The sequence below is a fragment of the Sciurus carolinensis genome, chromosome 9 (assembly GCF_902686445.1).
Source record: "Sciurus carolinensis chromosome 9, mSciCar1.2, whole genome shotgun sequence".
NCBI lineage: Eukaryota > Metazoa > Chordata > Mammalia > Rodentia > Sciuridae > Sciurus > Sciurus carolinensis.
Genome location: NC_062221.1, coordinates 60,677,306 through 60,749,394, shown reverse-complemented (window position 1 = coordinate 60,749,394; position 72,089 = coordinate 60,677,306). Strand labels below are relative to the sequence as shown.

General features: G+C 33.9%; 1 protein-coding gene across 1 annotated transcript; it reads left to right on the top strand.

Annotated features, from left to right (window-relative positions):
- The first annotated feature begins 18,815 nt into the window (after positions 1 to 18,815).
- Positions 18,816 to 53,018, top strand: Gmnc (geminin coiled-coil domain containing). The gene is given in 10 exon segments (XM_053743449.1): positions 18,816 to 18,908; positions 47,478 to 47,652; positions 49,439 to 49,483; positions 49,486 to 49,526; positions 50,478 to 50,594; positions 52,056 to 52,203; positions 52,206 to 52,303; positions 52,305 to 52,368; positions 52,371 to 52,448; positions 52,451 to 53,018. Coding segments are annotated over 10 exon segments (1,017 nt in total). The 5' UTR covers positions 18,816 to 18,881; the 3' UTR covers positions 52,675 to 53,018.
- The last annotated feature ends 19,071 nt before the right edge of the window (positions 53,019 to 72,089 follow it).

The following is a 72,089-nucleotide window of genomic DNA, read 5'->3' as shown; positions in this document are numbered from 1 at the left end:
CAATAGTGCTTCCCTAGGGATCAAGTCTTTACTACATGGGCTTTTGGGGGCCATTAAAGAGCCAAACTATAATAAGCAGGAAATAATAAAGAAAAGAATTTCAGTCACATGAAACAGATTCAGAAATGGCACACATGATAGAATTAGTAAACAAAGGCATAAGATTTATTACAAGTATATTCCATAGACATAGTAGTCTAGAGGAAAAAAGAAATATGTTTAGCAGAAATCTGGAAGAGATATTAAAAAGACAAACATCTGACTTCTAAGGATGAAAATTATAATATCAGAAATCACATTGGATTTGTTAAACAACAGCAAATGCAGAAGAATATGTTAGTGATTTTAAAGATGGAGCAATTGAAACTTTGTTTCTAAAATGAAACAAAGAAAGATAGTTTTAAAAAAATAGCAAATTGCTAATTTGTGGCAGGTGATCTGACAAACATGACACTTGGAATCTCTAAAAAGTGGGGCAGAAAAATGCATTTGAAATATAATATCAAATATTTTGCCAAATTGGAGAGACCCTAAAAACTCACCGATCCAAATTAATCAATAAGCTCTAATTACAAGAAACATGAAGAAAATTCTAACAACATACTTCATAACAAACTTACTTAAAACCAATGATAAAAATATTTTAGAAGCTCAATGTGACAGAAAAGCATAGTCCATGTGGAAAATTAAGATGAGAAGGTAAGTAAATGCAGGGTTGAAAACAAACCAAATACGAAGGCCCAGGAGCAACAGCTTCAAGGAACTAAAGAAAAATACTATACATCTAGAATTCTCTACAGACCAAAACTATTTTAAAAAAACTAAGGTGAAAGAAAGACATTTTTTTCTAGACCTAAAAATTATGAAAGAATGTATCACAAGCAGACAAGAAATGCAAGGGGAGTACTTCAAGCAGAAAGGAAAACTGTACCATTTGGGAACTAGGTCTGAATGAATAATGATCAATCAAAATAGTGACTACTTATCTAAATATAATTTCTCTCTCCTCTCTCTTCCCCCACCTCCCATGTATCTGTGTGTGTGTGTTATACTGGGGATTGAATCCAGGGGATCTTTGCCACTGAACCACGTACCCAATTGTTGTTGCTTTTTATTTTGATATGGAGTCTCATTAAGTTGCTGAGCCTGGTCTAAAACTTGTGGTCCTCCTTCCTGAGCCTCCTGAGTCACTGGGATTCAGGAAGGTGCCACTGCACCTGGCTAAATATAATATTTCTAATTAAAATTTATTTCCAAGATAATTAACAAAAATAAATTAAAATAGCACAAAAGCTTCAGTAGGAAATAAGCATAGTGTTGTAAGATTATTACACTACATGTGATGTTGTATATTATCAACTAAAACTAGACTGATAAAGTTATTTACTATAAACTCTAAAGGAACAACTAAATAATATCACAGTATAGATAATAACCAACTAAAAAGAAAATGGGGAATAAATGTACATTCGGTTAATCAAAAAAAAAAACTGAAAATATTGAAAATGGAGAAAGGGAACAAATAAAAAAGCAATAAGAGGGTGTTTGATTTAAACCTGACTATATTAATAAGTGCATTAAATGAAAGCGTGGTAATTGTTCTGAACACCATAATTAAGAAGATATTGTAAAAATGGATCAAAAAAAGTAAAACAAACCACTTGATGTCAGCAAGAATTCCACTTGAATATAAAGACAAAAAATGCTAAGGGCCAATGAAAAAGAACTGTTATGGTAACACTAATCTAAAGAGAACTCAGATGACTATATTCATACCAAAGTAAATTTTAGAACTAAAAGGGTAAAGAGTATCAAGTTCTTGTTTTTTTAAAAAAAATAATTAATCTTTCACGATGGAACAGTGAGGACCTCATCCAATTTTCTGCCCCAAAGCAATGATAAAACATAATAAAATTGCCAACTGCAACCATTTAAGGTTTCTGGAGAGAAAAAGCAAGATGTATAACTAACTGAGAATCACTAATTAATTTAAAAATCGGACCAAGTTCAAGAAAGTACAATGTGTTTGGGGCCTTCTTGCTTTCTTTTTGCATTTTCTTCAGGTCTCAATTAGCAAAACAGCATCAAAAAGAAAATAATTCATTACATACAGAGGAACAATAATACTATGAAAATCTGTCTCTCTTGACTCTCATCAGAAGCAATGAGGAGAAGAAAATATCCAGTGATAAAAGAAAAACAAAATGCTGAGCAAAATCTAATTTCCAGTAAAAGAATTCTTCAAAAATGAAGATGAAATGAAGACTTTGTGTGTAAACAAAGACTGATGGAACTTTTTGCTTGTATAATGTTTCTAAAGAAATCCTTAAGCAAGTCCTTTGAGCTGGAATAAAATGACATCAGAGTAACTTGAATCCAAAAAATGAAAGTGAGACCACCAAAAAAGGAAAATATCTGGAAAAAAGTAAAAAGTATGTAAATTTTTTGACCATTTCCTCTATTACTTCTCCAATACATGTTACATTTTTATAAAGCAAATTGCAAAACTGTGCAACTGGCATATATAATTAATATGTATGACAGTAAGAGAACAAAGGAGGTGGGTAGAAATGACTGTATTTGAGTGAAGTTTCTATATTTTACCAGAATTTTGTGTAAATCTAAAATAGATTTTGATAAGTGAAGATGAATATCATAATGCCCACGGCAAACTGCTAATAAAATAAGCTTAAAGTGTAAAAATATTAACAAAGACATAAAAAAGACACACTAAAAATATCTATCATAAAAGGAGGCAGTAAAGTACAAAAAAAAGCACAAGATGTAAAAAATACATAATGTCAAAACACAGACATAAATCCAACAATGTGAATTATTATACTACATGTGTCAAACATTCCAATCAAAAACCTGAAAATGGATTAAAAAAACAATTTCTAAAAAAATAGGGTGCCCTGAAATTCAAAGATAAGAAGAGTGGGAGTATAAATGGCAGACTAAGTAGACTTGAAGGCAAAAATATTATTGGAGGAAGAAGAGTGCAATTCATGTACATTTGCCTAACAATAGAGTCCTTAAACACTGAAAGCAAAACTTCAGCAAACTAAAAAGAAAAATACTATTATTATACAATAATAGTAGTTAGAACATCAATATATGTGGACTTCCTTATCACACTCTCAGTAATATATTAGAATGACTAGACAGAACTCAACAAAACTATAGAGGACTTGAATGACATTATCAGTCAACGTGCCCTCACAGATCTTATGGAAACAAATCTTATTCTTTTTGAGCATACATGGCACATTTCTCACAGCAATATAGGTGAGGCTGTGACATGAAGGCTGAAAAACAGACAAATGTTTTCCAACCCAAAGGAATTAAATGAGAAATGAACACCAGAGTAAAATTTGAGAAATTCTTGTATGTTTAGAAATGAAAGAATGTCTGAATAACCCATGGGCAAAGAAAAACTCACAAAGAGATACAAAGTTATTTAAAACTGAATGAAAATTTTAACACAGCAAATCCACATGTCTAAACACAGCAAATTTATTAGAGGAAAAAATGACTTTAAATGCTTATATTAAAAAATAAAAAAGGACTTCCAAAATCCGTAAATTACTTTTACACCTCGAGAAGCTAGACACAGAATGGAAAATTAAACTCAAAGCACAAGCGTGGAATAAAGAATGAATAGAAACAAATTAATAGACTAAAAAGGCAAACAATAGAAAAACCAATGAGACCAAAAACTGTTCTCTATGAAGGTCAACCATATTGAAAAATCATAACTGAACAGTAGAAAATGATAATGACTCAAAATTCCAAAATTGAAACTAAAAAGGAGCATCATTACTATTAAGGAGAAAGTAAAACACTATAAGGAAATGCCTTGAAAACTTTTAGCAAATTAAATAACTTTGGCAAAATGGACAAATCCCTAGAAAAACAAAATGTATCAAAACTATCTCAAAAAGAAATATAAAGTCTGGAAAAAACTATAATGAATTTAAGAATTAATTATTAAAAATTATTCCTATGAAGGTTGAGCCTACAGGTGAATTCAAAACATTTTAAAGAAATATGAAATATCAAGCTTCCACAAACTCTGTCAGAAAACAAAGAAAAAACATCTCAACTTGTTAGACAATGAAATCATACGAAAAATGCAGATTAATATTACACATGAACATAGATTCGTAAGTCCTTAACAAACTACCAGAAAAATAAATCCAGAAATATATTTCTATATTTCTGGAAAGGTGGAATTTATCCTTTGAATGTAAGACTACTTTACTGCTCAAAATCAATTAAGATATTATATTAAAGAAAATAAAAAAACAATGGACCATATAATCATTTCAAGAAACAGAAAAATCATATGAAAAAATCTGAAACAGAGTCATAAATAAAAGTCTAAACAAACTAGGAGAGGAAGGGAAATTACTCTACTTGACAACTTAAAGTTGTGATAACTTAAAGCTGTGTATTATATAATTATAATATTATAGCTAATATTATAATTCAAGGTGAAAAACTGAATTATTTTCTTCCTAAGATCTGGAACAAGAGGAGAGTGACACCTGTTGCCATTTATTTTCAACATTGTAATGTAGGTCGTAACCAGGGCAATAAAGCAAAAGCAAAAAAAAAAAATAAAAAAAAAATAAATTAAGTCATCTAGATGGGAAAGGAAAAAATAAAAACCATCCTTGTTAGCAGAGTGATAGATTCTGTATACAGAAATTCTATGGTATTCACTACGTCATGGGATATAAGATCAGCAAATAAAAATTAGTTTTATTTCCAAATATTAGAAATAAAATACTTGAAATATTTCACAATGATAACATTAATTAACAGAAGAAATAAACAAGATCATTGAAAGACATAAAAAAGAAGAGTTTATTAAAGAAAAAATAAGTAACCCAATAACTTTCTGTTGATTAAAGTAATCAATGTTACATTTATTATTATTTTTTTCAATTTCCAATAAAGGAAATTCTAGACCCTGTGGTTTCACTGGTGAATTCTACATAATACTTCAGAAAACAAAGGAGTCAATTTTATATAAACTCTTTAATAGTATTAAAGAGAAGAAAATACTTCCCAACTCATTATATGAAACCAATGATGCTTTTATCTAAAACTGGAAAAAAAGTCAAGAAAAGAAAACTATAACCAAATATCATTGTGAATATAAATGTCAAAATTCTTAGTAAAATTTTAGGAAATGGAAAGCAACAATATATTAAAGGACAATAATGGAAGGCAAATTAGGATTTATTTCAGTGGTGCAAGGTTAATTTAGCATTTGAACAGCAATAAAAGTAATGTACCATTTTAATAGATTAAAAAATTAGAACATGTTACAGACTCAGAAAACTCAATGTGAGACAAATCCAATATTCACTTATACTAAAATTTCTCAGCAATCTAGAACAAGAACATCATCTACTCAGCTAAGGAAATCTATAAAAAACTTATAGCAAATGTTTTACTTAATGGTAAAGATCAGATATTTTTAAATTATAATAAAGAACAGGAAAATGATTCTTGCTCTCACATATTCTATTCAGCATTGTGCTGGAGATTTTAGTCAGTACAATTAAGCAAGAAAAAGAAAAGTTATTCAGTTTGGTACAGAATAGAGGACATGGACACAAACCCAAATAAATACAATTTTCTCATACTAGACAAAGGTTCTAACAATATACAATGGAGAAAAGATAGCCTCTTCAACAAATGGTGCTGGGAAAACTGGAAGTCCATATGCAACAGAATGAAACTAAACCCCTATCTCTCACCCTGCACGAAAATCAACTCACAATGGATCAAAGACCTCGGAATCAGACCAGAGACCCTGCATCTTATAGAAGAAAAAGTAGGTCCAAATCTTCACCTTGTTGGCTTAGGATTAGACTTCCTTAACAGGACTCCCATAGCACAAGAAATAAAAGCAAGAATCAACAACTGGATAGATTCAAACTAAATAGCTTTCTCTCCGCAAAGGAAACTATCAGCAATGCGAAGAGAGAGCCTACAGAGTGGGAGAAAATCTTTGCTACTCATACTTCAGATAGAGCACTAATTTCCAGAATATATAGAACTCAAAAAACTCTACACCAAGAATATAAATAACCCAATCAACAAATGGGCTAAGGATATGAACAGACACATCACAGAAGAAGATCTACAAGCAATCAACAAACATATGAAAAAATGTTCACCATCTTTAGTAATAAGAGAAATACAAATCAAAACTACACTAAGATTCCATCTTACTCCAATTAGAATGGCGATTATCAAGAATACAAGCAACAATAGGTGTTGGAGAGGATGTGGGGAAAAGCTACACTCATATATTGCTGGTGGGGTTGCAAATTAGTGCAGCCACTCTGGAAAGCAGTATGGAGATTCCTTAGAAAACTTGGAATGGACCCACCATTTGACCCAGCTATCCCACTCCTCGGCCTATACCCAAAGGACTTAAAATCAGCATACTACAGAGATACAGCCACATCAATGTTCATAGTTGCTCAATTCACAATAGCCAGACTGTGGAACCAAACTAGATGTCCTTTCAATTGATGAATGGATAAAGAAACTGTGGTATATATATATACAATGGAATATTACTCAACTATAAAGAATAATAAAATTATGGCATTTGCAGGCAAATGGATGAAATTGGAGAATATCATGCTAAGTGAGATAAGCCAATCTGAAAAAGCCAAAAGGTGAATGATCTCACTGATAAGCGGATGATGACACATAAGGGGGGGTGGGAGGGTGGCAAGAATGGAGGAAGGAGGGACTGTAGAGAGGGAAAAGAGAGGTGGGAGGGATGGGGGGGAAGGAAAAATAACTGAATGAATCAAACATCATTACCCTATGTAAAAGCTCAGATTTATGAAAGTGATGGATAATTAAACCTCCCTCTTTTTCATTAAAATATATGACATATTTAACTATTGAAACATTTTTGAGGGGGTGAGGCATGGAATGGGCATGAAAGAAAGAACTTGTGATGTGATAAGAGGGATAAAAAGGCCTGGAAAAGTCACTTAGGTTGAGAAATCAATAAACAAAACAATAGAGATTTTGAGATTCTTCTGGAATTGTGAGACATGATAAGAAAATAAAAGCAAGTTTAAAAAATTTAAAATATAATTTATTGATCAAAAGCACTAGACATGAAGTTAAAATACAAGCAATGAACTGGAAAATATATTAAAATGAGCTAACTTTTTTTAATATTAAAAGTTCTTAAAAATGGGTCAGACCAATGACCCAAAATAGAAGAACAAAATGTTGTAAAAGTGAGCTGATATCACTCGGAAGTCTGGAGCACTATGAAATTGTAGATTACCTTCTATGTGAATAGTGGGGTATATTTAAAAATTAAAAAAAAATAATAAAGAAGTTTTATATTTTGAACTTAAGGCTGTATTTTTGTTAATTAGCTCAAAGCTGTCTGATGACTAAGTATGAAACATAGCATCAACTCGGTTCCTTTTATGGTGTTTGCTTTAGACATAATGAACATATTTAGGTTTCCATGTAAGTGTTCCATGAAAGTGTTGATTAGCATGTAGTGTTATAGTAGATTTCATATGGAAAAGTAAGAGAATATATTCTGGACATAACAAAGAAAAACTCATGAACATTATATAAAAATATGCCTCAAATAATTTCAATTTATGATACTCCCAATAAACACTGGTAATTGCTGCATTTATAAACTTATAAAACTCCCAATTTCCCTCTGAATAGCAGAATACAGAGAAACCATCCGTTCCCAAATGCTGCTCTCTCTTTATCCCAACAGGTGGGCTCCAAGCTTTTCTTTACACCTACTTATTGCTGGACAAATCTTTCCCCCTCCGTCTAAGCCATTCGCCCCTCCCTTGAACCACAGTTCTTTATGATGAGATGACTCATTAAGCTTTGCTCCTGGTAGGGAGCTGACACCCAATTAATGAGCTGACACTGTTCTGTGTCTGCTCTCACAAGTGCAATAAGGCTCTGTTTACAAACACAGGCTGTTGTGCCTGTTAGGGAGGGCAGGTTAAAATCTCCCTGCTGGGCCAGTTTGTTCAATCTGATAAGGCTTCTTTAAACAATGTCTTTGTGCCTTATACATCAGACATACTGCTTTCAGCAGGAAGCAAGTCACCCTCATGACAACATCCTGTTTGGCGGGAAAGGCACTAATATGCCCAGGTTTTGAATTATAAAACAATATAAATGGTGATATTTTATGATAAAGTTGTTCTCCGTACTATCTCATGGTAGATGTTGTTTACCTCTAAGAATTAAATTTCATATTTTCAATCCGTTTTTTCAGCTGAAAATTTGGGTTAAAGCTAGACTCTGTGTTTTACTCCCTCCACCTAGATTCCATTTGCCCTTCTCCCTTTGTCAAACTGTGTAACCTCAGACCCTAGCTAAAATACCATTTCTTCTGTGAAACCTTTTTCAATTTTTTCAGGAAGAGGTAAGCTTCTATAAAGTGTTCCCATATTTTTTTAATGCTTCTACAGTAACATCACATCTGATCCTGTTTGTTTCTTAAGACCTATCATAGTGCATCATGCACAATAATTGCTGACTTAGGCTTCAATTCTGTGGACATGGGCTTCCTACAACTGTGCCCTAAACCTATACTACTCAGTTACTTCATCTCATACTTAAGGAAACAGTGGATACTGAAAGGATATCTCCTTTTATACCCTTTGGATTTTAAGTCTTTCTCACCTGGCTAGTGAGTTATCCAAATCAATCACATCTATGTAGAACTTACCAGAATGCTGGTCATGAGCCTTTTTATTCCAACTGTATATTGTATAAATAAAACAATATATCTTAATATATTCTAGGCAGTGAAGGATAACTATAAATGACTTGTCTGTACCTAGCCTTCTCACTTTGGTCATATCTCAGTCTCTAAGGCCAGTGTGACTGGAACTGAGAAACAGAAAAAGCAGGAACAAGAAGTCAGCAGGGCCCAAGAGCTAGAGAAATTGCAGGCATGCCAAATATTATAAACTGTCTTCAGGATTTTTTTTTTTTTTATCATAAGAAAAGCGAAGGAGGTGTAATACGATGAAATTAACATTCCTAAAAGATTATTTGACAGCATTGTGGAGTATGGTTTAGAGGATGGTCTAAAAGAGTATTGGAAAACCAGTTTGGATTCTATGGCAGAAGAAAATAAGAGATTATGGTAGTTTGAATGAGCTTGGTGTTGATGATGAGTGTGATGGTTGTGTTAAAGGTGGGAAGGTATGATAGATTTGAGATATATCTGGAAGTAGATGGTCAATGCTGTATGAAAAACACAGTAGAGAAATTAGAAAAGTCAAGTTTTCTTATATTCATACATTACTGGATGGTTTATGCTATCAACTAAGTCAAAACATAATGGTTAAGGTCTGTATTTAGGGTGGGGGTAAAATTCAAGGGTTGTGAGGCTGTTCTATATGAATTCTTGAATTTATTTTTGCATATGTTGGATATGAAATATTTTGAAGATATTTCATTGCAGATGCAAAAATGCAGTACATTTTTGGGTCTAGAACTCAAAAGAGATCTTCACAGAGGTATATATTCATAATCACCTGAGTATGGAAGATAAAAAGAGTTGGCAAGGGATAACAGGAGTACCTAATGTAGAGAACAATCCCAGCAGCATACAGTCAAGAAAAAAAGGAAAGAGAGTATTTCAACAAGAAGAGTTATCAACCAATTGTTGCTGAAAAAGAAATTAAGATAAAGATGTTTACATTTTCATCAACTTCAGCAACTTTAGCAACATGAGGTTTCTGCGGATTTCATTTTATTCACATTGTTATGAAATTATCAATACCATCCATCTCCAAAACTCATAATCTTACCAAACTGAAATTCAATATCCATCGATCACTAATTCCTCATTTCTTTCAGCAATTTGTTTAAATGGGAGATAAAAGAGAAGTGGTAGAGAAAGATGTAAAGTTGACAGCTCTCCCTCATTTTGTCAAATGAAAGAGACAGTATTTTCAAAATCATATAAGAAGAACCCATCCAAGATAACTAATTATGTGAGCTCCCATGAAGAAATAATGCAATGAGATCCTACAGTTAAACTAGGGGTCTTAGGGAAAGGAAGTCTTCTAATTTCAAGGAAGTTTCTTAGTGGAAGCCAGGGAAAAGGAAGATAGCACAGCAATAGAGATGAGGACATTATTGTTTGACACACAGAAGATTTGGGATTTCCTTTGTGATTATTTATGCTCTTTTTATGATTTTTAAAAATAAGAGCATTATCAAACAGCGAAAGGACTGGGAGTTGTTGGAAGTTCTCAGGAAGTAGAGATTGTTTGATAAAACAGCTATGGATGTTTTCATCAGAATTACGACAGACAGTGCAGCACAGAGGTCCTCTTACTTGTGATATACATATTCAAACACAGACATAGAGGGATTCTTCCATGCAGCATGCATTAAGTGAGCCGCATGATACAGACAGAGCCTTCGTCATGGGCAAACGCAAGGTGACCATCATGTCAAGAATGTCATGATCTGAACACATAAGGATAATTGTTATTTATCTACTTTGTCTCTCAATATTGAGTCCTGGAGCCATAACATATTTCTCTGGATAAGGAATTAAATAATACGTGGAGAGAAACAATTAGGTCTCATGTTTCCACTGGTATAAAGTTAAAATTCTTAGGGGTTAAAATGATATTACTGCAACCAAAGTAAAGATACTAAAATCTATTTCCTTTTTAAAAATTTTGATATTCACTGAGTACACTCAAAAGTTTTCATGGTTTCAGCAGCCATTCAATGGTGCAGACATAGTGTCCAAAATCCCATTTATGGTGTCTATATTATTCAACAAAACCTGAAGATAAAGAAGAAACAGGAAGAGTGAAAGAACTAGAAACTATAAAATAAGAAACCAGCATTGATTTGCTGTTCACTGGTTAAAAGAAATGGGTACAGAACTAACAAAGTAGAAGGGAGCATGTTCACTGTGCACACATTTTGGAAATGTAAATATGCATATATACATGTATACATACACATTTGTACACACACATATACACATATACACATATACATATATACACCTCTACACTCTTTAAAAAGGGCATTTTCAGTCCATTATCTTCTCTAGAAACTCAGCAAAAACAGTAAAAATAATTTTTAAAAATTAAAATAAAATTTATTTTTCAATGAAATAACCATGAATTCAAACTAAAATCATAATGTATACTGAGTACATACTTTTAACTAGCAACTAGACTAAGTTGCTTGTGTGAATTAATTCTTTTGTGTGTGTGAGTGTGTTCATGGTTTTTGAGAATCAAACCTAGGACCTTGTACGTACTAGGCAAGTACTCCAACGCTGAGCTAATCTCTAAACCCAATCAATTCCTAATTCTCAGAAAAATAAGAAAAATAAAGAAAAAAAGAAACCTAAAAGTAGGTTTCACAAAATGAGGCGACTGATATAAACAAACCTAAGTAATGTGTGTAGGGATTCACAGGAAGCAACTGGTACAGTCAGACTTTAACCAAGTCAGTCTGGAAGTGCAGTATGGGCACTTTATACTGTCTGTTAACCACCATTCTATACTAGGTACATACTGAGAATTCTGAGAGCCTTATATACTATTTCAGACTAAGTATAGATACATAGTCCCCTAAGTAAGTGTGCCAGTCCTGATAGATCCGTTCTATGATCCTTTAATTAAGGTGGCAAGACCCTTCTCCAGACCGTTTCATTCATATCCTTCTATCATAGATTATGACAATGAATGAGAAACACCATCTTTTTTTGTGTGTGTGTGTGTGTGTGTGTGTGTGTGTCTGTCTGGGGATTGAACCCAGGGCCTTGCGTTTGCAAGGCAAGCACTTTACCAACTGAGTTATCTCCCCAGCCCAAAACATCATCTTTATTGTCTCAAAGTCTCTGATGAGAAAAATTATCAGTGTAATATACAGAGCAGGAGGAAGAGGAAGCAGCAAATTTTAGCTCTTTGATGGTTACTCTGTGGACAAGAGAATTAGGAAGTGTGGATTTTGATGTGAATTGGATATATTAATTATGTCTCTTGGATCTCTAATATACCTTTCACCACCAAATTTCTCTAATTTTATTTATGGCAGCAACTTACTGCTAGGCTTGTTTTCTGAGTTGCTTCTGCAAGAATACATTGTGGTTACAGTGTGTCTGTTATTCCGGGGCAACAGAAACACAAATATACAAGCATTTTTTTTTTTTTTGTATAGTCCTTCAAAAAACTTGTTTTTCACGTACAATAGTTCAGACACTGTTAATGACCGAAACACAAAGGCCTATCAGGCATTACTGTCAGGTTATTGCAAAATTCAGAGCACTTACACATGCTTGGAACTCTGTGTATTTTAATAGCATCCTTGAAAGAACTTTATAAGATTATTGATATTCTTATTCTATGCATGAAGGGATTGAGACCTTGAAATCCAAATATCTGGGCCAAGGTCCTGTAACTAATCGGTTACTTCATCAGAGTTTGAATCCATATTTATCTAAGCTTAAGGCTCATGTGCTTAATAATTAAAGACTATTTTCTATCCCCCAACTCCAAGATGGAATTTATTGAAGACATATATGCAATCACTTTCAGATAGTATGAAAAATTACTTCATATATTCTGATAGAGGTCAGAGAGGAAGTAGTGATTGCTCTTAAGCCCAGAGGAGAATAATGGACCTGTGTTTTGAGGAATAAATAGATTTCCCAGCAGGGAAGAAAAAGAATATTAAATATGCAAAGGAGAAGATGTGGAGAGCATGGTTAGACTTTGAGAATATGGAGTAAGGACAGAGAATTACAAAGTCATATGAATCATGGAAATTAAAGCTGAGGCTTGAAAAACATAGTAGCGCTAGATCATAAGGATTCACAAACACCTTACAAAAGAAGCATAACAAGTTTGTTCATAAGCATAACTATCAAGGTTTTTAATGGAAACGTTAGTACATTTCAAAAGCAAACTGTCCGGTCTTTTTGCTTATAATATTTCTACCATCATCATCTCATACCAATGAATTTATTCATTTTTTGCCAGTCATTTGTATCTCAATATATAATTCCTACTTTTTAATTCACCTATAACCAACATAGAGAGTGATATATGTATGACATTATCTAAATGAAACGTGCTAGGACCCTGATGATGATGCAGAAAATATATAATAGATACATTAATCCAGATAAGTGAGCAAATACTTTGAGTTATGTAGGTTATGGAAATATGCATAGTGGTGATGGACATGGCCACTAGAATTACAATGAAGTTCTAACTCTAAAAACCTTCAAATTTGTGTGATCTTGAATAAATTACTTATCTTTTTGTTCCTTGGTTGGTAAAATTGTGATTATAATGCATCTTTAAAAAAATTAATGGAACTGGCAGACTGTTTCACAAGGCTGTTTGTAGGAGGCCTCACATGGGCTCCTTCACAAGATTGCTTGAGTGTTCTCATGACATGACAGCCAGCTCCCTCCCTAGCAAGTGATCCCAGAGAGACAGGAAGACACAAATCAAATTGTTCTTTTATTACTTAATCTTGAAAGTGACTGAGTCCCTCACTTCTAGCATATTTGGTTTACTCTGAACGAATCACTAAATTCAGCCCATGCTCTAAGGAAGAAGCACTGAACTCCATTTCATGAATGAAGCAGCATTGGAGAAGTTGGGGATCTATCTTAGAAACAATGCATTGCCCTTTTGAAGGTTTCAGGTATGCTCTTTTAGCATCCTGCATGCTCCGTACCTCTTTGCTGCGCCTAGATTTTTTCTTTCTTTTGTCTTTTTCTTTTTTTCTTCTTTAGGAATGGTCTCACTATATTGTCTAGGCTGGTCCCAAACTTTTGAGCTTGAATCAACCTCCTGCCTCAGCCTCCTACTCAGGAGTGTAGGTGTGTGCAACTGTTCTCACCCAGATAATTCTTAATTTAGGAAACATTATAAATAAATATAATATGCATCATCTTTTACATAGGTAATTATTTTTTTGAATTCTGACAGTTTTACTGAGAAAGACTTCATTCATTTAAGGACTCTAGGAAGCAATCTTAAAGTCTTAGTTCTAGTAAATAATTTTACTAACATGAGTTCTTGGAATTCAGAGACAATTTAGAATGTGGGATGTGTGATTTAAGAATGGCTCTGGAGCTGGGGTTGTGGCTCAGTGGTAGAGAACTTGCCTAGCACCTGTGAGGCACTAGGTTCGATTCTCAGCACCACATAAAAATAAATTTTAAAAAATTAAAGTATTGTGTCCACCTACAACTAAAATATATAATATATATATATATATATATATATATATATATATATATATATAAATGTGTGTGTGTGTATGAATGGCTCTGTATGCTAGGCCTTAAAACCACAAAATATTCTCTAGACAAGGTTAGGCTCTCTTATTTGTAAAAAATATTGCAGTAGAAATAACTTGATTTTTAATTTTTTTTCACAAGAATATTGAATATTTTATTTAATACTTCTAAAACTATAACTATACAAACAAGAAGTTTTATACAAGAAACATGACAAACTCAGATATTCTTGATTTTGGTGTCAATTGTGTGAACTTGACCAAATCACATTACTCTAATCAACCTGGTCCTTTTTTGTAAGTAAAACAAATAAAATATGTTGTTGAATTATATGGTATAAGTGCTATTTGATGCAAAATTCTTTGGTTCTAGAATTCCAACTTATTTTTTAGATGAATTCTGGTAAAAATCTTAATGCTATAATCTATTTCTATCTCTAAATGTCTAGGATGAGAAATTAAAAGATCGATGTTTTAAATGAGTAAAAATCCATGAGTTAACTTTCAGGAAACAGTATATTTTTATTTTTAAGTTGTTTTTTAGCTGAAGACCATATAATCCAAGGGTTAAACATGAATCAATAGAAAATGTGTTTGTATTCTTAACATCAATAGTAAGCTTTATATTTATACCAGGTTCAAATAGATATTTTCCTCTTTAAAATAAACTACCCTTGTGAATAAAGTGGTTTAAACAAGCAAGGAAGCAAACTACCATGAGGTAGGTGAGTGATGAGTGCTTACTTAAGTAAAAAAAAGAGAACCAAATTATGTCTCCAAGTACTAAAACAATATATTACAATCATCTCATAATTCATAACAAAATAGAGCAAAATTATGTGGATCTGGTGGAAGTTCAATGCCAAAGAATCAGGCCTCTGTTAGGTCTGTAACTCTTAACAGATTGCCCAATATAGTCCTGAAAATGAGAATAAGGGGCCTGGAAAGTGAGAGTTATTTTTCTTTTTGATAGCAGAAGGTAAATTTAATATGCAATACACTATTGTCAAGCAATGAAAATAAATGAATAAAATAAATGAGTTATACCTATCAAAATGTAAAAATCTTGCAAAACTAATATCAAATAATAAAATCAAAGTATAGAAGGATATTACAGTATGATATCACTTAGATAAAGTATTAAAACATGCCTAACAATATTATACATTGTAAGGAACATGTAATTATATGATAATATGTGAATAACAGCTTGGGACTACAAAAACAACAGCAACAAAAACAAAAACAAAAAACAACGAAAGGAAAAGCAAAAACAAAACAACAAAAATAGGTTGATGATTTCCAAGAAGGGAAAGAGAAATATTGGAGTGAGGAGGGTTACTTAGAGTATTCCAACTCTGTCTCTGATGTTCATTTCTGAAAAACCAGCATCCAAAGCAATGTGATTATTTGCTAGGATCTGATAAAGATCAGTAGGTATAAGAGAATTGGTTTCAGAATATAATAGATAATAATATATGCTTCAATTATGCCATAATAAAATCACAATATCAACAGAATACTTGCTAAAGTAGAGATAGGAAGAAAGTTACTAGTTTATGCACATTTATATCATGACCAGTATACTTGCATGAATTCCACTGATTACATCATAACTAAAATAAAAAATATCAAACCACACTCTGCATATACTAAAGAGGATTTTTATGAAAACAACATAGCTGATATATCTGAACCAATATCTGTGTATATCTGCCTAATGGTTTGCTGTGTTAAGTGAATACAAGATAACAGCTATAGAGAAAACTGAGAGAAAAAGAAATAATAGAAGGAAAACTCTAGAATTGAAGAAAGACATGAACTTCAGAAGGAAACGATCCATTAAATTCCAGGCAGAAAGAATGAGAGAAAATTCCAGAATTAGGCACAACTTTGTGAAAGTGAAATCATGAATAAACAGAAGTCTTTTTATGAGCATATATATAACATCCACTGTACTCAGGGCACCGTGACCAAGCAGCAGAGTAAGTTAATCTGCTCTGAAACATAGGTAGTCTCTGGGGGGAAAACCATGTTGTATTTTGGCCATATTGCAGAAAGTTTTCAAAAGTTAGAAGTTCTAAGGAGAGAAGCCCCATGTGTTTGCACCTGTCACTCTCATCTCCTATTGTAGGACTGGCAGGTCTTGTAGGTGATGCTTGGAGCTACCTTCTGTCACCTAACAGATCCAATTGAACTTTTTTTGTGTGTGTGCATGCTTTCTTTACCTAGGTATCCAAATGAGTTATACTTTTAGGCTTGAGAGATCCTTACCTTCTTGGTTTGAGTTTACTGTTTCTGTGAAATTTACCCTAAAGGGTCAGATCACTTAAAGATAATAAGAACTATCTGAAAATCATATATGTCTTTCTCTGTCTCATTTTTACTGAACATATATTTAGCATGTAAATCATGCCAGTTTATGTTCATTAACTCAGTTTGTCTTTATACTAACCCTTGGGATGGGTCAGGTGGAGCAAGTGCTATTTATACATAAGGATACGGAGACCTCACGAAGTGAGCAATCTGTCCAAGGCTGAAGCATTAGAGCCTGGTCTAAACAACCTGGCTATAGATTTCATAGTCTATAATGTCTCACTTCTGGTCTCTCTTATTCCAAGACTCCTTTGTATTTATTTTCAGCAAGATATAGGGTTTTGAATATTCAATAAATGAATTGTAACTTACTTAAAAATGAAAATCTGTAAAAATCATTCTCAGAAAAGCAAACACTAATTGTTGTGCACACATAGTCACTCACACACAACACTGTCCATGTGTGGTTCATGCAACACCAACACAGGTGTCTACTGGGTCCCAAATGTGACAAACTGCTTCCATCTGTAAATTCACCAACAAATATTTTGAAGTTGTTAGTGATCACACACTAAGGGAGACTGAATAGTTGCTTTTATATCATTATCAATACTATTTTAAATGACCTATAAAATATATGTACAGTCTAATCCTGAGAAATTAACAGAAAAAGTAAAAAATCAATTAGGGCAAAAACTAAAACTTATTTAATAAATCTCTTAAAAGTAAGTGTTTCCCCACAGATACACTAGTCATCCACAGACATCATAGACATTTTTAGTATTCAGAAAATGTAGCTTTAGAAAGTTTTAGAAAGCTTACAAAATTTAGACAATGGTCTAAGATTCAATAACTAAAATCAATAATATCCCCATTGATGGTAACTGATTTTGAGTAGAAAACTTTATGGTCCAGAGAATACGGCACCTTAAACATTTGAGCAAAGCATGAGTATTATATACAAACTTACAGATCATGGAAAAATATTTATTTGCTACAGCTATGCATTTGACTACCAAGAGTGTGTGTGATTTTCCAATTCATTGGACATAAAATTCACAGAATATTTTGAACTATCTACTAGAAATTTTCAAGAAATTTTCCTTTCTACAGAAAAATAAATATTCTCTTTATTCTTCATCAGATTAATTCATAACTCAGTCTAATGTCTTCTGCCAATCCTTCATACACCTGCATTTTTCTCTAGGTAAATTCAAGCTAAGCAGTGCACTTGCGTGACTTTTGCTAAAGGCTTTTCTGCAGTCCTGTTCTCAAGTTTTCTCTTATTCCTCTGATGGCAATCACACCAATAAGGGGTGACATCTGTGCCTCAGATCATTTGAGCCATTTCAGGTAGACCATGTGTTGTACCTTGACCTAACATCTCATTTCTTTTCCTGCCATTGTGGCCAATTAAACAGGGGCCTTTTAAGGAGCCAGTTGACTGGTCTGGTCCTGTGCCTGTGCCGACTATCACCACAAGAGCTTAAGGGCCACAAATCTCTGTTATTACCAAGCTGTTGCTGCCAGAAGCATGCTGATTCCTGACAAAAAGAATAGATTAGGATCAATCAAATCTCCCCCAGGCTTATCAGTGGGACTTTTAACCACACCTTCTACCTCAAACTTTCCCCTTCACCTCCTTCCAAACACCTACGCAGCAGCAAGCTAACAAGGTGTCTGCCAAACCATATGTTCGTAATTAGTTAACTTCTTGCCTGTCGCTAGAGGCACCACTGATTCAGCAACAGCCCTCAAGGGTGTTGGGCATCCAATAAGACACCACCAACCAGCACCAGCCCCTCCCCTCAGCAGTAGGAGAAGAAGCATACTTAATTCCAGCTGTGGCATTGTTAAGTGAATTAACTTTATCCTCAATTTAAAAAGCCAGCATGAAATCAAAGCAGACCCCAGAAAAGAAAAATAAAGAAAATGAAAAAAAAAAAAAATGCTTATAGGTTAACTCAACAAGTCTGCTGAATGAAACTCAACTGGTTGGCCCCAACCAGCCAATCACTGCAAAGCAGGTTCCTGGCACCGTTGTTACTTCTGGCATAATTCTTCCTTTTATTTCCCAGTTCTGTGGTTAAGGTCTCTTGTTACACACAGAGGGGACTGATGATATAATTGTTTATGAGCCGGTGGAACACATTTTTAGGTGATAGTGAGATTACCCAGCAATGAGAAATTAATGTTAGAAACAGCAGTGTACGATGCTGGCTAAGAAATCTCATCTCAAGGTAAGAGTGCTACATATGAAATTAAATTTGCAATCTCCTTTTTGAGCCTATACATACATGTTTGATTGTATGGGTTTTCTTTATAAGAAAAAGTTGGCAAACAATATTTTGCAAAAAGCTATAAGGTAATGAGAACTCTGAAGTCTTTTTTGTGCCCGTTGACTAATGAAGAAATGTCTAACATGATTTTAAAAATGTGTACATTCATTAACTACATTGATTAAGATGAGAAGCAGTGATGAATTGCTCTACTTTGAATGAAATAGTAGTAGAGATGCTCTAACACATTAGTTTGCTCCAATGAGTAAAAGTTATCCTAAAAGCATATAATGATCCTGAATTTCAGTAATTGGAATTTGACAATGTCATTTCTTCTTTTACAGTTAGTGAGATTATAGGGAATAAATTTTGAAACTTGAAAAAATAAGGATGTATTTTCTATAACTTAAATATTGCAAGTTCATTATTTTAAATTTGTAATATATTGCAAATATGTATTGATATAACTATTAAAGTTGGAATGAAAAAATATTAGTTAAAGCCATGTGAATTCCTAATTGTAGACTCTACAAAACTGCTATAAAAGTTAGTACTGAAAAAGTGGTAAAATATATATATAAATATACATATATATATAGATATATACACACATATATATGTGTGTGTGTGTTTTCATACAGAACATTTTATGAGCCCAAAAATGTGACTATAAATTTGGAAGTAAAAAGAAAATTCAAATTAAAAAAGAAGATTAAAGAATGCATATCAAAATAATTATAAATAAGGAACCAGCTCATTATTTTAAAGAATGCTAATCATAGACAATTATGATTTTGTTGTTGTAGTTCATATTTTTGCTTAGAGGAAATCCTCTTGTGAAGCAATCTGAGAATTTTGGACAATGCAAGGATTACCAGAGAACAACTCAAGATTTAAATATCCACCAAACATAGGTCACTGTTCCCTACGAGTTTAGTATCAGCTTGAGATCTAATTTCATTGTCAATTACATAATCTCTGCTATTATATTAAATAACCATTGAGGTTGGCAGTGGACTCAGGGGTCTTGAGTAACAGACATTGTCAGAATGACATGTGGCTTAAAATGAATTAAGAAACAACTGATGTGGCTTGGGACCAGGGAATTAAAAATGTAAGTCAAAGAGAAAATGCAGAAACCACAGATTGGTACAAGTTACAGGCAATTTTCTTAATAACTCCCTTTACAATAATGTTAGACAAGCTATGTCAAGCGTCTTCCCTATCCTCTATGGGACAAACCAGTTTACAATCACAGCTTCATGTCTGCTTTCAAACACAAGTTGTCATACTAAAAAAGTACATATATTTTACAACTTAATTGTTAAGCAAATAACACTCATTTTTAAAACAAAAACAATCCGATGAAAATGCCCACAGATTAATACATTTAATTTTTCAGTTCAATCTTGCCAAATTTTCAAAATCTGACACATTTTAATTAAAATAAAGCCTGATTCAACTAAAAATGCAATCTCATTTTCATAGAAAAGGGTTTTATCTACAATACCATACTAGGAGGTCTTTATTGTAGCTTTCCATGTGATTAACTTTTAAATGAGATTTAATTTATAACAAGTATTTAAGGAATATGACGATCTGCAGATTGGAAATTGGAAGCAAGGTTGATGAGATATTAAGAAGTGACTTTGAGGAATCTTAAAATTTTTAGCTCTGTTGAAATAATAGTGAATCACTGGATTACAAATAATGGTGTTCTCATATGAGGGAGAATGCTTAAGAAAAAACTGAGCAATGATGAGCAGTGCAGATGGGAAGAAAATAAGAGGCACATTGAAGAGGCGGGATCCAGGTTAGTGCTGGGCACTTGGCCAAGGCAGTGCGAATGGGACTAGATAGGGAGGCAAACAGGACATATTAAAGACTGATTCAGATGGCCGCAGATCATGAAAGAGGCGAAATGCAAGACAGTGATGCCAAATTGGCGAATTTTGTTGTGGGGAAAAAAATACAGTACCAAAAATGATGTGAAGACAGGAGGGCAGAACTCAGATTTTTTGACTTAAAAAAAATGATGCGTTTAGTGTTAAACTGTGTTTGAGGAGCAATCTGCACAGTAGGAATGACCATCTGGCAGGATAGAACTTTGATGATCCGGTTTGGAGGCGGGCCTGTAATCCTAGTGGCTCAGGAGGCTGAGGCAGGAGGATCACAAGTTCAAAGCCAGCCTCAGCAATTCAGCGAGGTCCCAGGCAATTTAGCGAGAACCTTTCTCTAAATAAAATATTTAAGAGGGCTGGGGATGTGGTTCAGTGGTTAAGCTCCCCTGGGTTCAGTCCTTGATACCAAAAAATAAAAGAGAGAGAGAAACACATCAGGGCAATGCAGATGAGTGTGCACAGGGGAAACACTGGACTCTCTGAGGCAGGCAATGTGGATCTAGAAGCAACAGGTCAGGCCCTATGTGCTACATTCCCAAAATGAAGGGGCCCAGGGAAAGGAGTCAAGAATGAGAACACAGGAAGAGTGTCAAGAAAAAAGTCAGATAAGAGACTCTACAAGACAATAAACATCTAAAGAACAAGAGAAAGTAAAAACATCTTGTGGAGGATAGAGGTCAAGTGTGAAGAAAATAGCTAACAATACAAGTAACTCAATTAAACAAGCCAGAAACTTCAAAATCTATTTCTAAAGCATGGTAATGATGCTTGGATTGAAAACTCAGACAATGTGAAAGCAGTAATAATAAGCAAGGGAAATATTTCTAATGTATTATGTAGTACTTTGCAGCTATGTCTATAGGGGTCTTGACTTCACTCTCACACCACCTTCCTCACAGTCACACGGGAAGTCTTAATCTGAAAAATTGTCCCTTATTCTGCAATTATTTCCATTCCCACCTTATCACCATAGTCTAAGCTTTTATAAATTTTTGTCTTTGGCTATTATTACAGGAAACATCATTTAAAGTATTGCAGCTTTTGTTCAGATTGTTGCTTTTGTTCGGATTTTGATAGAAAGGTTACATAAATTTCATGAAATCAATTGAGAGATGTTTGCTTGTTTCTGTGCCCTTATTTTCAACAACAAATTGTGATTATCAGTTACTTGGAAGTTTGATTAAAAACTCATAAAAACATGTAATCCCCGTTTATATTTTGGAGGAAGAATTTCAACCAGTTTTTAAGGTATTATAATATTTTATTTTTTAGTTTCTTTGGGTTCTTTTCAGATTAATATTTTTAAGATTAATCAAAATCACCTACATTAATAAAGTCACTATTTTACTATTTAATGATTACTATTATGTCTACCTTCTTATTTTTAATATTTAAAACTTTTCCCTCTCATAATCAAAGAATCTATATTTATGGCTATTTGATTAGTCTCTTTGAAAAGTAAAGAAGTTCATTTATTAAATACATACTTTTTCAGTTCTTTCTGCAATTATTCCCATTGTTTCATGATTGTTTCCCTTTTTCCTGCCTTTTTTTTTTTTTTTTTCTGATACTGGTGGTTGAACTCAGGGCACTCGACCGAGTCACATCTCCAGCTTTATTTTGTATTTTTCGTATTTTGTTTAGAGACAGGGTCTCACTGAGTTGCTTAGAACCTTTTCTTCTGAGGCTAGCTTTGAACTCACTATCCTCCTGCCTCAGTCTCCTGAGCTGCTGGGATTATAGGCATGCACCACTGTGCCTGGCTTTTTCCCACCTTTTAAATCCTGTTTTTCTCCTAGTTTCTTGGATTAAAATTTGATATTTCATTTTTCTTGTTACCCAGTATTTCTAGTGAAGTTCATAAGTCACCATTATAAATTTATTTTACATAAAGTTTGATATAAAACCTTTGTTTTATATATTTCTAAACATTTTATAGCATTTAACGTAATTTTCTTTAACATCTTAATTATTTAGGCAATTTAACATTGATTTTTAATTTTTTTCACTTGTATTCACTTTGTTTTATATTATTGACTTCAAACTTTATGAAGAAATCATTAAGGGCTGGGGTTGTGGCTCAGTGGTAGAACACTGGCCTAGCATGTGTGAGGCAGTGGGTTTGATTCTCAGCAACACATAAAAATACAAATAAAATAAAGATATTGTGTCTATCTACAGCTAAAAATATTTTTTAAAGAAGTCATTAAATTACTAGATACTACTTACTCTTCTCTGAATTCTGCAATACTTTAAATGATGTTTCCTATAATAATAGCCAAAGACAAAAATTTATAAAAACTTGGACTATGGTGATAAGGTGGGAATGGAAATAATTGCAGAATAAGGGACAATTTTTCAGATTAAGACTTCCTGTGTGACTGTGAGGAAGGTGGTAGTGAGAGTGAAGTCAAGTATGGACACAGGGTGGTGGCATCACTGTTACTGATATGAAGACTGAGAACAATGGCAGAGATTGTGTCATGTGTTAAATGCTGGCCATGATACAACAAGGATGATTATTAGCATCTATACAAATTTAACTTTGATATCATAGGTTTAGAATTTGATTTTCTATGACCTATTTAGAATCCATATGGTTTTCAATCATCCTCTTAACTTCATTGTTAATGACATTAGTTTGGGGTAAGTTTTGCCTGTGTTGCCTATGAGATAAAAGGAGATAACAAGAATGTATGAATGAACTTTTCAAATAGAAAAGTTTTGGCTAAATATACAAATTTTGAAGCCCTGCACATATAGAAAGTCATTGAAATTATGGCAGTGGATCGACTTAGCCATGAAACATCTGTAGCATAAGGAAAGGAAGAAGACTAAAACCTTGAGCAATTCCCATGGTCTTCAGGAGGAAGAAGAGTTGACAAAGAAGATTCTGAAGTCACAGGAGAAGACTGAGGAGAAAAAGAGGCATGATAAGACAAGAGACTGGAATATTTGAAGAAAAAGGAATTATGAAGAGAAAATTTGAATTCTTAACCTATGATAGTCAAACTGGAATCCCCATTGAAAGCATAACTAATAATACTAACAGGAATTTTGATATTGCAGGAAGTTGTATGAATTGTACATTTTCTGTTGATAAGATTGAAAGGCATTGTCAGAACACTAAGTCTGGTAGTAACCATAATAACAAACTTCCATGTATTGAGAGCTTTCTTTGCTTCAACAAGGGTGATAAGCACCTCATACAAAATAAACGCTGAAAAATTTGCAGTTTCCATCTGGAATGCAAAGTACTTTAAACAAATTTCTCCTTTAATAAAGATATCAATGAATGTTTCTGTTTTGTTTTGCCAATCATACTATGTCGAACACCTTTCTTTCACATTGTCAATTGTCACTACTGTGGAAGTAAAACAAAAAAACCCTTCTTTTTCACTAATTTGCCTTAATCCATAAAGAGGGACATTTCCACCGACCCTTCTTTCTTCATTCCCTTACTGGTTTCTGCCCACAGGAAGACAGGATAATCTTTAGACTGTTCTGAATGGGAGTCTCTTGGTTTATAATGTGCTAGTAGAAGAAGTTCCATTATGTAAGAAGCAGGGAGATGTCATGCTTTTTACTTATTTATATTTAACTTTTGCACTCAAGGTGCTGCAATTTTCTTGGTGGCTTCCTTCTTCTCTGTGCAAAGAACCTGTAGCCACATATGCAGTCCTCCACTTCATTCTTGGTCCCATCCGTGTGCTACAAGGCAAAGGTTATTTAATTAGTTTATATAACTAGTTGAGTTAATGGACTTGGAGTTTGCTCAAAAAGGAAAAAAAAAAAAAACAGACACTCTAGAATCAAAGGAAGATATCTCATTTGGACAACCAGGTAAGTATATTCCTCCAACATATTATACCAGAGGAGCCCTGCATTGGATATTTCAAATAAACACACAAATTAATTTGCACATAAATACACACTCCCACATACACACATTCCTTATTGGCATATTCTTTTTGTATGTGTGTATTCTCCTTTGGCATACTAATTCAGAGGAGAAGAAATGAATTAAGATTTGTATATTATTAATATAAAAATGGGAGTTGAAGGACCTTGGTACTTGACCAAGGTGAAACTATTAAGATGTAGATCCAGGATTTAGATCCAGGTCTTTTCAGTTTCCTTTTGGTATTCTTTCACCCAACCTGTAATTTTACCTAACATCCAGTCACACTGATAATATATAATTAGTTAAATTTGAGTAGTTTAAATGTATGTAACATTTTCCCTTCCATAAAATCTTGATTTTATTTGTGTTCATTAGTAACTGCATTAAAGATAGCTTAACTGCTTTACTAACATCCAGTAATATGTGGGCTATATAGATTTCAGAATAATAAAACAATTACTCCACACTAAAGGAAAAGGATTTTGAGAATAAGATCAAGAACAAGAGAGAGGAAGAGAGAAAATGTTCGATATTAGCACATTTTCCACACTTGAATAAAAAATGCAATATTATCAGTTAAGTTAGTTGGCTTGTCATCTTTATACAGGCATTATCCAAATGCGGGTTTCTGACTGATGTTGCCATACTAAAACTTTGATAGATCAGAAAAGGCTAAGAAAGAGAGCAAGCACAGAGGACCACTTTGTCAATGGATCAAAATAACATCTATTCCAGCCTTGAAATCCTTGTCTCAAAAGGCAGCTGATAGTCTCGCAGAATGAAGATGAATTCACAGTAAAATTTCCTGAGATTTCTGAGGAGTATGAACGCTCTGGGACAGAACAATTGGATAGACACTAGAGAGAACAGAACTATTGGAACACAGGAAACACTGTTTAAAGCATATAGATTTAAATATTATCCCACATAAGGGAAGATTTGGAATAGAAGAAGACAGATCAGGAGCCAGGCATGGTGGCACACGCCTGTAATCCCAGAGACTCAGGAGTCTGAGGCAGGAGGATCATGAGTTCAAAGTCAGCCTCAGCAACTTAGGGAAACCCTGTATCAAAATATAAAACAGAAAAGGGTTGGAAATGTAGCTCAGTGGTGGAACATCCCTGGGTTCAATCCCTGGTACAAAAAACAAACAAACAAACAGTAAAAACCAGATCAGTTGGCAATTCTGGTTCTAAAAAATATATAGCCTGAAATAAAAATAAAGTGAAAGTTCTGTCTGGTTAAAGGAATGGATGCAGTTAAGTAAAGCAGTGGAGGTTTGACAAATACTTGCTAACACTGTGTGGTAGAAATGCCATAAAAGAAATAATAGAATGTAAATAAATAATGAATGAAAAGAATAGTTGAGATTTCTTCATAAGTGTAATCACACCATACCAGAGTAAAAGCTTTGTAGGGTTTCAAGCCTCCAAGAAAAAATTTCAACACCAAAAATATACTTAAATGTAAGAATAGCAACAATAATAAGCAATAGATTCCAAAATGAATGAGAAAATTGTTCACAAAAGAAGCAAAGAATCCCAGTAATGTGAACCCTTCTTCATCAGAAATATGCTGGACTATATAATAATTTAAGAATGTAAACTAATTGTGCATCTCAACCTGCATTATTGGATGCAGGGTGATGAAAAAAAATCCTCATTTATTCTTTACAAAACTTCCTGAATTTTATTGCCTTGAAATTTAAGAGATGAACTCATAACAATTTTATTTTTAAATGGATCTTCATCAAATTGTATTTGCTTACTTTTCTGAAAGAGGTTCCTCACAAAGGACCACCATAACTCTGACCATATTATTAAGCAATGAATTTTCAGTTGAGAAAAATGGCCTTCAGAATCCTAATCTCATAATTGCACTTCTCTTCCATTGGTTTCTAAAAGTACTTCCCCATAGTTTCATAAATGTAAATAGGCTAGAAAATTCTAGGCCTGGCTGGCATTAAATTAAATTAGCTCCATAGTAAAAGTCATAAATAATAGAAAATGATGTAATTGCTGCAAAGTTTGTTTCACTTATATTAAAAGAAAAAAATTGGAATCATATTTCTTAGTTAGAATTTGTATTTTTAAAACTGTGTACTGTCATTAAGAGAGATTCAACCTTTTCTTTAATCTGCAAAATACTAGAAAAGCCTTCAGGAAGCCCCCTCTAGTGTCTGAAGGATGCAATAGCTCATTGACAAAGGATTTGCTCTAGAGAAACGGAGAATTCTTTGTCCTGCTCAGAGTTCATAGACATCTTCAACTCCAATACCCATTCTCTCCAGAGTATGGGAAGACTGAAGGTTCAGTGAGAGAACCTTTTCTAAGGTTTCCAGTAGGTTAGTGGTAGGTCAAGAAGTAGGACTTGGGTCTCAAGTTCTAGTTACTACTACTAGTTAACAGAACATTCCACTGTGCTCTGTGGACTTGGATTTGGGACAAATAGTCCCAAAGTACAATAAAAACAGGGAACTTGAAAGATATGAGATTTTTTTTTTAATGGAAAAGAATTATAGATATAAGGGACGAGTCATTGGGATAAAGGAGGAAACAGAAAGGGAAAAATGCAAGGGGTTCGTAGTTCTTTATTCAAAAATAGGAACTCAGACAGGGTGATGAAGGGGATGATTTGATTTGTGATGCTTGGGAGGATACTGACAGATGATTAGAAATATACACTTAAAATGAGTGTGTACAAAGTTCGGGATTTTATTCATGGTTCTGAATATAAGATGATTAATGAAGGTTAGCTACACATTCCCCACTTATTAAAATTGGTTACTTAAGTCTTGTTTGCTTATCCTTTTTACCTGTGTCAAAAGAGATTACACTACCAACGATGCAGAACATGAAATTTTCATTACAGAACAATAAGTCTTGATTTCTCACTGAACTCTAGTGCACTGTAACAAGTAGCAATGGGGTTGTTGGTTAACAGTCCTGATATATTATCCTTATGTGGAGTGCAAAACTTTCTCTCTCCCTTTCTTTCCCCAGAATGCATAATGGGCAATACCTCTCTGGAAAACACTTAAAGAACTATCTCCCCCAAAAGATACAAATCGGAACAGCATCGTTCCCTAAAGTGTATGAGTTTTATTTGCATAGCATCGCTAAGAAATAGTTTGTGAAGAACATTCTGCTATTTCTTTTTCACAAGTATTGAATGTGGGAGTGTGCTATACAGATAAGATATGCATTGAAGAGTTCAGAGTCTGATGGGGAAAACACAAAAGTAGAAAAGAAAGAGGGGACATATTGTTTGTGTCACCTTTCGATTATTAGCCTTTTACATGTTAGCAATTATGGAATGTGATGCCGAAGTGCTGTGGAGGTACAGTCCAAAAATACATGCTGCCAGACATTAAGACACCTGATACCGGAAATGCTCTTCATCTTCCACATCAGTGTGTGAGATGAGTAAACAAGGCAGACATGACTTGCATGGAACCCTGACAGATAAAAATGCTTTAGACAAGAAACTCTCTATGGAATAATATAGTGTGAGCACTGAATTAAGAAAGTGAATTATAAGTGAATGAGAATCCCTACATTTCTGTGGTTCTAAGGAAGAAATCACAAAATTCCTCAAGACTGACTTGCTCAGTCATAAATTGAGCAGTTCTATGCCAGATGGGAATGGTAAGGGATTTGGAAGTAAATTTCTGTGAAGTCAATTTTTAGAAGTGAAAAGACCTCATAGAAATCTAATACTCTTTCTCACCAATTTTCATGACTTTCATCATAAATAAGGTTCCAATACCTAATAAAGTAAAATATATTGAGAACCAATTTTTCGCAATGCACTATTCTTGGTGTTTTTACAAGCATCATCTCATTGAATTTTTACAAGACACCTTTATCACTGGGGCAGTCCTGTTGGGTCACCAGTCTAAGAGAAATGGCCAAGCATTACAGCATTCTCATAAAAGTTTCTTCATCATTTCCTTCAAGACATTTCTATATTTAAAAGAGTATAAATGATGTTACATGATTCATTGCTTTTTATATTTTATTACATTTGAAGTGTTGAGAATTAAACTCAGGGCCTCACGCATGCCAGGCAAGAGCTCTACCACTGAACTACACCTTAAGTCCCTGATTTTTTTTTTAAGACTTTTTAATTGAACCTCATAGTGCTATACTTAGAAAAGTTTGATAGATCTAATGGAAATGCTGTTAAACTTAGAAAGTTGGCAATGATCTAAGTGCTGTAAAAATTTTCCAAACAATGAACCTGAAATTGATTGATTCAATAAATTGGATACTAAATAGTGAATGCATGGATGTAAACACTGGACACAAAAGGAGATCTAAGTTCCAATTGTGATTCTCTCTATGTATTACAACTGGACTCCAAGGCATGCTATAAAATCTCAAATTATACCAAGTAGAGTTGATAGTTTTTACCCTTGGCCACAACTCCCCTGTCTTTCTCCATTCACCACATTACCCAGGATTGTTCTGCCACTCCTAAGAGGGCCTCAAGTCCAGCCAGTTGCTCTATAAACGAGGACACCAAAAGGATGGCTAAAGTGAATTCTACACTGTATCCAAGAGGAGGGAATCTAAATACATCTTAGGAACTTTGGGGTTCCTTTCACAAGTTGATCTTGTCCCACTGTCTGGCAACAATCCACCATCCAGCAGTTTGTTCAATTGACTATTTCATTTCCCCTAATTCTTTCAATGCTTTTGAAACTTCTTTCCTTTTTGATCCAACATTCTACCACTCCTTTATGAAAGCCTTCAAATGTTTCTCTCCATTGAAGTTCCTTTAAAAGTTCTCAGCAGATCCTAAAACACAGATTGACCCAGATCTTCTTTTCTCTCTTAACCTCTCTACTTCTGATCACATCTTTCAGTTACCACATCCACAGGCTTTCTCTTTATCTGAACTGTTGGAGCTGATGGTAATTTCCCTCTTTTTCTACCCTCTGTGACAATTTCAAACTTCATAGCTGTCCACAAACTCTACCATTGTCTCTCAATGGATCTATTGCCTTCCACTTCATGGAGAAAAATAGAAATTATTGAGTGAATATTTCCTCAGTCCTCTACCAAAAGTTGTGTCACAGTAGACCTTCCACGCCTTCTTATCATCACTTAGTCCCTCTTCCTGTCATGTCTGATCTTTATTCTTTGTCTTGATGCTGAATCTTGTATACATTTGGTCTCTGAGGGTAGGTAGCTACTTATTAAAAATTTTGCATTTGGAATCACTAAGCTCATGTTTATAACTCAATGTTTGAGATATTAATTCTCCCAAAGATGATATATAAACCAAAACCCAGAACGCTTTGGTGAAAATGGACAGGCTAAAACTAAAAATACAGATGGTCAAGAAAATGGCAAGATTTTAATACTTAATATAAAACCACACTGCTTATGACAGCATGGTATTGGAGGAAACAAGCAAATAAGATGAATAGAACAGAGCAGGACACACAAAATAGACTCACATATATAATCACCCACCTTATGACAATGGTGACATTGTAAAGCAGTGAAGAAAATGAATGAATGACTATTTTAATAAGTATACTCTATCAGCTGGATAGCTGCATGGGAAACATGAATCTTAAAATCTATCCCAAACAATATGAACTCATATACAAATAGATCACAGACATTAATGCACAAAGGAAAAAAATAAAAACTTCAGAAGAGAAAGCAGGTGACTATCTCTCTTGGAGTAACCAAAGGTTTTTAAAATAAGGCATGAAAAGAATTAATCATGAAGAAAATACTGATTAGTTGAACTACTTCAAATTTAAAATTTCAGGACACCAGAAAAACCTGTAAGAGTATAAACTATTTTTGTTTATTATGAAGTCAATACTTGATAAACTTTTTATAAGTTTAATAATGCATAATAGATAAATTATTGGTTCTTAATAAATAATTGATTATTTTGGGAACTGTGTTTCAAGTGACTGTTAAACACCAGGAATTATGCAGTAGTCTATTTACATATATTATTGTATCTATTCTTCACCACAACTGTGCAAAGTATGTGGTAATATTTACAGATAAAGAAATCAATGCCCAGAAGGATTTAGCAATTTACTTATACTTATTTCTAGTGGGAGAGAGAGCTACAATTTAAACCAGAGTCTTCTCCAAAAATCCGAATTCTCTCTAACATTCTATCTTGATTGATCTAACTCAGCACCTACAGGCAAGCATATTTTATGTGATCTACTCAGTGTTTATAGTTCATTGTAAGATTGAATAGAAAGAGATCTAAGTATCATCTTTAAATCACAGAACCTTTCACTGGGTTCTTGAATTTGCTAAGCAAGTTGGAGGCAGCACTGAAGAGGAAGCAGAAGAGGAAAGGAGATCTTTGATGGAAAAGAAGAAAAAGAAGAATTCAGCAGAAGTCTGAGTAAGGAGATATGGGAATGAATAGGTAGACATCATGTTACCCTGAAGCAGAGAAATGTTATTTGTATGAAATGGGAAGACCACACTGGTCCAGAAATGTGGAAAATTTATTCAAGAACGAACTCTGCTAGGTTCTCAAGTATGAGCTTGGAGAAGTCTCGGGATTTTTCTGCTACTCAGTTGCTCTATGTATACCATGAGAGAAGTGATCCAATTCTTCTACCTCTGATATTAAACAAATGTCTTTGCGTATCCTCAGAAGGGCCACCTATCAAGCACAAGAATGCTCAGCCTTTGCAAAATAACTGATACCAAATAACTATTAGTATATAAATGATACCAAATTTATCTACAGCTAATGATTTTTTCTATTTATTTTCCAAAATATTGATTAGCCACACTGCAATCAATGCTTTAAGGAGTTAAACTTATTTAAATCACAAAACTTTTTTCCCCCATTTTCTGTGAACTTTAGGTTTTGTTTCTACCAGGTAGGTGTTTTATAAATCAATTCCCAGTGAATTCAGTATTATTAGACCAATAGCACTAATTTGGTGCTCCATGTAACTCTGTTGTCCATTTTAGCATATATTCCTTTTACGTATACACTTTACACATTTGTTTCTTTTATTTAAATAAACACATTAGGCAACCTCTAGTCCACTCTTTTTTAAAAAAAGAAAAAGATAAGAAAGTTGTGAATCACCCAAAGTCCCACAGAGGGCAGTATGGTTCTAGCTGTCGCAGATAAAATTTGTCACAGATAAAAAGAATAGAACACTAGTCAAACAAATGGAAACAAAATAAAACAGTGGTATGAGAAGGTGAAATGTAGAGATATAAGTTGAAGAATAATAAAAGAGTAGGGGGGAGGACTTGTGATTATAAATTAATAAATAAGATTTATAAAATATTTAGAAATTAATGAAGTAAAAATAAATTTTAAATTATCCATTATCCCCAAGTTCAGACAAAACCAGTCTGATGCCTGTATATATATTTCATACTTTGCATCTTATTTTAAATGGATGGACAAGTTTCTTCATAGGTATACATGTTAACTAACCATATAGCTCTTGTTTTAATTTTAGATTTATTGCATGTTTATCTACAGATTAATGCTATGATAAACATTTTTATTTGAATTTATATATTAACTTTTTAATGTTTCCTTATAATATGTTCTCCCAGTATAATGAATAGTTAATACCTATTTAGGTATTAACATGTAAATATTCCTTATATCTGTTATGAAATTCTTTACAGACATGTACTAATTTATGCTGTGTGATTATAAACAACTTTGACATGTAACTATACTCTCAATTTTATTTGAGAAATGATACTTAAGTTTAATTTCTGGTATGATAAAACATTGGTCAGAAAAATAGTCCAGAACTAAAAATTCTAAATTATATCAGAAAAATCTAGGAAGAAATGGTGCTGAAATAGAGTATAAAATCAATTCAAAGATTTCCTGGGAGGGGCAAATGAGAGAAGGGAGGTGAAATAATTTTAAAATGATTTTAAAATATTATCTTATCTGAATGGAAGGAAAAAAGAAAGAAATAGAATAATTTTCCCAAGAAAAATAATTAATTCTATGGTAATACACAAAACTAGAGTTTCAAAACTTTGACTGAACTCAAAAATGCTGGGTCCATTTCTTACTATTTGCATAGCATTGGGTAAACGTCTTAATTCCTGAGATAGACTATGCCCACTTTAAAGGGTTGTTGTAAGGACCTAATTAGATACTATAGATTATTATTTATATTACACAGATTATGTAAATTATTAACACTTGGCAGGTACATAACATACAGTCTCTAAATATTATTAGCATTATTTTCTCTTAGTCAATTATCAATAGAGAGAAACATGTCTAAGTAAGAGCACCAGGAAGAGAAAGAAACCATGAAGTAATAAAAAAATATAGTATGATTTCCAAATTGACAAGGTAATAATATGGAATGGATACTGACTTTATCAAACACAGAATAAGAATTGAAAGGGGAAAATATATAGTAATATTAAAAATACCAAAACAACTGTATAAAAATAGATAATAAAAGAGAAAATGCAGATCAAGGGAATTTTTAGAACAGAGAAATTATTCTGAATGATACTCTAATGGTAGATATATACCATCACCCATTCATCAAAATTAATAGATTATAGCACAAAAAGTGAAAACTTTAGAACTCAAAAAGTATATACTATAGTCTAAACTATAGAACTCAATAACAATGGATCAATTTTGGCTTATCAATTTTAACAAATGTGTGCCTAATAGAAGATTCTAATAATAGGAAAATTGAGAGTGGGAAAGTAAGCTTGTGGAAATTCTGTGCTTTCCATTAAACTTTCCTGTAATGCTTAGTGTTCAAAAAGTAGTCTATTAGCTTTAAAAAAAAATCTGTAGAAAGCTCTGCTACATGATACACACTATTAACAACATATTTATCAACTATGAACTGTAATAAATTTGTTAGCTTTTAATATGTTAATTATTTTGACATTAATATTCCCTTTAAGTATTATCAACACCTTATGAATTTTAAACAAGGTATATAGATTATTTCATCATTGTAATCTCAAGAAGAAATAAAAGGCAAGTATTATGTTTTATGCATTATGAAAAAAATGGTTAACTTTACAGAAAAAATAAGTTGTTGAGTGAAAATATAGAGTAATTCTTTTGATTTTTTTGGATCTTGGAAAAATTCATGTTGATCAAGATGCAAAAAAATGTTAAAAACAAAAAAAATCAAATAAGTAAAAACATAAATGAGGACATAAAATAGTTTATCAATCATGACAGAAATTCGGGGTGAACTATAATCTTCCATAAAAAATCCTATATTCTTAAGCTAGGTTTACAAAATGACAGTTCTATGCTATTTACAAGAATCAGAATGAAGCCAGCCTCAGAAAGTCAAGACCATATATTTTCTCTTACATGCAGATGTTGTGAAGAAAAATAGGGAAGAAAAAGGAAACTCCTGGAAAGGGAAGAGAGAGTGGTGGAATGGAGAGTGGGGGTGGGGGAGGGAGGAGAGGAGAGAAAGTGGAGGTATTGAGAAGGGAAATACAACAATGTATGCTATAATTCACAATTAATTTTTTTTTAATGTCAGAAAGAAAAGAAACTTGAAAATCTGAAAGTAGGTACAGAAGAGAAAGGGAGGAGTAACAGTGTCCCAAGGCTGACCGTAGGGTTGAGAGCTGTACACAGAGTTCAAAGTAGGGGCCGTGCATGGACAAAAGGCACGTTGATCAAGAAGGTATGCAATTGTGGACCGCCATATAACAAAGTTTAGTAGCTAAACATTAAAGGTAAGAACTACTAATTAGTTCATTGGCAACTTGATGAAAATGTAATTAAATGAAAACTTTTAATGTTTCTTTTCAAATTTGAGTAATCTAAGTACTTCATTAAAATTAACTTAATCCTCACCCCAATGGCCCTGGAAAGTGGACATGATTATAAGATGTATTTGCAACTGAGGAAAAGTACAAAAGATAAATAAATCACAGATTTTTTAAAGACGTTCCATTAAAAATGGTAACTCCCTCATAAGTCAAAAGAAAGGGAGTAAAATACACAAGATTAAAGTAGATAAGACTTAACCACAGAGGATATTAATAGAAAAATAAATGTTATTGTACAAAACTCTACAGAACACATTTGGAAATCAAGAGATGTATGTTTTTTTTGGGGGGAGAGAAATAATAAATACCACAAACGAGTAAAAAAATTGGAAAATTTGAAATGAATCCTTTGATTTCACAGATGATTTCTGTCCAATATTTAAATAAAAGATACTTCAGCTGCATTAAAGCAATAGAGGAGGATTCACTATCAAAAAACCTATAGAAATATCGAATAAGTATTTGATAAAATAGAGTAGCCATTTCTAACAAAACACCAAATGAAAACCAGACTGAAAAGAAACACTTAAATTTAACACTTGAGCATTTGCAAATCACATGATAAATATTATTGCTCTAAACAGCAGATGTTTAAATACTACAGTAAATAGAAAAGGCTTAAAACCATGTCATTTTAAGATCAAATTTGGATAGGGAGGCCTGCTTTTAAGATTAGGTTTCAATATTGGCTGGAGGTGCCCTTAAAGTACTAGGGTAAAGATCAAATTAGTGTCAGTATTGGAAAAGAAAATTTCATTTCTTTCTGCTCTTCATATGACTCTGTATAACAGAGGAGATTCTAGAAAAATCTAACAAAGTTAATATGGGAGTCTGTAAAGAATCTAGACATAAGATACATTTAAAAATCATAGTTATCTCTTTGGCTCTCAGTTACCTATAAATGAAAAAAAATTAGACCCTCATTCATATTGCATAAATGCACAACAGAAAATACCTAGAAATTAACAGAGAGAAATTGATTCTATATTAAAAGTATATGTGCATATATAAACAAATATACAAATATATGTAACCATCTGTATATTATATAAAATATACATGTGAAAAATCTTATGAAGGCCATAAAATGTCCTAAATAAATGAAAAAACTTATATACTGCTAGTTAAAATTGCAGTCAATTTAGAAAAAAAGAGTCTGGCAATATCTATTAAATTTATAAAACCTTTAACTCAGTATTCTCCTAAGAATCTATTCATACTAAACCAATAACCATTATGGATTTATACAAAAACTATTTTGTTCTATAATATTTATAGAAATAAAAACTATGGAAATAATCTAAGCCTTAAGAGAGGAATTGTTCATTATGTAAAATTATAGAGCCAATATAATATTTTAGACAACATATTGTGTTATAACCAACAAAAATAGAATGTTTTGAAGGTTATTCCAGTTTACTTTACTTCCAGTACATTGGAAACTTCATGAAATATATTCACAATGAGAACTTTTAATATGGTTATTTTGAAATTTGAGTAATCTAGAAATTACATAGACAATTTATACAGTATCTTTCTATTCCTTTGTAAAATACTGTTTTAAAAAGTCCTATATATTATGTATGAATGTATTATAACTAGATGTGGATGGATATTTAATTGTATTGTCATGATTAAATTGCTTAAGTGGGAATGTTGGTGGAATGGTATCCAGGAGAGGGAGGAACGAGTTATCATGTGCTGCATAATAACTGACAACAAAACCTAGTGGCTTAAATCAGTGGTTCTCACCTGAGGCTGATTTTGCTTCTCAAGGGACATTTTTTATTATCAGAGCTTATGTGTGACACAAATTAGTATATCAAGTTAGTGCCTAGACTTTCTGATTTACCTATCAAGTCAATCAAATACACAGTGAAGACTGAGATAGAGTATGGCAGCAATATGGTAGCTGAGCTTCATAAGAAATTAAGACTTAAGAAGACTGCTGTCTATAACCCACACAGCAACAGATTTTTTAAAATAAAAAGGCTAAAATTTCATGTTCTTCTTCCTCCTCCACATATACACCATTAGTCTTCCTCATCAGAGACTTGGTCTGAGACAAAAACAACTGTATTTTGCTCATTCATCATTTATTCTAATATAGAAGAATCTGAGTGGAACAGGGTCTGTAGAGGGGACTTGCTGCCTTAATTTAAGACTCACTGGATGGGTCTATCAGCGCTGACACACTTCTTTAGGGAACTGTTATCTATTCTCAGTATGAAAAATGTATTGTCTCTCTGACTTCTCAGTAGTATTCAGTATAGAGTGGTGGTTGATGGACAGTATAAAGTACCCACACTCTAGAGGCAGAGGCTAGGGTTACTGTTAAGCATCCTACAAAGTAAGGCTAACCTTTCACAATGAATAATTGTCCCGTCCAAAATATCACTAGGGCAATGTGAAGAAACTCTTCAAGAAATGACAATATTTATTTTGTTTACAAATCTGCAATTTGGACAGGACAGGACTGGATAAGAGAGCGCACATCTCCTCTACTCAGTGTTAGGTTAGAGGGCCAGAACTGAAATCATGTGAGACTTCTCTATTTGGGTTTAATACCAAATAGAGATCTGAGCCTCTACACTGGAACAAACCACAGTTACCCTCTCCATGTGGCCTTGTTTTTGTCTTAAGTGTGTACCTACACTCCAAGGTTGACCTTGCAAAAGAGTGAGAGGAAGAGAGAGAGAGACAAGTCATTCAAACTTTAAGAATGAGTCTCAGAAGCTCACACAGGTCTACCAGACTCTTCTTGGATGGGTCAGTCACAAAGTTCTGTGTAGTTCAAAATGAAAAAAAATAGACCCTGACTTTCAATGGGCATAGCAAGCTTGTAGAACATATGAGAACAGACATACAGCTGTAGTCATTTTTCATGTCTTTTTATAATTTCTTAATGGCATACTGTATATGATTGTGGGATTAATTATGTTACATTGGTACATGCATAGATCTATTTGATCCATCTCATTCCCCAGTACCTTCCCTTTCCCTTCCCTCCTTCCCCCTCTGATCTACTTGCTCTACTCTACTTGCTACAGCCAGTTTTGAAGAATATATTCTACTACAGGAGGAAAAAACAGAGGTTACGAATTTTTAAATTTATTTCTGTAAAACTATCTGTCACTGTTCATGGACATTTAAAAACTGGTAAAGTCAACTGGTAAAGTCAACAGTTTTACATGTGGATAACCATTTATGTTCTGTGAATATTCATGTTCATTATATATTTTTATTAATTTAAAAGTTCTCATATATATCACTTTATTATTTATTATCTTGCACATAAAAATGGTGCTTTTGATATCACAAATATTATACCCTGAATAATGATGCTTAAGTAAATGAAATAATAGGACTATTCTAACTGTAATTCTATTTCAGAATATTAGATAAATGTTTCTCACAGTATTTGGAATAACCAAAAATACATTAGAATCACTTTTTGATATTCCCAATATATTGTAAAATAAAACTATAATAGCCCAATACTTCCAATTCAAAATGAGACTTATAAATGCTGCAGAGTTATTAAAATTTCTAATCAACCATAAAAGAATAACATTGATTACTATTTGTACAGGAGTTTAATGTTCCAGTTAATAGTTCTAGCTTTTCACTTAACAATTAACAGCCTTGGGGTGGGAGGGAGGATGTACTGGGAGTGCTATTGGCCAAATTATATTGTTGTATTGCATCCATGTATGAATCTTTAACAACAAATCCCATCATTATATACAAAATACACTAACAAAAAATGTGGGGAAAAAATATAAATACAGAAGTGTTGGAGATGTTAAAATTGGAGAAGATTTTAAAGTATCATTACACAGACAAAATGCAGATGCTTAAGAACTTAAAAGAGGAATATGATGAGTAAAGAGATGAGAAATATTGGTGGAAAAGTGGAAACATCAAAGAAATCCAGATGGAAATTTTAGAAGAGAAAATATGGGATCATGGGGCTGCAGATGTTGCTCAGTGGTAGAGCACACACTTGGCATAAGGAAGACCCTGGGTTCAGTCCCAAGTACTGAAAATAAGAGAGGAAAAAAAAAAAAGAAGAAAGAAAGGAAAGAAAATATAAGATCTGAATTGAAAATGTCAAAGGTTAGTTTTCATAGGATCATAGAATATTTCAAACCAAAGGAGAAATCATAAGTAAAATTGACTATAGAGTAACAAATATAATTCAAACATAAGCTCAGAGATCAAAGAAAGAAAAAAGAAAGAAAAAGCCCTCCTGGGAGGGTTTCAGGAGATAAGAGGAATCAGATTTGCACAATTTTAAAACAGTTTTAAATTTGTGGGTAAGAATGAAATAGAACATTTACTTTCTACCACAATCACCACTAAACATGCAAATCCAGTAATCCAGTAATGGTAGGAACATACAGAATATAATCTGTCATTACTCTTCAAGGCCCTCAACTTTAACTATGTTTTTATTCCACAAAAATATATTACTTCTGATCAATTCTATGATTTTATATATATATATATATATACATATATATACACATAAAACTTTTAATTATTTTAAAAGCAAAACATCCTGCTATAAAGTTTTGGGAATATATAGGATAGAATCATAAAATAGAATTATAAACACACTTCTCTTATGAAAAAAGGACAGCATTTAAACATCATTATGTTTATGTCTGGTTTTGAAATTTGTTTTAATACGCTTGTATACATTTAAATATAATTAACATAATGTTATTTGTCTATGTCTTTAATTAAAAAATATTTTCTATGAATATGCAATCCATACTATAGACAGCTCTAATTTATTGAACCATCTCTTATTCTTGAATATTTTTTGTTTACAAATGACCCTTATATTGATGTGATGAACACAGTTGTAAATTATTTGTATCTAAATTTGTTAGCTTCATGAATTAATTTTTGTTTGTGTTTGCTGGTTTAACGTTCTTAAAATATATTTGCATATAACTGAAAGTCAAATAGGTGCACTATGTTCCCCCTGAATACTTTATGACAAAGCATTTGATTGCAGTCATGACATTCTTTCTTGCCCTCCTGAGTTAGGAAGAAATAAACACAAAAGACATGGAAATGAAAGTTCCCTTTAGCATTAAAACACAAAGTTTTATGGTAAAGCTTAACTTGCATGTGTAGTGTTAAATAGGCTTCCTAATATGCATTGCTAATTAATACAGATTCAGTCACTATCATGAGTGACATTGAGGGTCCAACACAACTTCAGCTATCACAGAGCTACTCTGTAAACTTTCCCAGGAGAAGCAGAGAGTCCGACACATAGACACTGACATTGGCACAGGGGACCAAATGCTCCTGTCCTTCACCAATTGAACAATTTGCATTTAAGTGAATTATTGTTCCTTTATAGAAAAATGAAGAGTGGAGAATAAATCTTTGTCAACATCTGAATATTTCTAGCTCTTAAGTGTTTTAAAGCCTTGGGTATCACTGATTGCTCCAGATGTCTGCATTTGTTTATATATATATAAACATAAATAGGCACATACACATCTAGATATATATTAATGAATACCCAATAATTCATAAAAGTAATTCCAAGTAAAAGTTTTTAAAAGATGCACATTATGCAATTTGAATTCTTCTTAGTTGTGCTCATGGACAAAAACCACTTTTTAAAGGACTTAGTCAATTCGTTTACTTGTCTTGTGGTGCTTCCTTCCCCAAAAGGAGGCTATTGAAATGTACTTATTTGTGTGAAATTATTGGCTATGATTTGGTCATGCAGTGCTGATACTGCTGTCCCAGAAGTGGCAGCTGGGAGGCTTCTGGTTGGATAAAGAAAAAATAAAAATTATCTGCACTATTGTCACCATAGCATTCTTTATCTAATGTCATAGAGGATATTTAGAATTTTATTTTATATTTGATAGGGGTACTTTATTCATCTTATAATATGTTTATTCATTGTAATGATATCGAGCACTTTTAGTTTCATAACAATAATAATTCTCTATATTTTTCACGGATTGCTTTAGAATATATAAATGCTTCCACTGACTATAGATAGGCATTGTGCTTTCATATTCTAAAAAAGAAATATGTCAAACAGAGGTTAACTAGAAAAATCCAAATTGCATTAACACAAATATCGAGTAAGTTTCTTTGATTTGATTATAAATAAGATGAATATGTCAAAAACTAGGTCATTAAGAAGTCAGTTAATACTTCACACATCTTATAGATCACAAAGATACGGAATTATACCTTTACTATAACTGAAAATATTGTATTTAAATACATTTATTTGTCTTTTTTTTTCATGAAAGAAGTCACTCATTTCAGGTTCTCTGATAATTCCAAGGCTAGAAGGAACCAGGTCCCCAGTTGTCCTATTTTAGTATTGAAGTCTTAAGCTTTTTGAAAAAAGCAGATCTGACTTCCTTATTTCTGCATCTTCAATTAGATGCCACAGTTCCTGCCAATTCACCTTTAAGGCCTTGAATGCCTGGTCAGCAATCTAGTCATAAAACTCTGCAGCAAAAATCCTTGGGAGGAATTTTTTGAGCATTGAAGGCACAGAAGCTTAGTTTGTAAAATACTGGTGCTCATGAAGAAGAAATTGATTGTATTTTAAATTATAGCTGGACTAGCTATTTTAACCATTTTCTAATGCAATTGAGTAAAGTGTGTGGGGGGGGGTGGGTAGAGATGTCTCTGTTTTGTTTTGTTTGAGGTTCCACATCGCTAACCTTTGTCACAATGCAAGATACATTTCAATATTTTGAAAGTATTTGCATAGTAGTATTGATATTATTTCATTCCATTTTGATCAGATAGGTTACCATGGAATAGAGTTTCCCACTTTTGCACCCATGCACAAGAGGTCACAGACCTGTGAGTTATCAACTTCCCCTGTTCTCAGGGTGACCTGGTGAGATGGGGAAATGGGAATTCCCATGCCTATCAACAGCCTGGAGAAGCCTCAATATTTTATTCTAGCTTGCCACAAATATTATTTTGACCTGTTATGAGAAAAGTCAGAAAGCAATGCTAACAAGCGCAGAAAATGTTTGCCTCACTTTGCAATGAATACAGATCTGCATCCATTTCCTAGTTATATCTCAAAGATGAAGTGAGTAGTTTCCATTTTAAAGATATGCCCTTAGGCTGAAAATATTCAGCTTTATGAGTATTACTATAGTATGTGATTTTCCTTGATTAAATGCAATCAAGTACAACTGTTAAATTAAGCAGTCACTTAATGAGTCGATAAATAACTGAAGATAGCTATAAAGCTATTAAAATAAATTCTGACTGAAACATCCAATAAAATAGTATTACAAACCACACACACGTGCACGTGTGCATACACATTTCCATATAGAGCTAGTCTGACTCAGTCCCAAATGGAATATTTCATTCCTGAATTAATCCAAGGTCTTTCTCTTTTCTGTCTAGTAAACTGCCTCAACTTTTTTCAAATTTATTATTTTTTACATTTTTGTTGCTAGAATTAAAAATTGACTCTATTTTTCATGCCTTTTGTTCATGTAGATACAGTTTTTATCACTGCATAAGTCGTTGCATATATGCTGGCACTACTGGCAAGTAGTAAGTCTCAGTCTATATTAAAATGGTTGGTTTCTGCATATTATTCTGGAGGGGTGAAATTCAACACTATGCCTCAACAAATGGAATGTGTCAGGTTCTTTTATGCTAAAAATGCAAATGTTAAAATTTCCATGTAAAACATCTTCTCTAAAGATGATGGTTTTCTTTACCTACAGATGAAATCAGAAATATTATCTTTATTATTACCTGGAGGTACAACCATTGAATCAATGGAAAAAGCTATGTTTATAGAAAAACAGGAAAATCTTTATTACATTCAGTATTGAATCCACTAGTGGGATAATAATGGGGTTAAGTGAAAGAATATTCCATATGCCTACCTATTTATCTTCTTGGCCCACCTCTGCTCATACTCTACCCTTCTCTGTCTGCAGACTTGTATTTTATGCAAGTCAAATTACCTCTTATTTTGTTATATCTTTACCCAGACAGGAGATGGTACCTTGATTTAACAATTGGACTGTTTTGAGCCACTTTCCCTTTAATGCCATCACTTTAGGCACAATGCAAAAGGGTAGTTTTAACTAATCTTATTATTCACAGGTAAAAACCCATCTATGTGGGTTACATCGACATCACTAAGAAATGTGAACCTCCCTCTTTCATAAATGTGGATTAAAAACTGCTGAAGGGTTTCCCATTATTGTTCACTGGATGTAGTTTTCAAAAGGACTTATCATAACAGTGATAATTAAGCTTATACCTCAGTAGTAGATGTTAAGTAAGATGACATGAATAAATCAATTATTAATAATTAGGAATTTTTTTCCTTATTTTTTGACTGGAGAAAAGACTTATGATTTGATTTGTGTTATTATGTCAATAGCTCTTTGCTGTTTAGGGTTCCTCTGCCATCATGTATACTCCCACACCTATGAAGCTAAAGTAGTTAATGATTTGCCAAACATTTTTATGCCTAATATCTATCAAAAGTTTCTTAAAATTATGTCTAATCCTCAAAAAAAAAAAACCCACTGTTTTATAAAATGTAGCATTCTTTTTCAGTTAGTTTAACAAACAAGGCACAGGAACATCATAGGTGTGTTCAAAGACAGATTCCCTTACCCCTAATAGTAAAAAGAGATACTATTCATTATTTAGTCAGCAAATTCGGAAATTGTTAAGCATTAGTTAAAAATAAAAAGCCTAGCTTTTCAAGTAAGCTTCTACTGTATGTATTTACTAATTTACCAACTAAGCTAACAGAGTTAAGATAACCCCAAGCAACTCAATCTCAGCATAGCCAAAGTTGAAACCTGGGTATATTTTGATGCAAAGCTTATGGTCCTTTTTGCATACCAGTTAAGTCAATTGCCTACTTTGTATCATTTTTTAAGCCAAAAGAAAATCTGTCTTGCAGAGGCTCCTGTGTCATTTGTGAAAGTTTCCAAAAACATAACTCGGTCCTCCTGTTTTTGTCCCTGCTGCTCATCACAAAATGAAAGAGGGTTTTGCCAAACAGATTGTGTTGTTGGCAGGACTAAAAGCATGAGCAGTTTCTTTGCCTTGAAAAGATCACTGATTCTTAGGAATTAAATGCATTTTGATGTGTTCTTCTTCCCCATGATCTCAGGGTCATACAGCCATTGCATCCTTTTCTCTTGTACAGTTAGAGTAGAGAGGGACCACTCCTTCGTGTCACATACTGAAACGAGTCAACATTGAGTGATCCAGTTCATCTACATTCCAGGCAGGGATCCCCAAACCTGCTACTGTTAATTTGAAAGTGTTTTTCAAATAAACATTATTGGAGCAGGAGAAAGGACTACCCAAGACAGGCAAGTTCCTCCTCCTTTCCTTTCTTAATTTTGGATATAGAATACTAAATGAACATCCGTTCTGTCCTAGTTGTTTGGGTTAAGTGCTAATGGTGATGAGTAGAGTACAATGAAGAATGAAGAAAGGTCACAGCTGGAGTAGAGAAAGGTTCGGCAGGACAAACTGGTTTCTCCTGAAGCTTCTCTTCTTGACTTGCAGACAGATGCTTTATCTGTTTCCTCACATGGCCTTTCCTTTGCAACCTACCACCAGTGGTATCTCTCCCTTTTCTTATAGGGTTAGGACTCCATCCTTTATAACCACAGTCAACCTTAACTACCTCTTTTAAAGACCGTGTCTCTAAATACAGTATCATCGGGTATAGGGCTTCAATGTATGATTAGGGGGGAACACAACTCAGTTCATAACAGTGCCCATTGCACAAAAGGAAATAATAGGCAGTAGAGATAAGTTAAAGTCAAATGCCATATGCAGAGTAGTTAGGAGCAACATGTTTTATTAGGCAGAGGTTCAATAGAAAGTTTGCCTCTTCCTAATTGTGTTAACATTAGTGAGTTTTCTTAACCTTAGTGCTTCATTCCTTATTGCATGTAACAGGGACAGTAAGTGTACTGCCTCCTATTGTTATCAAGTGTTTTTTTATCTATTTAGATGGTAGTTGAAATAAGAAGCAACTATTACTTGTAGATAAATACTTTTAAAGATGGTGTTACTCTTCTTTCTACTGTAGGTATAGCATTTTGGAATTGTGAGAATAAAATGTAAAAGATGGAGGAAATTAAATACTTTGAAAAGTATTAACTTAATACTATTTTATCTTAATTATAGTAATTTATTTTATACAAATGTAGTCGTGAGGCTAGTCCTACACAGAGAAAGATGTTTTAGATTTCTTAATGTGCAGCTTAATTCATTCTTTAAACAATCTTTATTGAGCATTTATTATGTGTCAGAAATTGTCCCAGGCACTTTGGAGACAGCAATGAGCAGAAATCGCTACTCTTGGAAAATTTACATTCTAGAATTGAATATGTCACCTCCACATTTAACATTCATTTCAGGAATTGGGTGAAATAAGGCCCATCAAATAGGGAAAATAAATTAATTAAAATAAACTTACACATAATACAAGATGACTTTAATTTGTCACCATGTGATCACAAGATATGTAAGCATAATACTAGCTTTGGGCCTTGTAGGACTGGTTTCCACAAGTGCTGCCCCATCCCTGAAATATGGGTCTGAGTCCAGCTGTCCCTCACCCTCGCCCAGGCAGACTTGCCGCCCCGCCCTGCCCGAATGCGCGTGGCTCAGGAGGGAGCGCTGGCCGCAGGGTCCGGCGGGCAGTGCTGCGCGGCCACCGCCAGCCTCTGACGTCCAGTGCCAGTGCGCAGCCAGCCCGCTTAGGCGCGGGTTTTGAAGCGGCGCAGCACACGGGTAGCCGCGAGCCGACGGGGCCGACCCGCAGGTCCCAGGTCCCGCTGTGGTGGTCGCGCCTAGTGCGAGTGACTTGGACTTCAGCTGGAGTCTCCAGGCTCACGTCACCTGTTTGACAGCCTCGCACCAAATCAGAGGGCAGCGCTCACCAGGAGCGCCGAGCGTCACCGGCTCCCGAAGATTAGAACTCGCCTCTCTTTAGTTCCTCCCTTCATTTCGGTTTAAAGCTCCCACTGACTTACGAAAAAGTTAAGTGTGAACTCAGTTCTTCAGCGCTTTCTTCCACTGCAAGATGGTAAGTGAGGAACCGGCGTTAGCTAGTCGGCTGGCAAAACCTTGGGCTCTCAAAGCGAATAAACTTTGCAATGAGAATTTATTCCATTTTAGGAGCAAGTTTTCTTTGCTACCCATCCATTAAAATAGATCCTCTCTTCTGCCCTGTCTCCTTTTTATTATTCTCTATCTTCTGTATCTCTCCTCCCTTCCTTTCCCACCGCCTCTCTCCCTGTTATTTCTGTTATTTTTATTCTTCAGATTTTCCCCCAATCTCTCCTATTCACCTGCACTCACTTTTCATTCCTCATCTTCCTCCAGATCATGCACATATTTGCAAACACTTGGAGTTGAACTACTCTAAGAGTAGTTGGGGTTTGTTTTCCTCTCAGGTGTCAATTGCCTAATAGTTTAGCTCGAATTCCAATAACCTCAAGGAAGGAGTCTGCAAACATGCTTTTAAAATGAAGAAAATAGCTCTTGATAAATTTTTGGCTTAACTTCTTTGGTGTGCACGGCCCAAGCTGCACTTGCTTCTGAGCTGATTTTTTTCAAAACTTAACTCACTGGGAACATAACAAAGTGTGACTTAATTGACTCATTTTTTCCCCTTCTGTTTATGTTATGACCAAAAAAGTACTCAAGCCAACAAAGAGTTGTAGTGGTCAAAAAGAGTTTATCCAAACCTAGGCTCTGCTTGAATAAATGGTTTTTACCTGATTAAACATTGACAAATAATTAGGAATGGACTGTTGTACAAATTAACCCGGGAAGGCTGCATACCTGCCCCTGTTTGGAGATTTGGAAAGAGTGTATGTTTGAGGTTTGAGGAGTGGCAGGCAGGAAGGTGTTCCCTGAATCAGAACACAGTGGAAAACATACTGCAGGCAGTTGTGGTGACAAGATAACTTTGCAAAGGCTTTGAGTCTTAGTGATGGAGAGAACTAGAGCTTGCTGTCTTTGCTTATTTCTTTCAACTTTTAGATGTTTATTTGGAGAGATGTTACTCTTCTCAGATTGGAGTTAGGAGTAAAGTTTATTTAATTACCTACAAGGAACAAAGATTATTTAATTATCTATAGAACAGATATAGAGAGAATATATATATATATATATATATTACATATACATATGTACTTGTACATATCTATGTATGTATGCATATTTATACAAGAAAATATATGTATATATATCTACATGCATGCATATGTGTATATATGCACACACAAATATATATATATATATATATACACACACACACTGCAGTACATTACAAACACGTGTGTGTGTGTGTGTGTGTGTTCCTATTCAGATCTCCATAAAATCCAACAGAATCTTAGTTTGGAGGAAAAGAGGAAGAGAGGAATAAGACAAGTGTATGATTCAGAAGTTAGTTATATGATGCCACGTTCTGGTCCTGCTTTTTCATCCTTTTAATGGGCTCTTTGTCTTTCAAGATGATTAGAAATAGAAATATAATTAAGATAGCTACTGAGTGGCTTATTAGGTGAGCTAGGCTTTGCAACAGAAATGCAAATATGATTCATCCAATAGTGGTCTGTTCTTTGCTTAAGAGACCTATGGAAATGTTAGGAAAGTCATAGGAGCTGATTTCTTTTAGTTATTATAATCAAACCACTCAAAAATTAATCTGGATCTATACTTAACACCTTTACTGTTTCTTGATTAACTGCATGTAATTTTTGTGTTTCTCCCACCCTTCCTCCCTCCAAATCTCCATCGCCCAATCTCCTGGGACACCCCCTTCCACCCCAACTCCTTATACTGAATTTCACAGAACACCGTTCTGCCTTGCCAAGACCAGTATTTTGCAGGAGACCAGAGCTATAATTGCCCGTATTCCACTACAACTTCAGAAACTAGTGTTGACGTTTCCACGGAGACTTGGGTCTCTTTCTGGGCTGCTGGTCTCCTGGACAACAGTGAGCCCCAACAAGCACCACAAGGACAGGGTAAGTTCTGCTCTTCTGCTTTAGTGGTAGACCTGAAGCCCTTTTAAAGCACTGTGCCTGCAAAGCATCATGGTCTGGGACTCTGAAAAAGGGATGTGATGGAAAACTTAAGTAAGCCCAAAGATCCCGGAATTGTACTACCATAATGCCTGCTGTTTTTTACTACCAAATAATGAAAATGGGATTCCTCCTCATTCATGTTGGACAACACCTGTTTCTCCCTATACTTTATAGTTCTTGGAGATTCCCAACTCACTGAGAGTCGTCTGGGTCAGATTTTATAACACACACCTAGTAGGAGCTTTTGGAGTCAAGATACTAGTTATAGCATTTCTTTTGGAACTCAAGAAAGTTTCCCAAGTATGGATAAATAAATAAGAATGAATAACTTCATCTTTTATTTCATAGAGGAGATTCTATAGACAATGGCTTATAAATAGAAACAATTATTCCTTTAACACACACACACATAAACACAAAGACTTTCAACATGGGAGGGAAGTATAACATTGATGGGCAATTATAGATAGCATTAATCTTGACTTGAAGCTTAGTGGAACAATTCTTATGAAATTAATGAATTTCTGTATTAATATTCAATTTTTTCTAAAGCATCTCAGATATCTTAGAATTAAATACCTGTACTGTTGTTTCTGCCACATGGTTCTCTGGTGGAGGCAGGGGTTAAGGACAGGCACAAAAACAAAAATGAAAAGCCCCAAAATATTAAGCACACTTATGTGTCATGGAGAAAGTTGTTCAGTTTTACTTTTTCACTTATAAGCAACAGCAGAAACAGAATGCCCCAAATCTGAACTCAAACTCTTTATAAAATTGGATTCTTGTTTCTTTACTCACCACTCTACTTTAATAAAAAATACTTCAGTAAAAGCAGTTTAAGTAGAATGGGGCAAGAGTCAGAAGGGTATTAATGAGGGGGGAAAGTAAAAAACCAATTAAGCATGCCCAAATGTTTTGATTAACAGGCATAACTTGCTGGTCAAATTAGAAGAAGAAAATTCTTTGTAAAAGCATAAAAAATATATAGATGAAAACAGTTGAAATAAAGAAGTAGAGTTTTGAAATTTTTGTCATGGTCTTCAAAGAAATAAGATGCAAATTATTTAAAAGTAGAAATTGCTACCACATCGAATAATGATTATATCTATCAGATTTAACAGTCAGGGAGACAGAAAGGGAAATGGTAGCATCACAAAATATTATTTGATTATCAAGCCAAACACTATATTATTAAGTGCTGAAGCTTAGAAAATAAAATAAAATTAGAAAAATATAGTGGGATTGCAATGTTATGCCTAGTGGAAGGGAAGGGTTAATAAACATTTGAATGAATTAATGATACAGCTGAGAAAAATCTTATTTAATTTAACAAACAAGAATATATATATAATTATATACATACTTATATTATAGAATTATATATAATGATGTAATATATATATAATATATAATATATATAGATATTTATAAAATTATATATATATAAATATATATATATATATATGTATATAATGTGACTGCTTAGTTCCAAAAAGTAAGAAAAAACAAAACCCACCTCTTTAAACACACTTTGGCATATATTGTATATTTGTCTGTCACAGCTTGCTTCCTTCTTCTGAACGTTTTAAATATTTTGTTCTGTGAGGAAGCACTAGCTATTTTTAGAAGGTAATTAAACCTATGCACTTTGGGAATGGTTTGTTGAGTTCATTGCACATAAATCACAAGTGTGTTTCTCTGCTACCAATTTTGTATTTTCACACAGGGTCATCTTCTAATTTGAGTTTTCCTATTCTGGACTCGTGTTCCTGGGAGAGGCTCAGCTTTCTTCACAGCTGTACAGAAATAAGCAGGTGTGTGTGGATAGTCAGAGCATTGAGACTGGCCAGATGTCCTGCAGTCCATTCTCCACTGCATCTTCCCTTAAGTTCATACTGCTTCTTTTTCCTTTTTAAAATCACATGGACTCAGTTTAGAACTAAAATGAGCATATGTCCAGACAGAGAGAGAAAAGTTAGATGAACAATCTCTCTCTCCCTCTCTCCCTCCTGTTTTTTCTCCTCTTCTGTGCCCCCGCAAATACACCACAAACCACACACACACACAATAAATAACACTCTAGGAAAGACCTGAAGTCAAGCTCTGACTTAATCAGATTTCAGCTGTGTGACCTATTATGTCTTCCTTTTCCTCATTTATGAAATTGGAATATTCCGTGGGCATATCGCAGAGGGGCTAATGGAAAGACCAAATGGAATCGTATGTGTGTCAGTATTTTTAAAGGTAAACATGGATAATTACCTGAAGAATTAATGATGATGACAAAATTTTTTTCCAGATATTGCTTCATTTTCCATATTTGTTCTTAGCTGTTCCCCAAAAGTAATTTAATCTAGTGGACTTGTAGCAGATCAATCTGAGTGTGGCACAAGTTAACCATCTTTTTTTTTTTTTTTTTATGTGCAAGGAAGGAGTCCAGGCAAACCTTTCTAAACACCCTTTCTATATTTAACAGTTGAATGCTGCTCATTTTCCTTTCTGATTCCCTGTGGTTATAATTTTAAAAGTCATATAATCTCCTCAAATACTTTGTAATGAAATGAAAAATTCAGAGCACAAAACTGACCAATCAGGTGGTAGGAGGTTGTTGATTTCAATCTTGGAGGATGAGGATTCCCTGAAATTGTGTTCATAAAGCAAACAGAAGAATATCAAGTTTTAGAAGGCTGAGGAGCAGTGGCATTATTATAAGGTTACAAAGTCAATACAGTGGAGCAACCTTCACTATTGTCTGCTTTTTGCAGCTCCAAGATACTCTGGTACAGAAGGAAGAAGAACTTGCTAGGCTACATGAAGCGAATAATCACCTCAGACAATACCTGAATTCTACTTTGGTTAAATGTCTTGAAGAAAAGGCCAAGGTGTGTAATAATCTCTTTTATAAGATCAGGGCAGTGATTTAAGAAAGGAAACCATTTATGTAAAATTCCTTGATTAAAAGCAAGAAGTGTACTCAACAACAATGTGTCATGGGATACGTGAATAGGATGAATAACATTTTCTTAAGGAATCCATTAATTTCACAAGAACTTTTATGTATCATTTCTTAGAAGTATTTAGATTGCAGATTCTAGCCAGACATTATTCCAAAGGAGTTTCTTATGAATCAAACATTAGTCAAGGGAATTGCTGAGAAAACAAGTTTATCAAAAGGAGAGTTAGATGGATGGAATGTAGATATCAGAGATTTTAAAACTCAATTGTTTTAATTATCTTCTGACTTTAGGAAATCATTCTCAATTAGGGATTCAGTTACCTTTAGCTATAAATGGATGAGCTAAAAATCTGCAAAAAAAATCTCTCTCAATCTAAGGTGCTATGATGATGACTGGAGCCCAGTATCTTGAGCAGCAATTAGGTATATACAATAACATTATCTTTTATTTGCATTTTTCTTACACTTTTAAATGACCTATTTCAATTCAAGATAAATAGCTTTCCTATAGTCTCTTTTTGTTATTTTTTTCTCACGTTTGTGTTTTTCTTACTATGTATTTGCCATTATGTTATCATTATTGTTCCTGTGATCAATTTATACCTTATTCCTAGAAAACCTGTATTATTTGATATTGTGCAATCTAAATTGATGATGTGTCTGCTGTTTTACTGAATATAACAATTCAGAGACGAAAAGACATAGACTTGACTACTTTACTGTTCAGTTAGCTTTCATAAAAAGGACTGCATCTTATAGTTACTAGGCCGGGCTTCTAACTGCAGTCGCCATTCAATGGAAAGGACATTATTAAATTATTAAATGATATTAATTAGGCAGTTCTACCTCTCTTGATCCATTTTTCAAGGAATTGCTTTGAAAGTTAATGAAATAAAATGAGGAATGTTGTCTATAGTGTTTAAACGGGGTTCTGTCTATAGTCAGATAGTTGAAGTTTAATTCTAGGCTAAGGGATTCTTGGCAAGTCACAATACATCTGTGCCTTAGTTTACTCATTAATGGAGATTTTAAGCATATCTATATCCAAAGAAATAGTGCATGTAATCAATTTTATAAATTATAATAAATGATATTTTACTTATCAGTGATAATTCAATAAATAATTGCTTTTATTGTCACTATCATAAAAATTATTACTTCCCTGAGTTGAAAACCCTAAAGACATTATCTACTTTTTCAAGTTTTAAAATGAAGGTAAGAAATGAATTCATGTTTCTAGGAAATAAATTGTTATCATGGATTTTAATTTAGTAATAGAGACTAATCTAATCCATTTTACTTGTGTGTGAAAAATTAAAAAAATTAACCATTTTTCTAAAGAATGAGATATTTGAAGGAGTATAATTTTCAAATATCACTTCTCTAGAAATTGCTGTCATCAGATGAATTCTCCAAAGTGTATGGAAAATTCAGAAAGGGGAAGAGGAAACGCAAAGAGCAGGGGATACTCTGTTGCTGAGATCCCCATTCCCAAAATGCCAAGAGAAACTTCTCTAGTGAATTTGCTAACTGTGAAAACAACCTGGGCCTCCTGTTGATCCCTGGGTGCTTCAAACACTTGGATTGAAAGACCTCAACACCATTGATGACACCTCATCAGCTAACTACAGTGCCCCTCTCCTCCCATCCCAGAAGAGCCATCAGCACATACTCACAGTTTCCGGGTGATGCCATTAATTATGAAATGTCCCCAGAGAGGATATGCCAATCAACTATGGAGGCGAAAGAACAACCCCCTTGCACAGCACTGCCAGCCATGGGAAGACTTCCACTACTTTTCTCAGCTTTCAAATCCCTCAACAGGGGTGCAAACGCTTCCTTATCATCTTGCTGATGTGTCACCCAACAAGACAGAGATGGCATTTTCCACCTCCCTGAGTCCTCACTGTAATGTTAAAACTCATTCCTTCCACCAAGGACAAGCTTTGTGCGCCGAGATGAAAAAAGGAGGCTGGAAGTTTACCTGGGTCCCTAAGCAGCCTTAGTGACCCTCTTGTATCACAGAGCACTGCCAGCAACTCTGTTTACAAAGACCTCTCTTGCACTTGAATCTCACTGTGTGGAACACAGAAGCTATTCCCCAGACCGTCTTTGGCCACTTTAAATGTTACTCTCAGCTACTACTAAAATTCGCAGGGAGTAGCTTCCAGGAATCCATGTGAGAGGCATCTGCTCTCCTTCACCAGAACTTGACTAGTTTGCACACCAAGGTCTGCTGTCAACTACTTCTCTTTGCTTTTTACTTGCAAAGGTGTTTCTCCAATCTTTTGTAGGCTTCTTCAAGACCTAGATTTACTTTCTTGTCATGACCAGATTTAACAGCTTTTCTTCTCTTGTCAAGTAGTTTGTTTTGTGGTCTTTATTTTCCTCCCTCTCCTACTTTGCTTTATTTCTGAAAACTGCCTTTAGAATGAGCCCTATTTTTGCTTCAAGTGCTTGCTCCTGGTGTTTTAAACTGCTAGGGGTAGGGTGGAAGCAAGTGTCTGCCCATTGCAACTGCTGAAGACATATTGTGAATGTGAGTAATATTATGTCCAGGGCAGCTCAAAGAGTCAAGTGTCCCATGGGGCATTAGCAAAACCTTCTCTTAAGACAGCTGCGACTCCATTAAAGCAATACCACTGATAAATGACAAAAATTCAAAGAAAGTTACTTCAAAATGTCCATACCAGCCTTCTATTGGCACCTGACCATTGTTTCTTTAACCAGCATGGCTCAAAAATGACATTGTTGAGGAACCGTTACAAAGCAAGGCATCATCTTAAACTGCAGAGATGCTGGCCAACTCATCACTAGCCCAGGTTCGCCATTGTCAGTGCTCATTCTTCAGTCACTCGTGTATTCACTCAATTCACCCAAATGTCTGTAGAATACCTCATGTTCACTTTTTAACAGGCACTGTGATATGGGATGGTGATAAAATGTGAGCAGTTTGGACCCTGTGTCCACATTCATGAGACCTAGAGCCATTCATCTGCTGTCAGCCCGAGAAAGCTATTTCCCTTTTATGAAAATTCATTTTTTCCCAGCTGTGGAATACAGAAGTTGACAAAATAACTTCTAACATTCTATGAATTGAGGCTGGGGTCCCATCCAATTTGGTCATTCAAGGCCATTTTCCCTTTAGATGGGCACTGCATGTATTAGGTTAGGGTGGACTTTATCTGCAATGGAGAAACAGAAAAACAAATACGAGTCAATTGCAGTTGGTATTAGAAATCACTGCTCTGATCTCAGGATTCTTTTTTTCCAGTATGAGTCCACTGTGTAGGTTGATTCTGTGTAAAGAGTAACTTGAATCTAAAAAATAGGTACATATTAATTTTTAAGTGTGAATAGATAGAATGTAAATATGATTATCAAAGATTTCTCCTTCCCCAAATTTTTTAAAAAAGTATTTTTAGTGGTCATGACTGTTTCTTTCCATCCCTCAGTTCCCTATTCTTCCCAGAATAGATTATGCATCAATGTTGGGCACCTATGTTTTGGGGAAAAACTTCAGTTAATGATTAAATCTACCAGGTTGAAAGCCATTCCCATTTTCCTCTTTCCATTCTCCTCTCAATACATCACTTTGCACAATCAACTTCCTTATGTGTGCTGTTTGGAATTCTTTGTAACAAAGATATTTCTTTTGGTTTTGACCACTGTTTATTTTTGTTGTGTGAGTAAATAATCTATTTTATAAAGATTTGGTACCACTCAGTTTTCTTTATAATTCATGAAGGGGAATCCAAGTTAGTAGTTAATATTATTCTCTGGAGTATTTCGCAACTTAGGAAGAGATAGAACACATTCTACTTTCTCCCACAAAAAAAAGTGCCTTTTCACTCCAGTGTCTATGCCTCTGGTGGGTGAAATTTATCTCTAGAATAATAACTTTAATTAGAATTGATTGTATGTTACTACAAAAGGAATTGAGTAAGCAATGGAACTATTTTAAAACTCTAATAATCATGCTGTAAACAAAAATTTACCAGTTAACACATATTATTTTGCCATATCCATGCCATATTATGTTAATTACCATGAGGAAACATCCAGGCTTCTCACAGTGCATTTTGGTACATAAAGTCACCAAAAATATCAAAGCTTTTGAAAGCTTTTAAGTGAGGACTGGTCTCAGCCTGGTTAAGAAAATTATAGGACATTTATGTGGTAAATTATGATATCTTATTCTGACTTAATATCATGAATGTAGTATGAAAGAGAATACCACATATATTTGCAATCATATCTACAAACATTTGATATTCATTTGAATAATGTATGCAAAATTATTTTGTTAAAGTTTGAGAAATTGGAAATTTGTTTCACCGGAGATATGTTCTTTTATGGTTTTTATCATGCATTTCCAGCAAGCCAGCTAATATTTTGTTAAGATAAAGCAGGAAATAAAACTAAATACTTTTGATTATGGATGAATAATTTTATATTGTGCATAACATTTTAATAATGGATTTTCTTCTACTGGATTTTTGTGACCATAAACTTGTATATTTGCATCTCTTTGTATGATATATGATATGTTCAGATTAATATCTTTAGAATTTAGGTTTTAATGGTCCCTTCTCTCTTCTAGGACACATTAATGATTTTTCAGATGTTAGGTGGCCTGAAGAATCAAGTGCCTTAGGGGAACGGCACTCTCTTACCTAATCACACATAAAAATCAGAATTCAGTATCAATTTTTTAAATTTGATGAAATTTCCAGGGTCCTCTGATCATCTGAAAACAACCGTATCTTACTAGTATTTGGAAACTATGGACAATTGGAAAGCCTCAGCTCTGCAAGTGATGTTTAATAATTGGGTTACTTAAAATTGCAGTGATGCTAAACTATAATTTTGAAAAAATTAAAGAAACCAGTATGAATCAATGAAATGACTTCATGTATTTGATGTAATTGAAGAAAAACAGAATATGTTTTTAAATATGACAAATGGATTCAACAACCAATTTACCACAGGTACAGCAGAAAATATAGAATTAATACATTTACATTTACTGATAACCCTTTTTTTTTCCTACTAGGGATGAACCCGGGACACTTAACCACTGAGTCACATCCCTAACCCTTTTTAAATATTTTTATTTAGAGACAGGGTCTCACTGAGTTGCTAGGACCTGGCTAAGTTGCTGAAGCTGGCTTTAAACTTGTGATCCTTCTCCTGCCCTCAGCCTCTGGTGCCAGTGGGATTACAGGTATGCACCATGGTGCCTGAACATCCACTGATAACTTTTTAAATGTATAATTTTTTTGCCTGTAAAGTCAGGGCATACAATTAAGTATTTGTTATCAGTTTACCAAAAGATTCCATATGGTTAAATAGTAAATGCCTAATTTTAAAAATAAAAATTGAGTAAAACCAACCAAATTTGGTTTTCATGCTACAAGTTTATATTTCTTAACATACTTTTCATATTTTTTATCATCTTTTGTTACTAAACATAAAATCAATTTTAATTCATATATTAGATATTCTACAAATGTAAAATAAAATTTAACACTTAATAATAAGCACTTAAAATGATAGCCTTTTTGATTTGAACTGTTTCTAATTGTGGAAGTTAATTCTGTGATGAATGTATGACTAATAAATAAGTGACAGTCATTTAATTTTCTGTTTGGCCCTTAATTTGGAAACGTTTTTTCAGTGAATGGAGAAATGAACTAAGAAAAGTTTGCAGTACCCATTTCTGCTGTAAATTCCATGTCATAAATATGTATTTCAATTTACAAATATGTGAAATAGTAGTATGATTAAAAATTGAGGCACTTATTCAATAGATACAGCCAGTGTCAAGCTCTACTGAGGATGTATAGATGAAATATATATTAAAACTAACTTCGGAAATAATGAGAGAAGCATAACATCAACAAGTTTAATTAAACAAGGGTATAATAGGCTCTCATAATGAAAAAGTTCTCATTTCAGGTATGGGTTGATTCTACATACTACAGACATGCTGTCAGATTCTGGTTGGGATTTCAGGTAGGCAATATTTGGGATGGATCTTTGAAATGGTGATAAAAATAAAAGCCACACAAAAGTAATACAGAAACCAGGATGGGACCAGCTCTGTGAGTTTGAAAGTTAGCTACATCTCATAAATATTGTTTATTTTTGGACATTCTCCTCATCCTTCCAATTTATAATCCTGCTAAATGAGTAAAACTTGAATTAAAGATTCTAGACTGGTCTCACTTGTGCCATGGAGAATACAAACATACTGAAATATTGCATGTAAGAATTGTGAGCGGGATTTCCTAAGGCCACTATCTACACTATATATATATATATATATATATATATATATATATATATATGGAAGATAATATACACTATATATATACTATATATATATAATATATATATATATTATATATATGAAAGATTAATACCAAGAGAAACTGGTTTGGGATTTGCATATCAGGTCATTAACCCTTTCTACTTGAACATTCTTTTGCTATCAGTCATGGAAAATGCTGATTTTGTTAGTTGTTTTGCAGGGTTTTTTAGATTTTTTTTTTCGTGGAAAATAGTGCTAACACCTTCCTCACTCTAAATGACCTTTGAATATAAAGGTAGTAAATACAGACTGCTAAAAACACAAGTTATTCGAATGAATTAGATCATTTTTGAATTTCATTTGAAAGATGAAAAAACTGGTCTGGAGTGTTATGCAAGTCATAAAATAATAAGTAGGTGAGGTCCAAGAAAAACTCTGGCACTAACTTAAGGTCTAATGCTCTTTCTACTCTAACATATATAATTATTTTGGGGGCCAATAAATATACTTACAGCCACCAGCTGTTACAGAGTATTATAGACGTCAGATATAGAGGCCCCACAAGTATAGAGGGGTTCTTAAATCCTTATTTTATTTTCATCAGAGTTCTATTTCGTAGCTTAAAAATCCCATCATTGCTAGCAGAGATTGTTCACAAGAGACCTAATTCAACTTCCATCACTTTGAAATAGAGTAGTGTATAGTTGAAGCCCATTTTAAAATTGGGATGAGGAGAATGGGTGGCAAAGTATGAAAAAGCATCATGGTCAAAAGCATTAATATGCTTCTTAAATGCAAAAGAGAAATTCTGTGGAATAAATCTCTTTCCCAATTACTACTGCTAATATTCAAGCCTAAAGTAGCTGTGTGTAAGCAATCCTTATGAAGCTTCTCTTCCTCTCTTCCTACAGGAAATAGACAATATTTCTTCAGGTAATGGTATTATTCCCTTTTCTGTCAATCCTTTTAGGTTTAACTCCGAGGGAAAGTAAAATCATGATATTTATAATTCTGAACTCACTGGTTCTGACACTGGGCATTCTAACCTTTCTTTTTGGAAATCAGGATGAAATGGTAACTCTCAGGAACATAGCAGATTCCCTCTCATCTCTATCCAAGGTTTATAATCTGAATAAAAAGGCGAGAAATAGTGTTTCATTTTAATTTCTCATTTCAAGAGACTGTTTTAAAACCAAAAGGATAGTCCCCCTGGGATAAGGCCCAACTCTCTCAGGATTTTTCTGAAGGTAGTTTCCCTCAGAGCCCTGCAGTTGCGGTGAATCTGAGAGTAAGAGAAGCTCTTTAATGAATGTGCTGTGAGAAACCAGAACCCTGAGACCCAATGAGATGAAAGATCCAAACATATCCTCCTTTCATTTTGGTCTCCTGGGATTGCCACCTCACAGAAGCCACAAAGTCACCCTCCTTCCATCTCTGTTCACAGGGGAGTTCATCCCAGATGCAGTCTGAAAGTGGCATCTGCACTGGACCTGCCCACAGCCCCACCTACCTCATAGAGTTGGGAGTATACCCAGTCATCCTAGCCTCCATTGAGAATTAGACACAGTATTGCCAGAGACTTAGCCTTTCTTCCTTTTCTGTTAAGGACCATAACTAGTCCCACCAAGTCCATCCTATTGTCCTCACTCCAAAGTTAGCAATCAATTTAATAACAAGCTTCTTTTGAAATGATAGAGAATGAATCAGATTTGTTGTGGGTGATCATGTTAGCACACTAGAAGCAAAAATGAGGTGGGCACAGAGACTAGACCTCTGATAAGTGGAAATAACATTCTGATAACCTTGAACATAGGCTTCTAGAAGACCACTTAATATTGAAAGCAATTATTAGAATTTACTCATGTCAGGAGATCAGAACATTCCCCTTTCCTAAAGAGGAGGACCACTATGACAAAAGAAAGTTTCTGAAGTCAAAAAAGTGAGCTTCTCCATTGACAACTCTACATCGTCAGGAAGTAACTTAACCTTTCTCAGTCACATAATATTGAGTTGTAAAGTAGTGATAAAACATGTTTGCCCTACCTATCTCACGATTTTAGAATGATCTTATAGTTTTTTAAGACTACATATATGTCCACATTCTGTCACTTCTCCTTAAACTTCACACAGAGTAACAAAAATACTGTTTTAAATTATTAAATGAAAATTTCAATACTTCACAAAATATATTTCAAATAATTTATAGCCATTCCTACTAATTTAATGAATACTCACTGTTTTTCCTATTTTGTTTAAAATGTGATTTTTATATTTTTAGGGGACTATGGTCAATGTCTAAAAGGTTGATAGGTGGAGGTAAATTAGAAAAGAATTCATTGATGGCATGATGTCAGAGACATTCATCAAATTATATTGACAACAAATACAGATAGATGTAGGAGGAAAAACAGAAGAAGAAAAGGTATGGGGCCTATTGGGGGAATGAGGACTAGCTCTATTGGCTGCAGGGTAGTTTTTATAAAATAATGTGTGTATTCCTGAAATTCAACAGAAGTTTCTATATAATGAGACACACCTCAGCTTCTATAAATGTTCTGTAAATAGAAATGGAGGTAGCATATATGAGTCCAAAAGAGTAAGGACAATGGCTTTATACTGTTATTTGTATCCTTGAAATAAAAAATTAATCTCTCCTGCTTATTATTCAGGTTCCATTAGACTCTGGTTTCTCTTCAGATCATAATAAATCTTTTGCCTTTTATGTTTTATACTAGTTCTAGTGCCAGTAATTAGTAAAGACTCCAACTTTTATAGATTTTCTTTTATGTTCTCTGGATTTCTTCAGATTAAGGGGAACCCTTCATTGATAGAGTGATGGGATGTTTCAAATCCCTAAGTTCTTTTTAAAATAAACTATGTAGTATTTATTTGAAAATCTTACCTGTACTTCACATATAACAAGAGGACTAAGGAGACTACATGGCAGTGGGCATCATCTGTTTGGAATATACAATGGAAGAAAGTCTATGCAAATCCCTTTCCCATTAGAAGAAGGAGGGTGAGAAAGCAGGTGGAAACATTCAAGTATCGTGTGAAAAGATAAAAGTGACAGCAAGAAAGGGTATGTGAATGTTTTTTTCCTCAAATAGACACCGACTGCAGCAGCATGACCTGCAATGCAGGGCACACAACAAGATGAGGAAGCAGAGTAACCTGGCGTCTCTAAAGACAGGGATTCCTAGGGTGGAACAACACTGGAGAAGTTGGTGGTTTTAAGACATCCTAAATTTATGCATTACTTTACACCTCTAAGGTAATGGCGTAAGTAACAAGAGGCTCCAGAATTCACATCTGGCAGTCTGAGCTGAAGTTGGAGAGAAGGGGAGCAGCTTGACGTGATCAAGTCAAAGCTATGTGGAATTTCTTGGGTCCTAAATGATGCCATAAAGGTATCCTACAAGGAGCATAATCATATATTATTGTCCAAGATATAACAAATAGTGAACTGGAAGGAATGCTGGAACAATAGATAAAATCACAGATTACTGCAACTCAAAGTAGGATATAGGTCCACAACATAAAGGAAACTCAGCATCTGAATGCTTTTCAACATAGAGGAAGGACACCAACAACCAATCATATCACCAAGGGAGATGGCAAATCACTGTGCTCAACAGAACTCATATTTTAAACTCATATTTAACCGTTTTGCTAAAAATTCTCAAAGACCACTTAACTCTTTAGCTTATTCTGTCAATTGATAAGAGTCTTATATTTTGAGTTCTGAGTGGCTGATTTCATAAATAGTCTGCATTATTTTCTCATTATAGATGCAACCCATGTTTATTGTTTTTGTGGACCACATTTACAGAACAACTTATCAAAGGAAAGTTCTAGGAGTCATCTTCAAATTAGTTGTATAAGAGATTCCCTAATACCATATTGTTTGTGTATGTGTGTGTGTGTGTGTGTGGTGTGTGTATATATATAAAATGTACTTCATATTTTACTCTTCATATGTAAAAAGAAAGAAAATCAGTAAATTACCAAAATAAAAAACCAATTTCACCTTCATTCTATGAAACAATTACGATAAAACATGGAAACAATAGTAGTGTTTTAAATGGGAAGCAGTGAGGAACATTTTGCATATTTTTATCTTCATTTATATTTATGTTAATAGCCAAACAAAAAAAAATCACAAAAAACCTAGAGAGATAAAAATAAATAGTGACCAGAAGTCATGGCGACAAATAAGTGATGAATTTCCATCCTCCTAAGTCAATGAATCATCAAATATGTGCAATGGAAAGAAAATAGTTATGTGACTGAGACATTTAGGCAACAAACACTTGAGTCATTTTCTTTCTTTAGGGAATGACGATTTTAAGTCATAAGTAGTAAGAATTCCGGATTCTTTTTTTTTTTTTTTTTTTTTTTTTTGCGTACTGGGGATGGAACTCAGGGCCTTGTGCTTGCAAGGCAAGCACTCTACCAACTGAGCCATCTCCCCAGCCCAAATTTGGATTCTTATTTGCTTATGTCATTCTAATACCTGCCCCAGTATGCATTCCTAATTATTAAAAATTTTGACAATCATTCACAAAGTAAATTAATTTCAAATATTCATTTATTAAAATTCAAATACTGCTTTCTGGGTTGTCAAAAATCAAGAGTGATAACAGGAATGTGGTTACAGGTTTTCAAGAAATGTGAAGAAAGGTGTACTTTTATAAATTATTGTAGGAAATGCAATAAGTTTTAAAGCAAAAAATAGTCAATGTTTATAAAACACAATGACTAAAACCCATGTGTGAATGGACTTCTATACTTTTGTGTGGATACAAAATGTAAAATTGAGATAGTTTTTGGAAAGAATTCACCAAGCTCACTTTGTTGCATCAGAAGGAAACCTGGGACACAATTTTTTTTCCATAAACTCAAAGAGAAAGCTGGGGAAGTGATCTTTTTGTCCCGCATGTCATTGATTTTTACTTTAATCTTTTTAATGTGCTTCTGCACTCCAAGACTCAACCAAAATAGAGAGGGAAGTGTAAGAAATATCTGACCATCTGCTTTCTCTTCTTTTTCTTCCAGCTGTCTATGATCAAGTCCTATATTTCTACCTAGAAATAGTTTTTTGTCTCTGAAGTGTGACTATTTTATTATCTTTCTGAATATTATTTCAATGTCAAAGCTAATTTAACATTTTTTCTTTGTAAACAGGTTGAACAGTTCCTATCCAAACTGCTTAAAACCAAAAGTATTTAATATTTCATTTTTCATATTTGGGAATATCTGCATATACATAAATGAAATATCTGGGAATGGGACCTAAGTTTTAAAATGAAATTCATTTATTTTTACTTATTATTATTAGAAGTAGTAATAGTAGTATAGCAGTATTTTGGCACTGGGGGTTGAATCCAGGGCACTTTACCACTGAACTACAGCTCCAACCCTTTTCATTGTTTTTTTTTTTAGACGGGGTCTCACTAAGTTACTTAGGGTCTTACTAATGTATGTCACCACAACAGCTGTTCATTTACGTGTTTTAAAAGATATTTTAGATTTTTAAAAGAAAATTCGAAACATAAAAATATAACAAAATGCTTCATAGACCACTTTACACAATAAAATAGACAACATACATATTTTGCAAGTAAACTATGAGGTACTCTAACAAACGATGCAGAAGCATAACGGTTATAAGCAGACTACCAACCTATAAAGAATAGGTCAAGCCAGGCATAGTGGAGCCTGTAATCCAGATGCTTAGGAGGTTGGACAGGAGGATAACAAGCTTGAAGTAGACTTGGCAACTTAGAAATCCTGTCTCAAAATAAAGCATAAAAACGGCCTGGAATGATGCTCAGTGGTAGAGTACTTCTGGGCTCAAGCCCCAGTATTAGAGAGGAAAAGAAAAGAGAAAAAAGGTCAAAAAGTGATATGTATATATGTATATAAAGTCACCATGAGAAGTAATTTTGTGCACCCAGCTTAATAAATGCCATCATCTCAAATTTTGTGAAAGACAACCTACATCTTTTGAGGAGACATCAAAATCTTCGATGGGTCAGCATCACACATGCAGTTGCTCAAAGACTGGAGATTGAGAAATTTTATCCTTCAAAGGCAGATATGCAAAAAGGACATTCTTAATTTATAGAAGAATTTTCAATGTTTTTTAAAATGTACAATCACAATCCTTCCACACTAAGTTAACATTGTGATAGTGTACTTTTGCAGAATCAAATTTGCACAGAAAAGCACAAGAGTTACTTTATTTTAGGTAGAAGGGAGTGAAGGGAGGGAAAGAGGTATGGGAGTAGGAATGATAGTAGAGTGAAACAGACATTATTACCTCATGTACATATATGACTGTATGACCCATGTGATCCGACAATTTGTAAAATCAGAAAAATGAGACATTAAACTTCATTTATGTATGATCTATCAAAATGTACAAATGCATTCTACTGTCATGCATGACTACTTAGAACAAAAAAATTATAATTCTCTAGAAGTATTTACACTGTTTGTAATTCCAGTATGGAAAATGATATGAAGATGAAATAAATAACAGCAGATTATAAAAAATAATGCTGAACAAAATTGTGGTAAAAACCTGAAAATTTAACATGAATAAAGTGTATTACGGCAATAGATTATGGGCAATTGCACAGCGGTATTCCATAAGTGCTGACCAACTTTCAAGATCATTAACTGTTTTGAAGCCTTGCTAAGGCTCTCCTTGAAGAATACATTCACAGTCATTTTCTAGTGGTGCTTCTCTTTTTGAAATTCTTTTATGATTCAATATAGAGCAACATAATAATTCCCATTAAAATTTCTCATTTCTGCATCATGCTCATACATTGTTTTGGGTACACAGAAATCTATTTTGCATGCCTTCATATACAAACCACAAGTTTGACAGAAAAATACTGACCAAACAGCAACATCATTGCATATCTTTTCCCCCACTTTTGTAGTACTGGGGATTAAACCCAGGGGTACTCTATCACTGAGCTATATCCCCTACCTCTTCGTGTGTGTTTTAATTTGAGTTAGGGCTTCACTAAGTTGCAGGGGCTGGCCTTGAACTTGTTATCCTTTTCCCTCAGCCTCCAGAGTAGCTAGGATTACAGGCATACACCACTGTGTCCAACCATCGATGCATTGTCTTTGTATCCTACCACACACATAATTACTTTCAAATCAGTTAGTGACTTTGTTGGCCTCTTCAGGCAAATATAGCTTCAATCCACTAAAAACTCCTGGAAGTTGTTCAACCTTGCCATACCTCATAACTAACACATTTGTTAGAATATTCTGACATATGAACTGAACTGAATAGAAAAAACATTTTATGGGTAACACTTTGAAATTTTCTTTTAGAAGTCTTGTTCACACTTAATTCCAAATCTGTCATTATGAGAACTCAACTTAAATCCATTTTCTTCTGCAAAGTCCACCAAATCTTCAAATAAGTCTTTAAAATAAAAAAATTCACTTTTTCCCAGTCTTAATACATAAAGGAGCCAATATGTTCTTGATTTTTCAGTTCCAACAGGAACATGAAATGTATGTAGTTGATAAAAAATTATTAAAAAACGGAGACAGTTTTGAAATATTAGCCAAAGTGTTAAATATGTCTGTCTTCTTTAATGGTCAAATACCTAATGAAGAGTTCATATTTAATGTATTTTGTGACACTGGAGGAACCTGTCTTCAAGTGACTTTGGTTCAGAAGGTCCCAAAGCTTGTCAAATTCTTTTCATTCTCTGACAAAGGGCAGTTTTTAAAAGTAAGCATGGCGTTATGTGTGAAGCAGTATACAACTGAATAACTTGGCAGGGTGAACTTCTGGTATGTTCATCTGCATTTTAACTCCTGTAATCTTTGAGACACTCACTGTACTTTATTTGGTGAGTGGTTCTGGTCTACAGACTTTTTAAATACATTGTCCATTTGAAAGTCTAGTTATTATTTGGTCATTACAATTAAGCAATTTTCTGTTTTCACACCAATAATAATTAGTTTTTAGTCTTTTATTTTTCACCATTAAATAGACGATTGCACTTAAGTTATCACAGTCTTTTTGGGGAAGGAACAATTTCACAGATTTCTTCCTTGTGTTGTAATGAATTCAGTAATAGAGACCTATATCTGGCTCTGGCTTCCACAATACCAAATTTGTATTGGCCAGGGTTCTCCAGCAAGACATGGTCATGCACGTAGTTAAGTGAAAGGGGATTTATTAGGAGAATTAGTTTACATAATTAGGGTCGCTAAGAATTTCCAGGACAGGATACTTGCAAGCTAGAGAATCTGTAAAGACAGTAGCTGGCTTAGTTCAAATTCAAAGGTTTCAGAATCAGGGAAGCTAATGGTGTTAACTCTCAGTACAAATCAGGAAGCCTGATGACCCAGGGACCACTGACGTTAAGTTCTGGAGTCTAAAAGCCAAGTGTTCTGGTATTTAAAACAGCAGAATAAAACTCTGTCCTAAATTTCAGAAAAAGATCAAGTCAACTTCTGTTTGTTTTCTAGAGGCTCCCTCATTCTACTGGATGACGCTGCCCACCCACATAAAAGGGAATATCCCCCACCTACTCAGACTCAGCCTGCCTTAGACTTTAATCTCCTCTGCAAACATCCTCAGAACACACATCCAAAATAACACTTAACCAAGTTTGAGTATTCATTCACCCCAACACAGTCCAATTATCAGGCACAAAACTAAAACCGTATTTATCCTTCCCAGAATTCAACTTTCTACCCCACCCCTCTTATATAGCTTATATAGCTTTTTATTTTATTTTTTCTCATTCCAAATAGGAATTGAAATTTTCATAAGTTTAGCTTCTAGGATTTCAAGTTTTAAAATAGTACTTTCAGGATTGTGATTTGATTTCCGGGATTTTAGATTTTAGCAATTTTGGTCTTTGTGAATTTCAACATTCAGGATTACAGTATTTGGGATTCTGACTTTCAGAATTATGATGGGCACCACTCATTTAGTGCTTTCTCACAATCTATGCAGTCCTCCCTCCCATGTGACTTCTCAAAGTACGATATGACAGCTTTACTACTTTATATTCACATGGTTACATCCTCAACTGCAAGACTTCAGAATTTCATTAAAAACTTGGCGTAAACATATGAATACTAAAAGTATCAACAAGTTCAACAGGAAAACACCATTTCCATTTCCAGTTTCAATATCAAGTACTGAAATATCCAGTGCAATTTTGTGTTTCCACATCCACCTTAGTGGTTGATTTTTGTTCTCTTTTCCAAACCACATTTCTCTATCTCCTTATTCTGGAAAAGCTTTCAGTTCTCTCAGAGTATCCTCAACGCTCACGGGTTCTTAAGGCTTGCTGTTCCTTCGCAGAACACCCGTATCCCGACCCCATAGCAGCCGAAAGCTCCCACGCTCACCTCGCCCAGGGACCTAATTGGCCTCTGGGGCTGCCATAGAAACTCTGCGCGGGTAGAGCGGACCCGGGTCGACGCCTCTAGGCGGTGGGAGGCCGCCTTCTCTATTGCTTCGGATCTTGCGTGCGCTTGTGCGTGAGTGTTGCGGGTAGGGGAACCGCGCTCATTTGTGTTTTTTTGTGTACCTTGCACACATACCCTGGAGGTGATTTTGTACAATATGTCTAGCATGCTTGTTCTGACTGCAACCCATCATATTTTGGTATCATGTCAGTGCTGAAAATGTTTATACTGTATCATTTTAAATATCTAGTTTTTGATTTAGGAATGCTGTATACTGTAAGGGTTGTAAGTCCCCTATCATCCGGAGATGGACGACTCAGCTTGCCTAGATACAAGGTCATGTACATAAAATACGAAAGAAATAAAGCACATTACTATAAAGAAAATATTAAACTTGTGAATTTGAGAGAACCAAAAATGTGCTTATTCTATATATCCTGTCCCATGGATTTTGCAATCTTTTCAGACTTTGAAGTCTGTGATAACCAAAATTTTAAGAAATACTAACATACTGGGAAATTTTATGAACACCAAGCCCCGGATTTTGAAAAAGCCAGTCAAAAGTAACTTTCCCTTTGGTCTAGATTTAACCCAAACTGAGATTGTTGAAGTTCCCCAAGAAGTTTATTTCTGGTAAAGTTAGAATGGATTATCATTTTTCCGTTCACAGTTATGCGGCTTTAGATAAGTTACTTAAATTTTCAGGACTTAGTCTCATTAATAATATTGGCAAAATCAAAGTAACTCAAGTTATAAGGCAACAATTAATTATTCTTATTACACATAATTAATAATTTAAGTTTTAAGGCAGTAATTGAATTATTTATAGTTGCTTTTAACATTAAGCATGCAGAAGTTTTAATTATCATCATCACCTCTATCATGATCATCTATAAAGAGACATCAATGTGGGCCATGACATTTTGAAAAGACAAATTATGAGAACTGAGAGATTTACAAAACTGGGGCAACTGAATATGGCTCTTATGACAAGTACAAATAGAAGTAACTAGCTTAGTTTGGTACAGACACTGTGAAAGGAAAGGGATGGGAGTCTTCCCCATGATATCATCTAGTTCTTGGGTTGGTCTTTTTCTCTGTATTGTCACTGCTGCCATTAATTTATATTGGACTCCTAATGTATGTTCACTACCTAAATCAGATATCTAAAGTTTCTGGTAAGACGCTTGTTTCTCTTAGCATTATGAAAGAATGCAAACAATTTATTTTTACAAAACATTTGTATAATTTTAAATTATACATGCTTATAGGAGAAATATTAGAAGAACAAAAATAAGCAAAAATAAACAAATCTACAACCACAATTCCAAAATCACTGTGCACATTTCTCTTTATTATATTTCATTAACATATGTATTTTTTACAAAAACAAAACCCTTGTTATTTTCTATTACATAGATTTTCAAACATTTAAAAGTACATGAGTCTTTTATGCGTCCCCATTTACTGCAGCAGCAACCATCAACATATTCACGTATTTTATCTACTACATTACATTACATATTCACATCTTATTTTATCATTACAACTAATATGATAAGCATATTGAGTACTTGAAGGCCAATCTATCATCACACCTCACTTATTACCACTACAATATGCATTTTTATGCAATAAGCACTTTCTAAATAGCCACCAGTCCTTATCACATCTAAAAGCATTGCTCCAAACTGAATGGGGAAAAAACTGAATGCATGCATTTCCTCTAAAGCCAGGAACAAGACAAGGAGGTCCATTTTCACCACTGCTGTTCATAATACTCTTGAAACTTGAACCAAAGCACTACACAAGAGAAAGAAATAAAGGGGATACAAATAGAAAAGGAAGAAGTCATATTTTCCCTGTTTATAGATGATGTGATCTTATACATGGAGATCCTCAAAGCTCCACTAGTAGATTTCTAGAAGTGATAAACAAAGTTGCAGGATAAAAAACCAACATACAAAAATCAAAAGTCTTTCTATGCACTAATAATGTTTCATCTGAGAAAGAAACCAGAAAAAAATTCAATTTACAATAACTTTAAAAACATCTTAGGAGTAAATCAAGCCAAAGTGATGAAAGAACTCTACAAGAAAAATTATAGAACCCTGAAAAAGAAATTGAAGAAAGCACTGAAGAATTGAAAGTCCTCCCTTTTCATACATACAGAATTAATGCTGTTAGCATGGTCATATTACCAAAGGATATCTAGAAATTCAATGTGATTCCTGTTTAAATACCAATGAAATTCTTCTCAAAACTTGAAAAAAAAATCCTAAAATTTATATGGAAGAACAAAAAACCCAGAATAACCCAAGCAATTATGAGTGAAAAGAGTAAAGCTGGAGGCATCACAATATTTGACTGCAAATTGTGTACAGAGCTCTTCTTAAAAAGAAAAGAAAGAAAGAAACCAGCATGTAGTGACATGCATAAAAACAGACATAGCCCAGTGGTACAAAATAGAAGACACAGAGACAAACCTACATAGATGCAGACATCTGATCATTGAAGAAATCCTTTTTTAGCACCCAAAAAGGATGCAAGACCTATGAGTAAGACTGACTGTTAAGAAGAAACCATAGGAGAAACCCTCCAACATACAGAATGGCAGCAACTTTCTCTATAGGACTCCTATAACTCAGAAAATAATACCAAGAATTAATAAATGGGATGGTATCAAATTGTATAGCGAAGGAAACAATTAATAGTGCAAAAAGAGAACTTAAGGATGGGAGAAAAACTGCAGGCTACTTTTCTAACAGAAAATTAATATCTAGTTAATGTAAAGAACTCAAAACCTCAACACCCCAAAATCAATAACTCATTCAATAAGTGGGTAAATGAACAGAACTGACACTTTTCAAAAGAAGAAATACAAATGGCCAATAACTATGTGCAAGAATGTTCAACATCTTTAGTCATCAGGAAAACGTAAATCAAAACTACACTAAGATTGTCTCACTCCAGCTAAGATGACAATCTCAAGAACACAAATTAAAATAAATTATGGTGAGAATGGGGAAAAATGAATAGTAATATGCTGTTAGTGGAACTGTAAATTGGCTTGCTTCTGTTTTTATTCAAAAGAAGTAAAGTCAGCGTACTATAGAAATAAATGTGTACCCATTTTTATAGCAGCACAATTCCCAATAGCCAGTACATGTCACCAGTTTTCTTGTTCTTTAAATGTTGAATGGATAAAGAAAATGTGGCATAAGCATACAATGGAGCTTAATTCATTCATAAGGAAGAACTAAATTATGTGATTTTCAGGAAAATGGATGGAACTGGAGAGCATTGAGTTAAGCAAAATACACCAGATTCATAAAGTCAAGAGTTATATGTTTTATTTCATATGTGGAAGTTACAAAGAAAAAAGGAAAAAAAGGTTATTACATGATAATAGTTGGGAGAACAGTAGGGTAGGGAAGGGGAGGAAGGAGGGAAGGACAAGAGGAAGTATGGGTATTAATATTGATTAAATTATGTCATGTGCATATACAAATACATCAATAAAACCCACTATTCTGTATAATTATAATGCACCAGTAAAATATTATTTTCTTCTATAGCAGCTATATATTCTTTTGTATATAACATTGATTTATTGGAGAAATGATCATTTGTTATATAGAATTGACTAGTTTTGAATATATGAATTCATTATGGGTATGTTTTTGCATCAACATACATAAATATTAGTATTTTATGGCTTCATTGTGTGGTGTTTTATTTTACAATGAATCTCTTTAAAATATTGAAAATCCCAAGAGAGCACGAAAGAAAATAAATACAAGGAAGAGTAAAATAACTTGGCTACAACATACATATTTCTTATGTTCCCACAGTTATCTTTTCCCAACATTTCTAGTTCATGTTATATTATTATCTGTTTTTAAGCTAATAAGTATTAAAGAATAAGGGAGAAAAAGAAGATCAGAGTGGGGATTGCTGCAGAGAAAGGCAGTTTGCTATCTGGTGCTTTTGACCCAGACTGAATTCCTGTATCCTAACATTTGGATTGTGTTTCTACATGGACGATATCAGTTTAAGAAACCATCATTCAGTGATTCTACTAATCACTTTGACTTTTATATGAGTAGAACAAAGAACTTATTCCTGTATACTCAGAAGTATTTGTGGCATTTAATCTGAAGAAGCACATTAGAAATGATTTTGCTTTTCAGGTAAGATTCTAAATTATTAAGTAAGTATATACCTCTATTAATATTTCCATTCTTCCATTAAAGATATAAACAGTAGTGATTGGCAAATATTTAAAACCTGATAAAGCATGTGTGCCATGCAAATGAACAGATAGTATCCAGTATGCTAACAGATTGTGAGTCCTGGCCATAGCATAATATACTTTGATCATGCCACTTTCATCAGATAATAACATAAATGAAAAAAGTAGTAACATCAGTACCATAAAATCTCTTTCCTTCTTTGTACAGATGCAAACTTCAAAAGTATACTCTTAATATTACTTATTCTAGTTTACATAAATAACTAGATCTAGAACACTGCTTTCTTGAAAGTTTTGAGTACATAATCCCTTGCATCATGGCATTTTAATAGGTGTATTTATAAAGATAAGGAAAATTTTAGTTTATGGACCAATTTTTAATTTGAAAGAATCAAGCAAAAATTTTTGTCCAATTATAATTGGAGGTAGGGATTTAGAATTAGGTGATCACTTACGTATTATTCAGCCCTAGAGCTCTATGATTGATTAATTTATTCAAAATATACTTATTAAACTGCTTGAAGACTTTAGTATATACTGATAGAATGCTTATAGTTGTCTATTGTGTTCCTTTATCAATCACCTTTGGATATATAATTATTACTAATTATTTATGGCGACAATTGCCCTATTGAATTCAAGGTATACAAAATGTATGAAAACATCCTTGATCCCTTTGCTCTGGCCAAGGTGCTGAAATCAGCCTGAGAAATTGCATTCCAGTTGTCAAGCAGCAGAAGAAAGTTCTGATTGTTTTTCATTGTATTTCTAATCACATGCCAATGAAGTATATATCAAAGTGCTAAAAGTTATCTCAACATGCCCCATAACCCCCAAAAGTAGAAAAATAAAGTCAAAATTACAGCATACAGTAAAAACTAAAACGGTATCATAGCCTGTTTCAAATGCTGAATATCTGTAAAACAATTAAATTTAAAGCACATACTTACTAGAACATAAAGCAACTATATATGCATAACATAAATTACAGTATTTTCAGAATATAAATTATAATTGCCCTGAGAGTCACATCAGCCAGATGGCAGAGTAAGAATTTGTGGGCCCCAATGTCTCCACACCCTCCAGACTATTCAACTCATAATTATCCACAGACTAGACCATCCTTTGAAAACACCTAGAAACATTATAGGTAGAACCCAGAAGTCTGAATTAGGAGAGTAAAGAGGAATGGTCTCACTCTGACCACACTACCTTCTTCTCCTTCCCCAAGTTTGCATAGTGCCAGATGGAAGGGATTTCCAAGAGTGCACAATTCATCTAGGTGGGAAAGAGAGCCATAAGCAGGCATCTGCTTCTCTAACTTTATGGACCGCTTCTTGGAGAGCATGCTCTAATCTCGCTTCACAGGGAACACTGGG